Source organism: Chlorocebus sabaeus, chromosome 18, assembly GCF_047675955.1.
Source record: "Chlorocebus sabaeus isolate Y175 chromosome 18, mChlSab1.0.hap1, whole genome shotgun sequence".
In the NCBI taxonomy this organism is placed as follows: domain Eukaryota; kingdom Metazoa; phylum Chordata; class Mammalia; order Primates; family Cercopithecidae; genus Chlorocebus; species Chlorocebus sabaeus.
Genome location: NC_132921.1, coordinates 58,314,644 through 58,386,732, shown reverse-complemented (window position 1 = coordinate 58,386,732; position 72,089 = coordinate 58,314,644). Strand labels below are relative to the sequence as shown.

The window sequence follows — 72,089 nt, the reverse complement described above, 5'->3', positions numbered from 1 at the left end:
CAGCCTGGAAGGGGGAAGAAAGTGACGACACAAATAGTTCTGCGTCTCATGAATTCTTGGGAAGAGGAGAGGTGTCACAAGACAGGTATGCAGTGCTGCAGGGGTTTGGAGAGGTTGGATCAGGTTAGGGTGTGGAGGGCGGGTAGGGAAGGAGTTCAGAGAACCTTTCCTGAAGAAGGTAGCGTCGGAGCCGCCATTAAAGGTGAGCAGAAGCTGCCTAAGCTGAGAGAGGGTGGGAAACAGGGCGTTTCCAGTGGAGGGGCTTAGCGCAAGCAAAGACAACAAACCCTCAGGCCTGTAAAAGAAACAATAAATTAATTTGTCTAGAATGTGAGAGCAGTGGAATATGAGATTCAACGACTGTCCTAGCTCTTTTTGAAAATTTTGCTTTCAACATGGTTACTTAATAGCTGCAATCTAGAAACAACCCAAATATTCATTAACAGAAGGCAGAATAAACAAATTGTGGCATATCCAGATAATAGAATGCGACTGAACAATTAAAAAAATTATAGACACAACATCAACAAACCTAAAAATAAGTATGTGTCATGAATGAAACCAGAAAAAAGAAACACTTCATGATTTCATTTATAAGAAAATTCTAGATAAGGCACAAACTAAGCTACAGTTAATCAGTAGTTTCCAGGGAATTCGTTTTCAGTGGTGCAGAGAGAAGAGGATTATAAGAGACGAGGTAATGTGTTGGGTGATGGATATGTTCGTTATCACAGCTATAGAGATGGTTTGAAATATATGTACATGAAAAACATATCAAACTGTATATTTGCAACATGAGTTTTATTGCATGTCAATTATACCGCAATAAAGAGTTTATAAAAGGGTTCTGTATAAAAATACATACCCACTTCTTTTAGAAAACCGTATGTTGATTCTGCCATCTCTGGCCGGATTCCTTGGGAGGGATTAACCTTTTGCAGTGGTGGCAAAAGTCAGCAGGCAATGAAGGCTATTTCCATCTGAGTCACCAGAAAGAATGGCTAGGTCATAAGCCACATTGCTGGACTCCATCTATGGCCCTGTAATCTCCACTCTTTCACCTGTGCAGCAATGGTTTAGAGGTGAGCAGACCACAAAGACTATAGAAATCCAAAATCTTTAATGCATTTGCTCCGTCAGTGACATTTGCTATAGGAGAGAGATTTGGAAGTTGTAATTTGTATACCCTGATTCCGCACAGCCTTAGTCTCTGAAAATGTGTGAATGCATATTTGGAAGGGACACATTCCCCCAGTTTACTGCAATATCCTCACTCCCTATTAATTACACCCAGTGATTAGGCCCACAATGCGTTTTAAACTTTCCCAGCAAGCCTTGTACAACAATCCAAATCAGGCTTCTCATTGTGAATTGCTTGGTGCTGGAAGAAGCCAGAGCTGACCAGGTAGCCTTTTCCAACCTTGCTGCATGGAAATGGCATCTGTCGAGTGTGAACTCTGTGGCTCTTCAACAAGATAACCCTACCCTTGTTTTTCCAGAAAGGTCTCTCTCCACTGTGCCCCTTCTGGGGCTGATGAAGGTTTGCACTGAAATTAAAGCTTCTCCCTCACGGGCCACACATGTGCAGTTTCTGTGTAGGGTGTGTTCCACAGTGCTCAGCTGGCTGTAGCATGTCTTTTGGGACCCAGCCACCCACATCACAATGGAGGGCCTTCTGAGTGGAAGCACCGGCCTTGGGAGACCTGACTTGCTTAAAAGGTACCTCCTCATTCTCTATTCCATGCCCACACTCCTCTGCAAATGGTTTTCACTAGTCCTTGGATGTTGGTGACATTAGGTGTCTCCAGTCTCTGGGAAACCGAACTGCAACAGAGGAACTGGAGTTAGAGATGTTTCAGGTTATGTGTACCTCACGTAACACATTAAATGCAGGCCAGTGGTGAAGAGCAATGCCCAGATGGGGTCATGCCTCTACCATCAGGCACCCAGGACTCCTGGACCCGCTCCACTTGGGCAACTCCGTGGGATCTGAAAGATGCAAGTCTTGGGGGAAAGACAGTGCTGGAGAATGGCCAACGTCCACCCAGGGCAACCCTGTGAGGCCACAATGACAAAGTTTTGTGCATCACATGGCAGTACAGGAGTGTCTAAGGCTCATCAAGGAGTCTCCACTCCTCCTCCTCCTCCTTCACCCCCACAATCTGTTCTCCACTCTGAATTCTGGGAGATTCTGTTATGTTAATGAGTCAGATCACTTCCCTCATCTTTGGATTTGGGGCTTCCCAAATCCAAAGTCCCACAACTCAGAATAGAGACCCAAATGCTTGCCCTGCAGTTCTGGGCCCGAGTCCTGCCCCACTACTGGATAATTTATAAAGGAAAGTGGTTTAATTGAGTCACAGTTCAGCATGGCTGGGGAGGCCTCAGAAAACTTACAATCATGGCAGAAGGGGAAGCAAGCATGTCCTTCTTCACATGGTGGCAGCAAGGAGAAGTGCAGAGCAAAAGGGGGAAAAGCTTCTTATAAAACTGTCAGATCTCGCGAGAACGAACTCATTATAACGAGAACAGGATGGGGGAAACCACCCCCATGATGTAATTATCTCCACCTGGTCCCACTGATGACATGTGGGGATTATGGAAACTACAATTCAAGATGAGAGTTGGGTGAGGATGCAGCCAAGCCATATCACTCTCCCTTGTATAGGGGTGGGGAGATCATGTGGCTGGGGTTTTGGACGGATGTGGGTCTGGGGCACAATCCACTCACTTGTGAGTCCATCTGCAACGCCACTGGTTGGACTCTATGAAATGAGTGGGACCCAGAGGTGAAAACAGGGTGGATCCCTCGGGCTCATTCCACTCACTACTCCCACCCTTCCTGGGCAAGTGATCTCCACTGTGTATTGTTCCCTGAGCCTCTGTCGTCCCTGTGTAAAATGAGCAAAAAGATTACAGATCCTGTTTCTGGATACTGTGGAAACAGAGGATGGGTGCAGAGGCCCTGGAGGGCATGGGCCTGGCTGGGATCATGGCTCCTACTAAGGCGCAGAGGGGGTCCTGTTCGCTTCCTGATTCTACTGAGCTCATTTTATGTATTTATGCATTTATTTTTATTTTTTGAGACAGGGTCTCATCCAGGCTGGAGTGCAGTGGCATGATCATGGCTCACCGCAACCTTGACCTCCCAGACTCAAGCTACCCTCCTGCCTCAGCCTTCCAAGTAGCTGGGACAAAAGGTATGCATCACATCTGGCAAAATTTTAATTTTTTGTAGAGATGGGGGGGCAGTCTCAGTTATTCCCTTATCTCTACAAAAAATAAAAAAATTAGCAACACGTAGTCTCAGCCTGTGTTGCTCAGGCTGGTCTTGAACTCCTGAGCTCAGAGCTCAAACAATTCTCCCAACTCAGCCTCCCAAAGTGCTGGGATAACAGGCATGAGCCACCGGACCTGGCCTTGAGCTCACTTCTTTTAAGATTCCCATTTCACTGGAAAACGTTCCATCCACAAAGGGCTAACTTTCCTTATTGCCTAAAGACTCAGGTCGAACACACCCAGACTCAATCTTATATAGGAGGGTGTGAGAGGGAAAATAGTTGGTTTTGGCCATTCACTATCCATTCTGTCTTCCTAACAGTACCCCACATTTATTTGGGCAAATACCTCTTCACCAATATGAGCCTATGCAACATACCAAGGGGTTGGCTCCAGTTGTTAGCTTCTAGTCATAGTTGATTGGTTCATTAAAGGCAAGTTACCTGGTTAGGCCCCATGAGAGCAAGACCCAGGGCTTTGGAGACTGTTAAAGAAGCTGAACAATTTTCCCCAGCTGGTTATAAAGCTGAGGGAAGGTAAAGGCTAGAGCTACTGCAGCCACCTTGTGATCATGGGAAGACCCTGGCTCAGAATGAAGTCAACACATTGAGGCGGGGGTCAAAATTCAAAGTATTTAATAAGGATATACCACAGGCACTAATCAGTCAGGATGTACACAAGCTGGTATACTGTCCCGGGACTCTGTCTGTAGGAACTCGTAGCTTTTGAAAAAAAAAGTTTTATTTGTGATATATTATCTCAAATAAAAATACTATCATGTAATGATATACCTATCAGTTTTATCTTTATATAACCTTGCCATATTGCTCCTAAAATAGTTACAATAATTGCTTAATGTTATCTAAAACCAAGATTATCTCCAGTTTTCCCCATTTGTTTCAAAAAGTTTAAAAAAATTGTTTGCTTGAATCAATATTTAAACAAAGTTATGGTATTTTATTGTTAATAAAAGGACTCCTTATTCTGGAAACAACAGTTTCTAATATACGTGAAGTTATAGGTTCAAATCTTTGCTCCTCCATTAGCTGTGCTCTCAGACAATCCACTTAACCTTTTAACTTGCCTCAGTAATACTTAACAGTAATACCTGTTGGGAAGATTTTGTGAAATGGTATATGCATAGACCAAAATCATCAGCCTGTGTGAGTAAATAAGGTTACTTTGTATGATGGTTAATTTTTGTGTAAACTTGACTGGGCCATGGGATGCCTAGATATTTGGACAGACACTATTCTGGGTGTCTTTTTTTTTTTTTTTGGCAGAGTCTCACTCTGTTATTCAGGTTGGAGTGCAGTGGTGTGATCTCAGCTCACTGCAACCTCTGCCTCCCAGGTTCAAGCGATTCTCATGCCTCAGCCTCCCAAGTAGCTGGGATTACAGGTGTGCACCATCACACCCAGCTAATTTTTGTATTTTTGGTAGAGACAGGGTTTCACCATGTTGGCCAGGCTGGTCTCAAACTCCCAACCTTATGTGATCTGCCCACCTTAGCCTCCCAAAGTGCTAGGATTACAGGCATGAGCCACCACACCCAGCCCTGGTTTTTTTTTTTTTTTTGAGATGGAGTCTCACTCTGTCTCCTAGGCTGGAGTGCAGTGGTGCTATCTTGACTCACTGCAACCTCTGCCTCCCAGGTTCAAGTGATTCTCCTACCTCAGCCTCCCAAGTAGCTGGGGTTACAGTTGTGCACCACTATGCCCAGCTGATTTTTGTATTTTTAGTAGAGATTGGGTTTTACCATGTTGGCCAGGATGGTCTCAAACTCCTGACCTCAGGTGATCTACCTGCCTCAGCCTCCCAAAGTGCTGGGATTACAGGCGTGAGCCACCGCGCCTGGCCTGGGTACGTGTGTAAGGGTGTTTTGGATGAGATTGACATTTAAGTCAGTAGACTGAGTAAAGCAGTTTATCCTTCCTGATGTGGGTGGGCCTCATCCAATCAGCCAAAGGCCTGAATAGACCAAAAAAGTTGATCCTTTCCCAAGAAAGAGAGGACTCACCCCACCTGATGGCCTTTGAACTGGAAATCAGCTTTTTCCTGCCTTAAGACATGAACTGAAACACTGACTCTTCCTAGGTCTTAAGTGCACCAGCCTTTGAACTAGAACTACACCATTGGCTCTCCTGGGTCTTCAACTTCCCTACTCACCCTGATGATCATGGGACCTGCTAGCACCCACAGTTGGGTGAGTCAATTCCTTGTGATAAATCTCTTTATTGGAGATATATATATGTATGTATATTTGGTTATGTTTCTCTGGAGAACCCCTCAAACTTTGTAAGAAGCCCACATTTCTTTGGCCAGTTGTCCCCATCTGTCTAATTCTAGGACATCAGCCCTCCACCCTTTCCTTAGTCTTCCACCATTATTTCTGAGCTTCCTAAGGGAGTTATCTCACACATGTGCTTGTGATGTCTTCTCTAAGCCCTCCACTCGTTGCTGTCTGCTTTCTGGCAAATTAAGACCTGACTGCAGGTGTTCCTGCTCTATTCCTGCTACCCAGAAGTCACAAAATCCCAGTGTTCTTGAAGACTTATCTACATCTTGTATCTCACAAAGTCCCTCAAGAAAACAGTACCTTTCATTTCTGCCTACAGCGCTGGGCTTGAACCTGGTCTTACAGGCTAGGCTCAATGCTGAGCCTCTATGGCCATGTTCATTTTGCATCCTCTCCATCTCTGCTTTGCTGAAGGTTCCATTCCTCTAGACAAAAAGATCATTGGGGCTGCTTGGTGGTCTGCCAGCCCCTTAATTCCCATTTCAGCTCAATTGTGACCCTGACTCAAATCCCTTACATAGTTGGAGCTCAATGTATATATTAGTTCTCTTTTTCTTAGGTTTAGAAGTGAGGTGAATAGAAGAGGCAGTATCAAGACAAGAATATAGTCATTCTTGCTCCTCTTAGGAGTATATTCAAGAACTAGATCTGGTTACCCAGCCCAAGGAATATTTTATTTTCTGAATGTTCTGAGCATATTTTTGGATAGAATCCTCTAACTCTATGAATGTAATGTAACTGTTTTATGCCATTCTATTTTCAAAGTGAATAGTTAGTGATATTTAAAATATAAATGAAGGCTTGACCATATGAAACTGTTTTTATAGGTAAAAAGTGGTCAAATCTTGTCAATCTCATGTGGCTCAATCTAACACAGAATCATTTGTAAGTGGGCCATTTAATTCTGTCATTTCTATGAAGAAAATGAACAGGGTGGATTGAAAGCCAAATTTGTATCTAGATGTTAATTTAGGCCCTTGAGTCTTCCCTTCCCCTGCTCCATAGCTCCCCCAACTTCCCGTTTTCCTCGTGCCATAACGCTGCTTTCTGAAAACCATACACAGTCATCTAATCTAAGCTCGCTCTACCCACAGGGGTCTGAGTTCTCACAACCCACTTTACCTCTCCTTAATAGCTCAACCTTGGTCTTGGGAGGATAGCAATCTGATTGGCTCTCCTGGCTTTCTTGCACTGAGGATGTGAATGACTGATAGCTTTGTTTAATGTTTAGTGGTATTATTAGTGCTATTCACAAATAATTGGATTCTCCTCTTCTCCTGGACATATGGTTGGTCATTTCCCCATTCTTTTTTATTTTTTTGCTTTCCTTTTGAAGCTAGATGTAGTCATGTGCGTTGCTTTAGTCAATGAAATGCGAATGGAAATGATGCATGCCACTCCTGGGGGGAAGCTTTAAGTGTGTGATTTGTGGTACTTCCTTTCACCAATAGGGGTGGTTGTGAAAGTGCATGCCAAGATGATGCCTGTGTGGGCCTGGATTACTGAGTGACTAATCTGAGCAGAATCCCATGCCAACTCATCACTCCTGTCTCAGCCAGTGAGGCTCAATAGATGGGAGGGGATAGTCTAATCCATACAGGGATTCAGAAACCCAAGATCCTTCTACTGTGTGATTTCCTTAGGGCAGGGTTTGGGAAACTACAGCTCATGGGCCAAATCCAGCCTGTTTTATTGGAACACAGCCACACTCATTCATTTACATATTACCAATGGCTGCTTTCCTGCTCCAGCAGCACAGTTGAGTAGTCATGGTGGAGATGGTATAGCTCCCAAAGCCTAAAATATTTACTATCCAGCCGTTTATAGGAAATGTTTACTGGATTTTGCCCAGGACCTTGGAGTTTCCCCCTGGGTACTCTGAATCCAGTTGGCAAGTGAAGGAAGAGAGAGAGAACAAGGAGGATTGCATGAAAGGTTTTGGAGCCCAGTCCTGAAATTGGCACTTGACAAAGACACTCTCCTTTGACCCAAACTTGAGTCAGTCTCCTCTGAGTCCTCTACCCAACTAGGCCCAACCTTGGGCTTCCCTCTCTGTCCTTGTGGGATCTAGTTTAAACAATAATCCTGCCAAGTCAGCTTAACAAAATTCCCCCACCCTTGGTATCTGACCACCCTCAATATCTTATCATCCTGGCCTGCCTTCAACAAGAATTCTGTTGAGTTGCTCTAACAAGAATTTTCCTTACCTCTGATGTTATCTCTTAGTAACTTTGCACCCTACTGGCTCCTATCCTGCTCCTTCGCTGTAAATTCCCACTTGCCCATCCTGTATTCAGAGTGGAGCCCAATCTCTCTCTCCCACTGCAATGGTCCCTATACCTGTCTCGATGGTTCCTACCTTGAATAGAGTCTGCCTTGCCATCTTGAGCAAGCATCATGATTAATTTTTTTCTTTAATACGCATATCACTTTTATCCACGTTCCAGTGGCCAGAACTCAGTCACCAGTCACATGTCATCACAAGGGAGGCTGAGATATATAGTCTAGTTGTGTATCTAGGAGGAAAAGGCAGAAGGTTTGGTGAACAATCCCTGCCACATCTGCCTACATGTGTGCTTCAGCTGCAGTGTATCTTCCAGTCAGCCCTGGTTGGGGCAATAACTGTTGACAATTAGGAGCATTTCCTCTGCTGTCCCTCTAAGCCCCCTTGCTCTGATCAGCTGTGGTTCTTCAATACTCTGCTCACACAGTGATTATCCACACACATCAGTCTGCAGGGAGTAGTAGTGTTGGGTAAGGTCTAGCTGAACCATAGACTTCATTCTGTCTGGGGCATGCACCATTATTAGAGCAAGTTCTGCATCAGAGTACAAGAAATTCTGGCCTGGAACTGGCAATGTTTTGATCTCATACTCAGAATGCAGAACATAGTGGTATCAATCTCTGAAAATCAAATGAAATCTTGTGGGAGTAGGATAGGCCCAATGAATAAAATTATATAAAACAATTTCATACTTGACATTTACTGAGAGAGGCTTAACTTTTCCTACATATTTTAGTCTGTTCAGCTGGTATTATTTATTCATATCTCTTTCCCCATTTGGTTCACAATTTATCTTTTGGGAGCCCAGAATTAAACTGTAAAAATGTATATGTGCTAGACACTGTTTTATGTTCCATCAATGGAGAAGTCATCAAAATCTCTAACAGAATAAGATTCAACCTATTACAGAGGTGATTTAGCTGAAATAAAATGTAATGCTTAACTCGGAGAAGCTGGAAAAAAATGAGATTTAGGAATATGGAATTGAATAATCAGTTGGTGAAATGACAGTGGTGTCTGTCAGTCTCCCAGTTGAGAGAATATTAGGACATCAAGGTTATGAATGACCAGACCCAAATGAGGATGCACGATGGCTCAGCAGGACAAGACTGGCTTCTGATTCCAACGACAACAGATTGTTCCCTAACACTGACAGAATTAAAGAAAGAAATCCATTGTCCTGTGTCAATTCCTTTGGTTGCATGATCATATGTTATGGTGGGGAAAGAATTCATGTACACCAAATTAAAAAAACAAAAACAAACCTTAAAGAACATGGCAGTTTTCTGACAAAGACCACTGTGACTAAACATTTACTCACATATTTCATAAGATACAGGGAAGTTCATGCACAAATACATGGATGAGAATCCTATGAGAGACACTGTTTGGGGAGGGAAGTTTAAAAACGAAAGTCCATAGAGTGAATGGGAAAAGCTAAGGTGAGAGTATTAGGTTCCTAGTGCTGCTATAACAAAGTAACACAAATGGAGTGGCTTAAAACTATGGAAGTTTATTATGTTGCAGTTCCAGAGGATAGAGGCCTGAAATAATGATGTCAGCAGGGCTGTGTTCTCTCTACATGATCTAGGGGAGGAGACCGTAGGTGGTTGCTGGCAATCCTTGGCATTTTTTGCTTGCAGACACATCACTCCAATCTCTGCCTCAGTTGTCACGTGTGTGTGTGTGTGTGTGTGCACATACATCTATTCTCTTCTTAGAAGGACCGTGGTCATCTTGGATTAGGATCCACTGAAATCCAGTATGATTACATCCACAAAAACTCTATTTCCACACTGGGTCACGTTCACAGGTACTGGGGTTAGGGACTCAACATATCTTTTTGGAGGACACAGTTCAACCTGCAACAGTCAGTCTCTGAAGTCTTCTATGATGGTATCCCGAGGTTGGCAGAACAGCCCATAGGGAGAGAGGGGCTGCCCAGCACCACTATACAACATGCAAAACCAGGTCAAAGATGGATCTTCAGTAGAAATGATAATGGCAATAACAACGAGCTTATCAAATACTTAGGATGTGCCGGTTTTTCTAAGAACTTTACAAGTGTTATCTTACTTAATTCTCGGGCTGATGCTATGATGTAGGTACTTTAGCCCCATCTTACAGATAAGGAAGTTGAGGTGATGCAGGATTTTTCTCGACTCCTTCACGGGACTCACAGCAGAAGTGCCCCCTCTACTTGGCCCCGCCGCGCTCCACCCTTTGTGGGAGGGAGCATGTGAACAAGCGATGCAGGATCCAGCCAGCCACCCCAGGGGCCAACACAGGAACGAGCTCCATGCGGCCCGCAGGCAGACCAGGAATGTCGCCTGGAGGGCAATGCGGCAGCACCCAGGTGAGGGTGACTGCTACCCCAAAGCCCCACAGGGGGTGCTACAGTGCTCCTTTAGTTCCGCTGTCCATGGACAGTGGTTTGTTAGCAGCTCGGTTGGCCCCTTGCCTCGTCATGTACGGCGGCTGCCTTCCCCCCTCCCCCACTCCACCGCAAGCCCAAAGCTGTGACAGCTTTTCCGATGACCTGCACTGGGTGGGTCTTGAGCTCTTGTCCAGTGTCCATGAAGAGTGGAGTCACATGGAGGGTTGAAGGGTGGTAAAGTGGAGAATTTTATTGAGTGATGAAAATGGTTCTCAGTGGAGAGGGGAGCTGGAGAGGGAACAGAAAGGACAGGTAATTTTCCCCAAAGTCAGGTCGTCTCTCCTTTACCAACTGAGTCTGGGATCTTTATAGGTACAGGATGGGGAGTGCCTGCTGATTGGTTTCTGAGTATGCAAAAAAGGTTAAAGTGAAAACACCACTCAAAGCTGGGTACAACAGTGTAGAAAACCAATCAGGAAAGGGTAGGTATATGTAAAATAGGTGAAGGGTGGGGACCAATCAGAGGAAAGCATGCCAAACAGGAGGACAAGTTCTCAATCCAGTCTGAGAATTTAACTTGTAGCTTGGCCTTCAGGCTTTAAACTGTCTTCAGCTTGGAGGTGGGGTATCACTGGGACCCAACCCTGTCTGCCTGGGTATTTGGCTGCCTCCTGTAGCTATCAGAGGCATAGAGAGCCAAAGGTGGGATTGAGAAAAAGCTCACAAAAATAACAGGAAGGGGAGCTTAGGCATGGTGGGAGACCTCAGGTGAAGCCTGAGCAGATCCAGCTGCTCACCTAGAGCGCCTTGGGGTACTAGGAAAGCTGCCTCGATGGAAGCTTTCCTCTCTTTCGAAATCACCTACATACTTGAGACTGCCTGAAATTCACAATAGAAACGTATTCCTTGAGACAAAGACTTAGATCCAAGCCAATTTGAAAGGGATATTGGACGTTCATACATAAACTATGTGAATATATACTTGGGAGTACTTGAAGGGTTGACATATATTGAGCAGACCATAGAGAATAACAACTTATTTAGTGTTACCACCCACTGAAATTGTCTTGAATGAGGAATCTCTTGGAAAATTATAGGTAAAAATATGTTTATATATAAAGGTAAATATTGTGTGATTGTAAATCCAGAGATAGTAGAAGGTCATGATTAAGATTGTAGATCTGGGGCCAGGGTGCTCATGTTCAACTTCTAGCTCTGCCCTCAGCCTGGGACCTGGGATGGGATACTAAAACTTCTTCGTGCCTTGGTTTCCTCATCTATATAAAATAGGGGTGATAATAATAGAACCTACCTTGTAGAGTTGTTGTGAGGATAAATGTGTTAATACAGACTTTAAAACAGGGTCTGGAACATAGTAAGTGAGAATGAACACTAGGCAAGGAAGTTGAGGGGTCATTCTGTTGTCATTTTAAAAAATGTTTATTTTTTGAGGCAGAGTCTCACTCTGTCGCCCAGGCTGGAGTGCAGTGGCGCAATCTCAACTCACTGCAACCTCTGCCTCCCAGGTTCAAACGAATCTTGTGCCTCAGCCTCCAGAGTAGCTGGGATTACAGGCATGCGCCACCACGCCTAGCTAGTTTTTGTATTTTTAGTAGAGACAGGGTTTTACCATGTTGGCCAGGCTGGTCTCGAACTCCTTGCCTCAAGTGGTCTGCCTGCCTCGGCCTACCAAAGTGCTGGGATTACAGACGTGAGCCACTGTGCCTGGCCTGAGGTCACCATTTTGTATGTAGGTTCTGCCGTTAGAGATGCTTTCACTTTTTCTGAAACTTGATGTCAACATGGTGCCCAAAGGTACCTGCCAGCCCCTTAAAAGGACAAATCTGTCACTCTGATTCACTTCTCTTCATCTTTGATCAATATATTATTGAGTTAAAAATATTTTTAATTGTGGTAAAATACGCATGACATAAAATTTACCATCTTAACTGTTTTAAGTTTAGTAATGTTAAGTATATTCAGATTGCTCTGGCACCAATCTTGAGAACTTTTTTCATCTTATAAAACTGAAACTTTGTATCCACTCATCAACTTCCCATTCTCCCTTCCCCCCAAAACCCTGGCAATCTCATTTTACTTTCTGTTTCTATGAATTTGCCTAGTCTAGGTACCTCATGTAAGTGAAATCATACAACATGTCTTTTTGTTACTGGATTATTTCTCTTAGTATAATGTCCTCTAGGTTCATCTATATTGCTGCAAATGGCAGGATTTTCTTCCTTCTTTTTTTTCTTTTGGAGTTCAGTGGCGCCATCTCGGCTCACTGCAACCTCCGCCTCCCAGGTTCAAGCGATTCTCCTGCCTCAGCCTCCCGAGTAGCTGGGACTACAGGTGCCTGCCACCACGCCTGGCTAATTTTTTGAATTTTTAGTAGAGACAGGGTTTCACCCTGTTAGCCAGGATGGTCTCGATTGCCTGACCTTGTGATTCGTCCGCCTCTTCCTTCTTTTTTCAGAAGCTGAGTAATATTTCGTTGTATGTATACAACATGCTTTGTTTATCCATTCATCCTTCTATGGACACTTGTGTCTGTGTTCACCTTTTGGTGGTGTGAATAGTCCTTTCGTGACCACGAGTGTGCAAACATGTCTTTGAGATCCTGCTTTCAATTCTTCTGGAGAACGCATCGCAGAATTTTATGCTGCCTAAGAAACAGAGTTCAAAGCATTTTTCTGCTCTGTGCCACCCGGCTACCAGGCTGTCTTTAGCGTTTTCCTTCCCTGGCGTAGACGAGTAGGATATGCATGAGTGTCCCTAATGTAGGTTTCATTTCTTCTGGTTGTTTGGTTGATGTCAGGGCTTCATGAGGATGTGAACCATTGATAAAAAAGTTTTAGCTTTGTCTCTCCCAGACAAGTTAGCATTTAAAGACTGATTAGTTGTGCACGTAACAGGAATGGGGGGAAAAGCCTGATAAGTGGGTGGGAACACAGGTATCCTCCTCACTGCTTTTCCACCGTGTAGTGGAGAGCCTGCCATTGCTGCAGTGTTGAGGAGTGTCACAGTCCTGCCTGGCATTGAGTAATAAGTGGCAAGGCAAGAGCCCCAGCAGCTGAGTGAAACTGGTGCCCCTATGATGAGTTGGGATACAAGTAAAGAATGTATGGAAGGATTTCCATTGCCTTCGCACCAGAAACCAACCCTCCCCTCCCAGAAGCATCTTCGAATGAGCAAACCAATCTCATATCCTAGGTGGGTTCCAGTCACCCAGTCATTCTGGTGACAGTGTGATCTGTTCTGTTGCTGGTGGCTCCACAGTTCTGGAATGTGTGGGGATGGGCTGCTGCTCTTCCATGCTACCATTGCCACCAGGACCCAACATCTCTTCCTGAAGTCTGCGATGCAGGATTTTCACTCCACCACTTGTGAACAGCCCACACCCAGTGCCCTTCCATGCTCACCATCTTAGTTCCTCCTCCAGGGCAGTGCACTCCTGCTGCCACAGTACCTCCTGCCGGGGAGAATTACAAACTTCTCCAAGAGGCTTTTATTCTTTCTCCACCTTCTTTAAGGGAAGGGGTAAGGGGTGAGCACTCACTTTAGTGTTTAAGGCCCTAAATTATCAGTTGTTTCTCAAAATATTCCTTAATTGAGAAGAAGGAAGAGAGCCTCAAGTTGAAAGTGTATTTCCATTGGAAAGGTTTTAATTTTCATCTCTCCTGAGGTGCCTGGGAAGCAAGGAGGACCAAAGTTTTCCATGCAGAAGCCAAGGACAAGGATCTAGCTTTTTGCTTTACTGTGTGTGTGCGCGCGCGTACAGGGCTGGGAAGAGGGAGGGAACATTCAGTCAATCTCATCTGTCTTTGATGTCATATGACCCACTGGCCCCCTCCACTCCCCCTGCCCCGGTTTGTTTTTCTTTACTCTTTTAATTTTGACTTGCAGAAAAGTAGTAACAATAGTAGAAGAAATTCCTATGCACTTTTAAATGTAGATTTATCAATTATCTGCATTTTTTCCTATTTGCTTTATATCGTTCCTCTTCTCTCTTTCACTCTCCGTATGAAAATGAAATTTCTAAACTATTGAGGGTAAGTTAGAGACACCATGTCCCTTTACCCCAGAACACTTGAGATGGACATTGGCTTTCTTAGGAACAAAACAATGATCAAAGTGAGGAAATTGAACATTGATACAATGTTATTGTCTAATCCACTATTGGTATTCAAGTTTCATCTGTTGTTCCAGTCAGTAAGGTATCTCAAAATTCTAGCTATTTTTTTCTTGGTCTAAGATCTAATGCAGCATCACATGTTGCATATAATTGTTGTGTTTCTTAGGTTGCCTTTAATCAGGAAAAAGTCCCTATCCTTTCTTTGTCTTCCTTTGCCTTGATATTTTTTGAAGGTGACAGGCAAGTTAGTTTGTAGAATGTTCTTCAGTATGGTTTTGTCTGATTATATCCATGTTATGCATTTTTGGCAGAAGTACCAGATAAGTAATATGCTTTTCTACGCATCATATCAGGCTGTCTCATTTCAAATAATGAGCCCGATAATTTGGTAGATGATGTCTCATTAGTGGTGATGACTTTGATAACTTGGGTAAGGTTTTCCCACTCTAAATCTATGTTTTTTCCCCTTTATATATATTATAAATTGTTAGTTTTCTTGATAGAGTTGGGGTCTTGCTTGCTCTCTTGCCCAGGCTAGACTGTAGTGGCCTGATTATAACTCACTGCAGCCTTGAACTTCTGAACTCAAGTGATCCTCAAACCTCAGCCTTCCAAGTAGCTGGAATGACAGGTGTGAGTCACAGCACCCGACTCTTCCCTTTATAATTAATTAGACATTTGTGGTAGATATTTTGAGACCTTATAAATGTGCTATTTTTCTTTAAACTATGACCACTATTTTTTGCATCATTGATGCTTTTATAACTCCATCATTCCTTCTGTATTTATTAGTTGGCCTTCTACTATTTAAAAGAAGAGCCATTTCTCTCTCATCAGTATGACATTTTTAGAGTTTTATCTTATTTAAAGGGTTTTCATCCACTATTATCATTATTGATTTTGATGCTCAAATTGTCCCAGATTTGGCCAGGGCGAGTCCCTTCGAGTCGGTCTCTGTGTTCTTTTGACACGTCCTCATCATTGATCGCCTCCTTACTTTCTGGCACAAGAAAATATTCCAGGCACATCTTTTACTTTCTCTGCCTGAGTCCGGGTATCAGATTTTCTTCAAGGAGCCCTCGTTCCTTTTAGTGGAGAATGCTGTTCCGAATCAAGATCTGGGCTCCAATCTTGTGTTTGAGTTTAGCCATGAAATCAATCTATTTCTGGTCAACGTGAATGCTTGAATTCTTTCTCTTCTTAAAGGAGTCCAACTATGGTCCTGGCCTTTCAGGAGTTATACATAAATCTTCTGGAGGCCTGTTGGTCATGGGGTTTCTCTGACCTTCTGCTGCTCCCAATTCATTCCCTCTTCTCTAGGAAAGACAGCCATCCCGGGGCATCAGCACAAAGTCTATAAAGTCCCCAAGGCTTCCTGCTGGTGTGGGCTTCAAAGGCTGCAGGATATCCCAGTGGCAGAGTAAAGGAAGAATTAATGCAAATAAAACCTCAAGCCATATGACAGAATCTCAAACTGTTGGGCAAAAACGGACGCAGAGAAGCTGCTAGAGAAGGTGTTATTAGGATAGTTTCTCTCCCTGTTTTGAAGTCACAGTCTTGAATTGAAAAGCAAACTCTATTGTGCAAAATACCTAATATTTCTTAAGGATTGACTAGGTCCCAGACTGTGAGCTGTGCACGTGACACAAAGGATCTCATTTAATCCATGTAGTGACATTCCACGGGGGATCTCCTGTATCCCCAGGGAGGCCCAGAGAAATGAAGTCGAAAATGATGGAATTGGGCTATGTATCCCAGTAGACTGACTCCTGAAACTGTTATACTGCTGGACTCACAGTCCCACGCAGAGGGCATGATGAGGAAAAGGTGGGCACCAATCTTTCCAGCACTGAGAGGGAGATGAAATGAAATCACTTCTGGTAGGATCCTATTAGAAGACAGAAAACCATTGTGTGTGAAATGTATGATGAAGCCCTAGAAAGATGTTTCTCTGAGTCAGTCATTAGTAAATAAGGGATCCAGGGTTTGTGAGCAAGAGCATCCAGATTTTAATTGTTATTAACCATTTTTGATGCTATAGTAAAAATATATCCCCATCTTGGGAAAACTGAAAACTATGAGAAAGTACAGAAGAAAAGAGATGTTCTATAATCCCACTGCACTGAGATAATTATTAATACTTTAACTTGCTTCCTATGTGTTTTTTGCATAGTTGAGATCATAGCATATAAAATTATCTGTGTTGATTTTTTTCACTAAATTTTATCACATAACCACATCCCCAGGTTGTTGAAAGCTCTTCATAAACATCGTTTTAATAGCTGCATAATATTTCATTTCATGCATGTAATATTATTTCTTTATTCCTTTAATATTGGGTATTTATGTTGTTGCCACTTCCTCATTATTAAAACAAAAGAAAAACAACTAAAAACCATTGTGGTGAATATGTATGTACTTTCTGTATTTTGGTTTATTTTCTTAAAATGGAGTCTTAGAAACAATCTCCCTGCATTGAGGTATAGATATTCTATTTTTGTTATTTAAAAATAATTTAGTAATTTGAATAATTCTAATTACTATATTTTTATGGGAAAAGTTTTAAATGTTTAGTGAAAAAGGCTTAAAGCAATGCATTATTTACATATGGATAAGAAGACATGGCAGGATCCCCAGAGCTTTTCCTGGGGTGTTTGGGGGAGAGCTATGTAAAGATAGTCCACATAAACCCCACTAAATAAAAACTGCTCCTAAATATTTCCAAACAGGAACCCAAAATAGATGAACAGTCTCCAACTCATCTTTAGAGTAGTGGGACTGCTTCTTCAGATCAGATCAGTGACGTTCATAGACATTGCTTCTATCTGAGTGGAATAGTACTGTTCAATGTCTCTCGGGATGCGGATGTCGGTCATTCTTGACAAAGTTAATGGCCGCACCCTTCCAGCCATATCGACCTGATCTCCCAATTCTGTGCGAGTACAATTCTGTTTTTGGGCAGGTCATAGTTAATGATGAGGGACACCTGAGGGACATCTGACCTCCCGGCCCAGACATCTGTAGAAATGAGCCCTGTGCTGGCGCTGGATGGGAACTCCTTCATGACAGACTGTGGCCCTTTCTGAGGTGTGTCTCTGTGCATCGAGGACATGGTGAGAGCGACGTCTCTCATTTTCTCCACCAGTCAGTCAGTTTTCCTTTTGGTATTACAGAAGATGACCACTTGAATGATGGTTAGCATTTTGTAGAGATCACACAGGATGTTGAATTTCCACTCTTCTCTTTCCACTACCACAAAAAGCTGTTTGATGCCTTCCAGAGTCAATCCACCAAGATGTGGACTGGGTCCATCATGTACTTGCCGATCATCTCTAGGATTTCGCGAGGCAGTGTGGCACTGATGTGAACTACTTGTGTGGCTGGAGGCAAGTACCTGAACATGTCCTAAATCTGATCTTTGAAACTTAAGTTTACTTGTTTATTATAAAGGATATTGCAAAGGATACAGATGAAGAGATACGTAGGGCAAGGTAGTGGGGAAGGTGCTGGGAGCTTCCAAGCCCTCCTGACTGGGCCACTCTCCAGGAACCTCCATGTGTTAAGCTCTCAGGAAGCTCCCTAATTATTTTCAATAAGTAATACAAACATATATAAAACACAAATTCAAAAGATACCTAAGGTTATACAGTGAAACCAAGCCTTGCCACTCTACCTTCCAGCCACCAAGAGTCCAGCTTCAGTTTCTTGCTTTTCCTTTCAGAGAAATCCTTTGCATTATGAGCACACGTATCTGGCAGATCATTCTGTGTCACAACATAAAGACATGCTTTATTATTTATTATTTTTATGTCACCCAGGCTGGATGGAGTGCAGTAACTATTCAAAGGCATGATCATAGTACACTACAGCCCCCAACTCCTGGGTGCAAGTGATGCTCCTGACTCAGCCTCCTGAGTAGCTGGGACTAGCATTTTTCTTTTTAATGGCTGTGTACTCTTTGAGTGTATATCTCCTATGGATGGACACTTAGTTCTTCCTAATTTTTTCCTGCAATAAACAATGCTGTACTCAGTCATGCTATGTGAATCTTACTTCCACAGGATAAGATCTTAGGAATGGAATTGATGAGTTAAAAGATACAAACATCTAACATTTTGATATATATTACAAAATTTATAGAGATTATGTCAGTTTATTTTTCTATCAGTGATATGAGAATAGAGAGCCTGTTTTTTCATACTCCCATCTACAAAGTATATTATCAAATGTATTGAAGTTTGCCAGTTTAGAAGGCTAAAGTGTTATTTCATTATAATTTTAATTACTTTTATTTTGAGTGAAGCCGAGCATTTTTTTGGAAGTCACTTAATTATTTCCTTTCCTGAGCAGGCTGTGTTCTTTTGCGTTGTTTATTTTTTTTTTTATTAATTTGTAGGACATTCTTTACATAGTGAGGAAATTTTAGCTCTTTGGTTGTGATATCATCTGCAAGTGTGTGTTTTTGGCCTAGATTATCTTTTCAATTGTTTATGTTGTTTGTTGATTTGTGTGTTTTTGCCATTCAGAAATATTTTATATGTATGGTTCCATCTTTCACAGTTTTTATTTTCAGGGTTCTGAGTTTTGTCACATACACAGTATGTCTTTTCCCACTTGGAGGGTTTAAATATATTTTTCTACTTTCCTGTGGTATTTTTATGGGTTTATATTTTACAGTTAGATTTTTGCTCAATCTAAAATTTGTTTTTGTGTAAAGCGTGAGATAGGGATACAACTGAATATTTTTTTTCACATAGCTAACCTGTATTATTTATTGTGTAAACTACTTTTCCCCTGTTATTTTAAAATGCCAGCATTAACATATATTAAATTAGGCCTGGTGGCTCGCACCTGTAATCCCAGCACTTTGGGAGGCTGAGGCAGGCAGATCACTTGAGGTCAGGAGTTTGAGACCAGCCTGGTCAACATGGTGAAACTCAGTCTCTACTAAAAATACAAAAATTAGCCAGGTGTGGTGGCACATGTCTGTAATTGCAGTCACTTGAGAGGCTGAGGCACAAAAATTGCTTGAACCTGGGAGGCAGAGGTTACAGTGAGCTGAGACTGTGCCACTGCACCCTAGCCTAGGTGACAGAGTGAAATTCCATCTTAAAAAACAAAACAAACAAACAAAAAACCCATATATTAAATTTATATTGTGTATTTGGGTCTATTTCTCAATTTTTCTGTTTTGTTCTATTGGTATTTTTTTTATGAATGGTGGTGTACTTTAAAATTATTCTAGCTTTATAACAGATGTCAATACCCAGCATTGCTCTTTTTCATTATTACTCTTTTTTTTGCTTTTCCTTTCAGATAAATTCTTTACATTTTCCTGAACAGTCTTGACCACTTTTTTTTTTCGCCATAGGAACATTAGAATGGCTTTGCCTGTGTTTTTTTCTTAATTATATGTGATTTCACTAGAGTTTTTTTTTTTTTTTTTTTTTTTTTGAGACAGTCTCATCTGTCGCCCAGGCTGGAGTGCAGTGGTGCCATCTCGGCTCATTGCAACCTCCACCTCCCAGGTTCAAGCAATTCTCCTGCCTCAGCCTCCCAAGGAGCAGAGATTACGGGTGCCCACCACGATGCCTGGCTAATTTTTTTGGTATTTTTAGTAGAGGTGGGGTTTCACCATATTGGCCAGGCTGGTTTCGAACTCCTGACTTTAAGTGATTCGCCTGCCTCAGCCTCACAAAATGTTAGGATTACAGGTGTGAGCCACTATGCTCGGCTCACTAGAGTTGTGTTAAATTCTCTGATTAATTTGGGGAGAGATGATGTCTTTATAATTTGATTTTCCTTGTTTCAGAGAATGGTTGTCTTTCCATTTATTTACTTACTATTTGCCCCTTAGTAGCATTTAAAAATTTACTTCATGTGGATTTTTCATACTTCTGGCTAAGTTCATTCCTAGATATATTATCCCCTTCAGCTTTTTTTTTTTTTTTTTTTTTTTTTTGCTATTTCAAATCAAGTCTTTTTCTTCCATTTTACAATACAACCGGTAGTTGCCTGAACAGTAAATATGTGGTGGCTATTAATTTTATGTAACAATTTTGTTTCTGATCACACTTATGCTCGTTCTTAGTTTCAGCAATAGCTTTGCGTTATTAAAACAGTTGACTTGGATTTTCTTGAGAGAGTATTACATTATTTTAAATGATGCTAATTTTACCTCTTTTCTTTCTCTCTCTCTCTTTTTTTTTTTTTTGAGATAGGGTCTCATTGCGTCACCCAGGCTGGAGTGCAGTGGCATGATCTCTGCTCACTGCAGCCTCTGCCTCCCAGGCTCAAGTGTTCCTCCCACCTCAGCCTCTTGAGTAGCTGGAACTACAGGGGTGCACCATCTTGCCTGGCTAATTTTTTCATAGTTTTTATAGAGATGGGGTTTTGCCATATTGCCCATGGTGGTCTCCAGCTCCTGAGCTCAAGCGATCTGCCCAACTTAGCCTCCCAAAGTGCTGGGATTACACGTGTGAGCCACTGTGCCCAGCCTCTTTTCTTTTTTTTATGCCTCATTTCTTTTTCTTGTTTTGTTATATTGGCTCATATCCCCATTATAGTGTTATATAGTAGTTGATAAAGTGGGCATCTTTGTTTTGTTTCTCATCTTTTGAGAATATGTATAGTTTTTTCTCAGTAAGCATGATGGGAGATTGAGACAGATGTATTTTATTATGCTAAGGAAGTTTACCCATCTTTTCCTATTTTGTTAAGATAAAAAAATTAAAAGTAAATATTGAAATTTTCAAAAGCCTTTTTTTTTTTTTTTTTTTTTTTTGAGATGGATTCTCACTCTGTTGCCCAGGCTGCAGTATAGTGGTGTGATCTCGGCTCACTGCAACCTCTGCCTCCTGGGTTCAAGTGATTCTCCTGCCTCAACTACCTGAGTAGCTGGGATTACAGGTGCCCACCACCATGTCCAACTAATTTTTTGTATTTTTAGTAGAGATGGGGTTTCACCATGTTGGCCAGGCTTGTCTTGAACTCCTGACCTTGTGATCCTCCCACCTCAGCCTCCCAAAGTGCTGTGATTACAGGAGTAAGCAACCGCACCCAGCCTGAAATGCCTTTACAACATTTATGGAGACAATTGTATGGATTTTTGCTCTTGATCCATTAATATCAATGGGTTTCTTAGTATGTTTTGAATAATCCCAATTGTATGGATATTTCAAAGACTCTAATCCTTATTGTGACTGCCTCGTAGTATAGATTGTACGTGTTTGCTACCCCATCATAGTTGTATCAGAACACCTAGCAAATGTAGCATGGGGATGGTAATCAGTGGTCTTCTGCAGTAAAAAGTTATTATTGAAGAGATGAAGAAGATAAAAAATAAAAAAATAAAAATAAAAAAACCAGAAAGGGCTGAGAGGTGGGCAGATCTTCAATCTTAGTCCATTTCTGTGGGAAAACCATCTGCATAAAAGCACCTTGCATCTTTGCATGATTCAGTTATAGCAACAGGAAAGTACAAAACCCACCCACGTGGAATCACTGTGCCTTCTAGCTTATGAAACACTCTTTCTGGGTACCTATGGGAAGAATCAGGTATGTTATTCAGGAAGGCTGAGAAGCAAAATTCAACTAACATGGACACAAAAGGAAATGAATTGGCTCATGTAACTTGGAAATCTAAGAGGGTGGATCTGACTTTGGGTAGAGCTGCATCTATGAGTTCAAACACTATTATCAAGATTGTTCTTTGTTTTTTGGCTGTTGGTTACCTTTGTTAACTTCATGCTTAGAAAGTCATTCTTCACATCCCAACAAAATGGCCACCAGCTGTGCCAGGCTTACGCTTACCTCGTTCTTCATTCTTTTTGAACTAAGAAGAGACCTTACATCTTTTTTCTCCTACTATGAAAATAATCTTTTTTTCTTTTGAGTCAGAGTAGAGCCAGGCTGGTCTGGAACTCCTAAGCTCAAGCAATCCGCCCACCTCGGCCTCTCAAAGTTCTGGGATTATAGGCGTGAGCCACTGCACCTGGCCTAAAATAATTCTTAAAAAAAAACAAACTATGGCTCTGCTATGCCACAGGTCCACCTGCTTTTTAATTGCTTTGCTCAGGAAATGGAGACATCCTGATTTTGACTTTTCTGCCTGGGTCATGTGTTTGCCTCTGCAATGAGAAAGCAAAGTAGACAACAAGCAGTGGATGAGGTGATAGAACCAGGAAATTCAAGGAGCTTCCTGGCATTAGATCAAATCTTCACCATGGATCTTGATAGAAATAAATATTTCCTCTACAAGTTATGCAAAGAGACACCATGATACTTTTTTTTTTTTTTTTTTTGAGACAGAGTCTCACTCTGCACCCAGGCTAGAGTGCAGTGGCGAGATCTCAGCTCATTGCAACCTTCACCCCCTGGGTTCAAGCGATTCTCCTGCCTCAGCCTCCTGAGTAACTGGGATTACAGGCACGCCCCAACATGCCTGGCTAATTTTTGTATTTTTAGTAGGGACCAGGTTTGGCCATGTTGGCCAGACTGGTCTCGAATTCCTGACCTCAAGTGATCAGCCCACCTTGGCCTCCCAAAGTGTTGAAATTACAGATGTGAGCCACCGCACCCAGCCAACACTGTGATACTTTGAATTTAGCTGAACAGGCTCTAAAATTTAGATATTCTTATCATTTCTCAGCCAAATCATGGGAGGCGAGCATACTGCCTATGAACTCTATTGAATATTATTTGAAAGCCCATTAAATTAAATACACAAACCCTTGGCAACATGGGATTGCCATGAATTTGACTTTTATCTCTAATGTGTCAGGAAATAGTTGATGATGTTTCCTCAAAAATGACAAAGAAAATAAATTGAAATTAATTCTTTTTAGTTGATTAACTTCATGGCAATATGCATATACTTCAGAGGTTCAGGATTTAGGGAAAATAAGCATCCAGTGAAGAAAAATTGAATAGAAAGACTTGGAAGAGGAGAACTCACAAATACAAGTGAGAGATGTTTTGACAGTAATGGGATATCAAGAGCTGAATTGGCCCTGAAATTGTGTTCATTAAGTGTTGTGTGTTTCTTTGAGGTTTATTAAGACCCTGGAGAGGAAACGAACACATTTCAACACAGAGAAATAAAAATGCTCATTTAGGACTATAACATGTCTCCCTTGAGTTTTTTTAAATGTTATTTTTGACACACTTTTTTGGCATTTTGACACGCCGTTGTTACAGATCCAGTCACAGCACAGTACTTCCATTAGACAAAAACAACAGCATTTTTAGTTCTCTAAGAGAAAAAAAGTTTGAAGTGAGATTTGAACTGGCTTTCAAGAACTCTTCAGTGCAGTGAAAGAGTTGAGAAGATAAGACTGAGATGACATTTGTGTGAAGAGAGGCGGATAGGCCCCTAGCTCCTTCTCTAGGAACCCAGTCACTGTCAGCTGAGTTACTGTGCGGGACCAAATCCCAATAGCAGCATAGCCTTGACCTCGGTCTCAGGTGCTTTGGAAAGAAAACCTCACACAGATACTGTGCATATGTCGGGAGATGGAGGCAGTTTGGCTTTTTGCCAGGCAAGTACTCTGAGTGTAGCATCTCAAGGTTGTTGTCTGGGCAACTGTAATCCAAAGTCTCTGATAAGAGCCAGGAATAGGGGTGTGCCCCTGTAGTCCCAGCTACTCAGGAGGCTGAGGCAGGAGGATCGATTGAGCTCAGGAGGTTGAGGCTGTCGTGAACTGTGATCGTGGCCCTACACTCCAGCCTGGGTGACAGAGCAAAACCCTGCCGAAAACAAACAACCAAACCAAACAAACAAACAAACATTTCCTGATAAGACCTAGGACAGATTTTGAGGAAATTTGGAAAGCAGAGAAACCATTTCTTCAGTGTTTCAGGGATATCCAATCTCTGAAGTCAACTCTCACACTGCTCCTTAATTTCTTCTCTTCTTTTCTTTCTCCTTTCCCTTAATTTCTGCTCACCTGTAGGTGAAATAGAGTATGAGACACTGAAAGTGACTAAGAGATCCAGAATACATGTCAGTCCTGGTGAGGAATCCCTGAGGCCCTTGAGCCCACTTCTATCTCTCACAGTTATACCTGGAAAATGTCTTTGACTTTCATGAGCCTCTATTTCCCAATTTATAAAACGGGGATAAAGATATCTACCTGGTGGGGTTATTGTGAGGTTTTTTGCACCTGAAACAATGTTTAGAATGAAGTAGTTGTTCAGTTGATATTAGTTTCTCCTTTCTTTTTCCTTTATTTAGGAGACATGAGACAGAAGTATATGAAAAAGTAATTAGCCTTCATAGAATATTTGCATATACAACAATTTTTGATCTAGACCCTGTTTACCAAGGCAAACTGTGGCTTTGGAAGGTAAATGAATGATTTTCTACAGTGACACATACCCCAGTCTACTCATTAGTAGCAGAGCAAGCAATTCTTTAGAAATATATGTAAGCAGGCTGGGCATGGTGGCTCACGCCTGTTATCCCAGCGCTTTGGGAGGCTGAGGGGGCTGGATCACTTGAGGCCAGAAGTTGGAGACCAGCCTGTCAACATGGTGAAACCCTGTCTCTACTAAAAATACAAAAAAAAAAACCCAAAAAATTTAGCTAGGCATGGTGGTGGGTGCCTGTAATCCCAGCTACTTGGGAGGCTGAGCAGGAGAATCTCTTGAACCCAGGAGGAGGTGGAGGTTGCAGTGAGTCAAGATTGTGCCATTGCACTGCAGCCTGGGTGACAAGAGTGAAACTCCATCTCAAAAAAAAAAAAAAAAAAGAAAAAAAAAAGAAAAAGAAGAAATGTATGTGTGCTGGCTAAAGAAAAAAAAAATACATGTAAAAATAAATAAATGGGATTAAATAAACAAGAATGGACTAGTATAGCAGGCTCCTGCAGTCAGATGATCTGGGCTCAAATCCTGGCGTGGCTTCACACTCTTGGGTGAGCTGTTTAACCTTCTGAGCCTCATTCTTCTCATCTGTAAATGGGGATGACCATGGGGGCTGATAAGAGGAGGAATAACTGGAGCAATGACTATAAGCCAAGTAGACAGGGCCTGGCACATGGCATGGACACTTAGTGTTAGCCATTACTAACAATACAGAATGCAATTATCAGTCAAGTTGGCTGTTTCATGTTTGTAAGGGAACAAGGATAAGGCAAAAGATCCTAACACAATTCAGGGTATTTTTCCACATAAGTCCTGACTGTTCCACAAGGTGTTAGGGCATTTTGGAGGTTGCCATTCGAAAGGGATTTAACCAATGGCTGACATCCCTGCTTCCTCCCCGCACCTCACCGCCACACTGCAGATCAGTGCCAGCTCTGTGCATGAAACATTACTCATACTGTCTCTTTACACAGCAGTTAACCTTACTTGTCACTGCTTCCAGTGGGAGATCAAGAGCATTGAAATTACGGAGGTGGCACCATAAATCATGGTCACTTCTTGACATGGCCAGACAAAGAAGCTGGAAGGAGCCTTGCTGCAATGTCAGCTCAATGTTGAAATGTAAAGTTTTAACATATTAATTTTCTCTCTCTTTTTATTGTCATCCTCTTTTTTCCTTGCACCCTCATGACTCAAAGGAGAGCACGGGAGATTGAACTAGCAACTTGGTGGGTTAATCACCATGCATGGTTTTTCTTTCTTTCTTTTTTTTTCCCCCCTCCAAAGGGGAACACGGTGATTTAAGAATGAAATAATTGAGCAAATCTAACTTGATGTAGTGAAAGAGCTGTTTTCACCTGTGAAACCTCAAGTTTCAGCATCTCATATTTTAAACACAAAAGCTCTTAGAATGTAAGTTCTGTGAAGGATGTATCCAAGGTCTTGCACCCTGCCTAGGACATGCAGGCACTTATCAGATATTTGTGAAATTCATGGATGACTGCTCTGGCTTTCCGTCTCTCTCATTGCTTTAGTTTCTCCTATTCTTTTACCAAGACTTCCTCACCTGACCCCTCAAGTGCCCCCCAGGTATCAATGGTATCAATTAGGGAAACACCTCTGGGAGAGTTGTTAATATGGTTTGGCTCTGTGTCCCCACCCAAATCTCATCTTGAATCATAATATCCACGAGTCAAAGTAGGGACCTGTAATCACTACATGTCTAGGGAGGCAGGTAATTGGATCATGGCGTCGGTTTCCCCTGTGCTGTTCTCATAATAGTGAGTGAGTTCTCAAGAGATCCGATGGTTTTATAAGTGTTTGGAAGTTCATCCTTTGCACTTCTCTCTCCTACTGCCTTGTGAAGAACGTGACTGATTCCCCTTCTGCCATGATTGTTAAGTTTCCTGAGGCTTCCCCAGTCATGCAAAACTGTAAGTCAATTAAACCTCTTTCCTTCATAAGCTACCCAGTCTCAGGAAAGTTCTTTATAGCAGGGCGAAAATGGACTAATGTAGTTGACTTTCTGGATTCAGTTCTTTTCCTACCCTACTTGGCTGCCATGACCTAGGACTTTAACTATAAACTTGTTCTTTCTGAGGGCTTAGGATTCTGAACTGTCTCTATTTAGTAGCCTGTTTTCTTGTTTCCTCATGTTAGGCAATTGGATTTTATGAAAGCTATGCATCTCTTCCCAGATTAATTCACAAATGAGGCACATGTAGTTTGGTCCATGATTTTTTTGGACCTTTTGGGGACACATTCATGAATCTAAGTCAAAGACCATGCCTTTTGTCATTGCCTGTTTAATTATCCGTGGCTGCCACCAAGCTCTTCTCTCCTTGAGAGTGGGGAATAGGTTTTCCTCAACTTCTATTCATTTCTCAACCCACTACAATTAGGCTTTCATCTCAAAACTACTCTTCAGAAGTGGGTAGAAGTGCTCTCCAGGCTGCCAACTGCCCGAGCCATCCCCGATTCCTATCGTTGGTCATTATTGCTCACTCTTGTCTTCTCTCCTTTTCTTGGCTCTCACGACACCATTCTGCCCTTGTTCTGCTAGCTCTTGGATGCTTCCTTCTACCTTTCTTCCCTGGTTTCTCTTTGTCTTCTCTACGCCTGAATGCTCATCTTCCTAAGGGCTCTATTCGCACTCCCCCTTTCCTCACATTCTACATCCCCTTTCTGAGGAAGCACATCTCAGTTCTTGGTTTCCATCACTATGTGTCCACTGCCAATACCCAGGGCATGTCCCAGCCCAGACCTCACTCCTGAATACCCCCTCATCTCCCTCTACATTCACTTGTGGGATGGCTCCCCTGGCTTGTGTTTGGGACCTTATGCCCAACATGTCCATTGGGAGAGAGCACATGTTCTTCACTCCTGATGTTTTCTTCCACAGGGAGTCATGTGCATTATAAAACACTTTCATCCTCTTTGTACTCCCTCTCCACTTTGGAGAGGAGAAAACTCCCTGATTGGTGAGCTGCTCTTGGAGAACATGTGGTCTTGGTTCCTCTTGGCCTTCAAGAGGCTTAGTGGGAAAGTCCTTGCACCTACCATGGGAGGTAAAGGGCACCCAGGGTGGGGAGGACCAGCAGCAGTCTAATTCGGGATTCAGCCTGTGCGAATCCACTGGCCTGCAGGTATACACTGTGTTCTATAATATCAACCTCACTTTAAATAATGGGGATGTTTTAATTTCCTATTTGCTTTACTGTTTTATTTCTTTAGTGATTCAGAAGTCAGGGCTTAGAAAAAGCACATTACTTGGCTGGGTATGGGGTAGGAGAAGGGGTGGAGAGGACTTTCAAGTGCTCATATTACCCTAAACTAAACTAATTATGTTCTCATGCTTTTTCTCTGGAATCTGCCTCTCTTCTGGTTTCTCTTATTTTTCTCAATGCCAGACCTCTTTTTTCTTCCAGTGATATTTCTAGAACTTAGCTACCTGCCAGAAAATTTTTCTGAAAATGGCCTTAATTTGTGTTAATGGAAAAACAGGGAGATTTCACTCCCCATTCTGTCTCAGGAATACAAAGGGACACACAGGTTCTGTTTAATGCTTATGAAGGGAAGAAAAGAAAGACTTCTTGGTCATGGCTGTCACCTGGAATTAACTGAGCCAGATTTCTCTAGCTACGATGAAGCAGTCCAAAAGAGGTAGAAAATAGAGATCCTGCTCTCATGAAGTTTAGCATTTAAGGAGGAGGATTGTGTCAACAAGAGATACCTGAGATCACAAATAATGCTAAAATACTGAGATACACAGGAGAGCTATGATAACTATTTCAAATTCAATGAGAGGCCGGGCTTGCTGACTCACACCTGTAATCCCAGCACTTTGGGAGGCTGAGGCAGGCAGATCACCTGAGCTCAGAAGTTTGAGGCCATCCTGGCCAACATGATGAAACCCCATCTCTGCTAAAAATATAAAAATTAGCCCGGCATGGTGGCAGGTCCCTATAATCCTGGCTACTTGGGAGGTTGAGACAGCACTTGAACCCAGGAGACGGAGGTTGCAGTGAGCCGAGATTGCACCACTGCACTCCAGCCTGGGGGACAGAGTGAGACTCCATCTCAAAAAAAAAAAAAAAAAAAAAAAAAAAAGAATGCTGAAGTGATTGGATGGGGTTGGCTCCTAGCACGTAGAACTACTGTTATTATCATTTATGGAGAAGATGCGTGTATTGTTGGAATAGGTCAAGAGACCTGACTCACTTTTGCCTTTTACATCCAGATAAATTGTTTTGTACTCTTGAGACCTCTTAATTTAAATTCTGTCCTGCTTCTGTGCAGTTTGAGATGCCGTGGTTGGCTTATTGTATAAATATGGGCTTGGTTTCTATTCTGTTTTATTCTTTCCTAAACTTTATATACATCCTGACATAATTCTTGCAGGTGCAAATTCAGCCTGTAAGCAACAAGAAATATCACATTCTACGTTTTCTTTAAACTAATGTAAATCTGTTGCAGAGCCCCTATCCACAGGGCTGTCTAGAAATTCAGTGTTGGTCATTGCTGAGGCTCCCTGTGGAATTCTACCCCTGAATGGTGCAAAGGATTTGGGCATTAGAGGCTGAGCATCAGGGATGACCATCTGGTCATCGACCACCAGCCTGTTCCTGTGACCACAGAAATTTTTAGTATCCCCACCTTCAGATTGGGAGGCTCTGCTACTTGTGTGCCATGTCTTTGGGCCCAGGAATCCTGAAGGAGGCCGAGGCATCATTGTACTTAGGTCTGTCCTCTCTAGGTGTCTCCCAGAGCAACATCTTCAAGGTCTTATGACCTCCCTAGGCACTCCCTGAAACGGGTGTAGATATGAGCTTCCCACAGGACTTACATGCCTCTCTCTTCATTCCCAAAAATTTGTTTCTCTGTGTTATGGGCTGAACTTTGGGGTCCTCCAAATTCATACATTGAAGTGCTACAGCACCTTAGAATGTGACTGTTTTTGCAGATAGGGCCTTTAAAGAGGTAATTACGTAAACATGAGGTCATCCATGTGGGCCGTAATCCAGTAAGCTCGGTGTGTTTGTAAGAAGGGGAGATTAGAACACAGGGAGACACACCAGACAATGCAGCCCAGAGAGATGAGCATGGAACACGCAGCAAGAGTGCGGCCACCTGGCAAGCCAAGGAGACAGCCTTCAGAAGAAACGAACCCTGCCGACACCTTGACCTCAGACTTCCAGCTTCTAAAACTGTGAGAAAATAAATCCAGGTTGTTTAAGCCGCCCAGTCTGTGGCACTTAGTTATAGCAGTCTTAGAAAATTGATATATTCTGTATCTTAAAAAAAAACCCAACAACTCAGGTTTTTACAAAAAAGTAGCTTTAAGTAGCTTATATTTTCTCAAATTTCTGTGGCAAGAGCGGTAAGAACCTTGCTATGTGGAGGGGGATGGTGCAGTGGAGGAGGAGAAGACTGTTCCTTGAGAACGCAGGCAAATTGGTGTCTCAGTAAATTGTCCTTCCATAGACTGGTTTCTGTTTGTCCACTGTTCCTGCCTGGTTTTCTTCTTGTGACAGAACAGATCTCCTTGCCTTATCGACCTACCTACATACTTATCTACCTCCACCCCATCCTCTTGAAGCACCTATTTGCCTGGTGCAAAATTCCAGATATGTAACTCTCCTTTAACTGATTCATATTGGCAGGATTGGAAGATTTGAGGCCAATGACACACTAAAGCCAAAAAGGACTTCTGACCACACTTGTGTCCCAGGAGGTGAAGGGGGTTTTAAAAGACTTGTCCTGAACATGACTAGTCAAAGATTGTTTCGTAGAGACATCCTCAATATTTATTGAGGCTCTGGCCGATCTGTGAACCAAGTGAGCCAACTGATTACTGAGCCCAGTTTCCACATTCATATTAAAAGTCAATTGGAAAAGACAGGATTTCCGAGCAGTTTATAACCTGCTTTATTTCCCTTCCTTTCTACCACCCCGTGATTTTGGTAACTTTATTACTCTGATTGGAAAAAATTATTGTCTAATGATATTAAAATGTGCAGCTACTGATAAACTGTAACCAGTTCTTGGCTTTTTGCAAGAGCTGGGAATATTAGATGTCATTAAATATTTTATCTGCCTTCCTTCATGCTTTGACTTTAATGCTGTGTTCAAAGATCATTACTCAGTAATGCTGGCAAGGCTCCCCTCCTTTGAAGACATTCTTTATAAGAGCATGTAATATTCATTATTACTCTGAGTTGCCTGCTTTTTTCGTGATATGTCCCCTCCCCTCAAAAAAAGGTTTCACTGAGGGTGAATTATTCTAGGTAGGACTTAAGTACTATAGGAAGCTAAGAGCAAAACAATTTAGACTTTGCACATTGACAGGGTGTATTTTAGAGCAAAACGTGTTTTTAGAGCACTGCAGGTCCTGATTCATGTGAAGGCTTCTTCAGTCTGGGGGCTGATGCTCCAAGGTTATACACAACTTTCAAAGAATGGGTTTTTAGGGTGGCTAGACCTTTATCTATATGATGGGAGAGTTAGCAAGCATGCTACAGAAAGGGGACCAAAAAGCGTATAATAAAACCATAAGACACAAGGAGTAAGAAGGAGAAACGTTTGCAGCTCTATGAGTCACTGGATAGTGTCTCCAATTTTTCCTCCCTAGTGATTATTTTTAACAATGAAAACCATCCACGTCTTACTTGGGAGGGCTTAGGCGTTCCCTTGATAAAGTTTAGGAAGATGAACAAAATGAATTCAGATGCTGTTGAGGTCCTTCCTTAGGAGGCACCACCAGAGACATTACTCTCAGGTCTTGACATCCAACCAGGCTGCTCTTAAACAGTTTGCTTTCAGTCTCACAATGATGGTCTTTCTGTCGTCTCTTCGGCCATTAGGCAGCTTAAGGGAACACTCCAGGGTCACTTCTTGTACCTGGATGGGGCCCCATGCTATGTTTGTCTGCATTCTGATCTTACCTCTGGTTTTTACTTTCTATTCTCATTTGCCTTTGCCCTGATTCCTTCAACTACTTTATTCTTTTGTGATGTATATACTTTTGTAAGTTGCCTGAAATCCTATGTGGATTGAAGTGAGGGTAAATATAGACAAAGGAGGAAAATGAATTATGGAGTTTCCCTTGCACCTGACAGTTCTGTGTAACAGGATATTGGGAGTTTGGGTACGATGAGGGATGTCTCTTTCCAAAGTATTTTGTGTTTTGTTCTTATAGGCACTTGTAGGTATTTTTGGACCTTAAAATTGGAACACATATTCGTAGATAGGGTCGTCTACCACAATAGCAACAAGATAGAATATTTGGAACAGTTCTGCTAAATAGAGGATGAATGGCCATATTATGAATAGATTAAATAATACAAAAAGAGCAAAGGAGAATTCAGGGAAGTAAGAGAAACAATATACATATCTACAACTAAAAAGTGTTTAAATTTTATTTTACAAGCTACAGATAAAGTAATTCTAAAATTCATAACATTAAATTGCTACCCATATATTTTTTTAACCAAGGCTGAAACATGTCTTTTGGATTGGAGAAAGTTATTTATTTTAAAAAACAATCATAATTTGTCCGGGTGAGGTGGCTCATGCCTGTTATCCCAGCACTTTGGGAGGCTGAAGCAGGTGGATCACCTGAGGTCAGGAGTTCAAGACCATCCTGGTCAACATGACAAAACCCTGTCTCTACTAAGAGTACAAAAATTAGCTGGGTGTGGTGGTACGCGGCTGTAGTCCCAGCTACTTGGGAGGCTGAGGTAAGAGAATTAATTGAACCTGGGAGGCAGAGGTTGCAGTGAGCCAAGATGACACCACTGCACTCTGGTCTAGGAGACAGAGTGAGTCTCCATCTCAAAACAAACAAACAAACAAAAAAACCCAAAAAAGCCCAAAACAATAATAATTTACTATTTTTCCATGCCAATCGATAGTACATTTTGAGATGTATTATATATCTATTCCTCAAACCATCGGGTCTGAAATCTGAAATTCTTAAGATCATGCCTATTCTCTGTTCAAGAACAAATTGAGGCAGGATAAATGCAACAACCCTGGATGTGATCAGTTGGATTTAACTCATGCCAGGACAGAGAGGCTGGTTTTGGCTTGCTGTTGGTGACTGGGCATTTCAGCTCTAATTTTGATTTTCATGAAGCACAAGTTATATTTCTCTTGGTTTTTGTTTTTTGACACAGATTAGAGGCAAAGGAATGCTTTTTACCACCTTCCCATGCACACAGGAGACAGGGTAGTTCGATCTGCATTCCAGTGCACTGTCTCAGCCTTCTCCTGAGGGTTCTGGAGTTAATGAACTAAGTCAAAATCTCTGAGCAAAATGATTTCTGTCTCTGGGGATAGAGGATGCCATGTGGGATCTGCCCGGATAGCAAACAATGATCATGTGTCCCAACGGCAGAAGGGTTTGCTCAGGCTCTGAGAGAGAGCAGGTTTTGTGAAAACCTTAAGGCTGAAATGTAAAAGGCTTTGCGTGCACTCTGTAGAAATGTAGCTCTCCATCCTAAGTAACATTTTAGGCAGCATATTGGCAATACAAAACATTTGAATAAAATCACTGATGGTATTAGTCACCATCCACCCCTTTCCCTGAGTCTTTAGGGATGTGCGTGCATGAAGTGCAAGCTAAAATAACCTTAATCTAATCACCTCTGGAGATTGAGAGGCGTGTGCTCATATAAATGTCAAGTTGGGACATAATTTAGCTGATCTCTGGGGTTTATCGCTATTGCCAGACTTCCTCTTTATTTGATCTGGTGAAGCAAATTAAATGTGTCTCTTTAGTTCTAAACCAGGTAGGGAAAGGAGACTAGAATTTGTGAGTTTCTTATTTGGATACAATAATCATGCAGCCGGCCCTGATTTATGGAGGCAGCAAGGTCCACTGTGTGTGCAGGAGCAGCAGAAAGGAACCAAGGGCCAATTATCTTGGCCTACCTGTTATCTACTAGTTGGAGGTTGTCTCCTTGACAACACTAGTAGATGTACTAAAGGCTGTGGAGCAGAGGTTAATTGCAAAGCAAAAATAAAGCTGTACTTAAATATTAGAGGAGAAAATTCTCTTTGTGTACACCTGGCCCTGGTCATTATTCTCAGCCCTGTGAGAGCCAAACCTCCAGGTAGTGTATTTGAGATGCGTAGATAAGAAGAGCTCATCCAGAAACACCCTGACCTCCATTAAAGACAATAGCTCTTTGCCACAGTTGAGGAATATCGGGGCTCGATCTTGATGGAATATGTAGGGCATCGTTTTCAGCTGGGGTGATCTTGCTCCCAGAGGACATTTGGCAATGTCTGCAGATATTTTTGGTTGTCACATTGTGGGGATGGTATCTAGTGAGTAGAGACCAGGGTTGATGCTAAAAACCCTGCAACGCACAGGACAATTGCGCCACAACAAAGATTTACTTAGCCTAATAGATCAATAGTGCAAAGGCTGAGAAACTTAGGTCTGGTGGAACATTTATATATATTTAAACATATAGCATTTGCTAAATTAAATGGATAAAAAAGAGATCTGTCTCATTTTTCTAAACAAATGCAAGTCATATGATAACTGGGTTATTAACATTCTAGATGCACCACAGAGACAAATTTTCAGCTGTGCAGTCTTTTCACTAGGTCACTAAACAGCAAAGCAAAAATGTTATCTTAAAACTGCAGAACATACACATCCTTCTAATGACATGAAAGAAATAAAAAAAAGCATACAGAGGTCCTTTTCCCAATATGAAATAGACATATCCACAATTTCAATTTGCAGCACTCTTAATCCTATGCCCCCTAGACTACATTTTAGGTATAGTTACAAATATCTGTTCCAATCATGTCAATATTCATAAGAACATATTTCAACTTCCTCTATATTTAGGCCCAGAAGGGAACATTTTTAGCGTGATGCGATACTGCGTAAAGCAGTTGATGCCTTGGAGGTGGATCACTCCATAAAATAGTGCTGTAAATATTTTTATTCAGCGCACCAAGTTTCAGTAGACAAGTCCCTACACTCCTTTGCCTCTGCTGAGGCACACACATTTCTTCTCCAGCCCCTGCCGCTGTGGCAACTACTTGCTGCATAAACAATCTCTATGTAGCATGGCAAAGACTTAAAATAACCACCAACGCCTTCTAGTCATACTTATAGAGCAATGAGTCCCCTTCATATGTAACCAACTTGTATAACTGACTTCCAGAATAGAATAGCTGTTTTGTTTTTCATTTATTTTGATCCTGCATTTTGGTTTCAGGAAAAGTTGTTTCTATTTAGCAATGACTGCTCTGTGGTATAAACTAGATATGAATGTATGTGACTGTTGACTTGATTCTTCGATCAGTGTTGATACTTTTTAGCTATTTATGTTTTGATCCTAGCACTTGCCAGCTTAGTTTAGTTTTAAAGGCTAAGCTGGTGTGAAGTCAGCCTGGAAATCTCTGGGATGGCCAGTGTTGCTTGGCATCTCGGGTGGAGAGCAGCTTAACTGCATTTGCCTTTATCCTCGTGATGTGCAACAGAGCTCCCATTCCCATGAGACCTGGGGCCAACTAAGCAACTCAAACAGGGAGGCAGCACAGCATAGTGATTAGATGTACTGCTTTTAGAATTGTGACTCCAACACATGGCTAATTGTGTGGATATTGAGCAAGTTACCTAGTCTATCTGAGCCTGAGTCTCTTCATAATAGAATGAGAGATCATAATACTGCGTGGGTGGTCATGGGGATTAGTAAGGGCTCCAAAAATGGTAGCTTTGAGACAATGAGAGATGCTATGATGTCATTCATTGGGGACCTCTCTTCTCTCACCTTTCAAGAGAGCTGGGTTCCAAGTCTTTCATAGCCTGGTCATCCCTTCCCTATATCCATTGAGGAAGTGGTCAACGTAGTCTCGTTCCACTAATCTGTGTGATCTGCAAATTCTTGTGGCTGCTTTTTGCAAGAAAGCAGAAATCCCAGGCCCTTCCTGCTACCAAAGTGCTGGTGTTTCTTCATACCTCAGTGACCCCAGGACCTGAATACTCTCTTGGTGAGCTTAAATCATCACTTTCTTCTGCCAGCCTTTTGGGTTCCAAGGTTTCACCTCTGCTTACTCTGCTCACACCAGGGCCGTCCCAGGGCCTGGCCATCTTTCTCATCATGGTCACGTGATAGGCCTTGTTTCTGGCATTATCAAGAATCTAGTGACCTTGAAAGATCTGCCGGACACCAGATTCTCCCTTGCATTTCACTCTGCACTTCGAAGGCCAGTTCTCTCTCCAATCCTTCATTCTTTTGTGGGTAAATGGTGTGGGTTGGCCCATGTTTGGATGTGACTGATAATTGGAAGCAGCTTCTCTTGTTTTCCCTTCTTTTTTCTTTTTAGAGACAGGGTTTCAGTCAAGCGATCCTCCCGCCTCAGCCTCCCAAGTAGCTGGTATGTGCTGCTGTGTGTACACAGGTGTGTGTGATGCAGGTGTGTGCCACTGTGTCTGGCTAATTAAAAAAAAATTTTTATAGTGACAGGGTCTCACTATGTTGCCCAGGCTGGTCTTGAACTCCTGGGCTCAACTCCTGGGTTCTTCTGCCTTGGTCTCACAAAGCTCTGAGATTACAAGCATGAGCCATGGTGCCCAGCAAAGAAAGCTGCTTCTCTAGTAGAAAGTTTTGGCTACCGTATTACCAGTGCTGTTCTGTTAGACCTCAGGCTTTTTCTCCTTGGTGATTGGAAAGATAGTGTGTGTCCTATTTCCTTCGTAACAAGAAGACATAGCCCTGTGACATTTGACAGAAGTTTATCAGATTATGAGTTTTTTGGATAGGAACAATGTTTTCTTCCTTGTTTTATACTCACAGCCAATCACATAGAAGGTGTTAAATAGATGTTTGCTAAATGAATGATGATATCTGGGAAATGTAGGTGAATGAGTCCCTTATCTTATTTTTTACTTGTTTGGGATGCTGGGTGTTCTTTGGTGGAGGTATGGGGTAGATAGGTTGCATGAAGGAATGGCAGGAGAGAAGTATATTGTGGCCAGAGCACTATGGCCTGTGCCATATATGGCAAATAGAATCTATATGACATATAAGGCAAGTGGAATCTATGTGACAATGAGAAACCAATGCAGAGGTTTTAGCTGCAAAAAGATATCATATGTCTAATTATTCTAAAAGTTGTCTTGAAATCCTCAAAAAAAAAAACCTCAGAGAAAATTCATTTTAGTGGACTTGCATCCAAATCAGTTATATTCTGGATAGTGCATTTTATGTGTCATATAAGGAATGAAATGGAATCAAATAACAGGGTGTGGCTGGCATCTATAACTAAGCATGCAGATGGCCCCTTTCTTTTGTCTCAGATTATACATTTCTCTTTTCTCTGATACTTGGGCTTTTGGACCTTGAAAGGAATTACTTGTGAGAACCGAGGACTCACTTGGTTCAAGGATGCTGAGCTTGGGAAGTTGTGGGGATTATGTAACACATCAGAGGGCAAATGACACTTTGCTAATAGGAGAACCCATAAGGCAGGAAGATTGTATTGTACTCCTAATCAATCATTTCAGCAATTCTCAACTCTTACAAATCTTTATTCTAATCTAGACTGCAGCCCATCTGCACTGAAGATGCAGTAAAACCATTAAATAAATTCACACTCACACTCTTTCATTTATTATTGGCTGTAACATTGACATTATCATATTTCATGTAGGGAGAAAAGTATAATAATTGTACTAACTATTTATATACATGTGCTCTTTCAAGAATTAACAATTTTCTGGTAATGGCCAAGAATTATCTTCTTAATACAAATGTATTTCTGTTGTTATAAGACTTTCTGCTCTTTCATATTAATTATAGCTTTAAGAAGAAATTGACTTGGATTTCTCTGTGTTTTTGTGTAATTGGAATTCAGACATATTGCTTTTGCCAAGAATATAGTGTTTTATTGCATTTTTTGCAAGGTTATAGGACGATAAATTGGAAATGATCATTTTGTCCATTTTTTACAGGTTATGTAAAAATGTCATTTGATGTGGTTTAAAGAGTCTTTTAACCTTTTTTCCCCAAGGTGGATCTCAAGGACAGTGGTGTAAGATTATTTAGACAATACCTTTAAGTATTTTGCTTTGTTTGCTAGCACTGTATCAGTATAATCAACATATTTAGTAGCAAGATCCTGTAAACAATAAATATATATTTCTAGGTAACTGACCCCCAAAATGATATTAAAGAAAATATTTATATTGAATAATATTTTTCTTTAATGTCATTTTAGGGGTCAGTTATGAATATTCTATTTAAAATGAGATAAATGATCTAAGTTACAGCTTATGCAAAACCACCTAGGGCGTTGGGCAAAAGGCCGTTTAGATCAGCCTCTGATAATTCTGGCTGTCAAACCATGAGCTTAGGGACTGTGGCTTGTCACAAGCTCCTGTTCCATTCTCCCAGGCCACTGCTTAGTGGGTCAGCTAGAAACACCACAAACTCAGTTGGCAAATTAGGTAACTCAACATGTAGATTTTCAGTGTACAAACTACACAGAGATGGGATTTATACCAATTTAGCTCCTAACACTGCTTAACCCACACAATTACCTTGTGCTGTTCCAGCCTACTTTATTCTGAGACATTTAGATCATTCAGAGACTTTCTCCTACTTGCTGGTCTCCAGATGTGACCTCAAGATGCAACCTCCAGATCCAGACTAGGCTGGACAGATGCACCAAATCCTTAACTGGCAGATCCTTTGGGATATAATGCCTAGGAAATCCTCAATGCATTCATTCATTCATTCATTTAAAGAGTCAAAAATATCCAAGCCCTTGCTATGTGCTGACATTGTGCTAAGTGCCAGGGGAAAAAAAGCAAATAAGCCCAGGGCCTTACCCTAATACAGTTCTCTGTCTGAGCGCCTTCATCTGGGCTCGTTCTTTCAGCTTTCTGTTCTTTGTTCCTGGTTTGACTTATGGAACACCGTCTCTCTCATTTTGCTCCTGTACACATTTATGGCCATCCTCACACACTGTGCTTCCCGTGGCAACTCATTGCTGACTCCAATTTGGCAGGTAGTTTATTACCTGCTCCATTTTATAGATGAGGCAGTAGAGAGCTCTTTTTTCTACGCTTGAGCGAAGCCTGTCTGCAGACATGAATGCTACAAGCTGAAAGGCAGAGGCCAGTGTTATCTGCATTTGAAGACACAACATTTAGGCTTTTCTTGATGTTCAGAGGAGCCCAAAACTGAGTTGTTCAAAAAATAATTTTTCTGGTATAATTATTTCTAGGTTGGGGGAAAAAAAAAATCACAAACTCGTCCAGGTGTAACTTAATTGACCACTGGATGTCACCATTACTCCATATAAATACTGTGGACGGCTGCTGGGCGCTAGGATTTAGGAGCATTTGAAGGTCTGTCTCTGCATTTTTAGCACTCTTGCTTTGTCCAATTTGCATTATAGTCACCCCAGAGCTTCTGCGAAACAAGACGGGATTATAAATAAGCAACTCAACAAAGAAATCAAATTCATCTTACCAAGGAGTAACCATGGTTAATGATCTGATTTAGGTGACAAAGGGATGCTTGGGTACTTGCAAATCATCCTCAGCAAACCTGAGTGAAAGCCATCATTTTTCCCTTTGTCTGGAAGTCTAGATTGCCAAGAGTCTGTGTCGCACAAAGATTCAGCATGGTACTCATGGAACTGAAGAGTCACATTTTAGAGGTCACCTCTTCCAACATTCTGCCCAATGCAGGAAGCTCCTTAATCCCCTGTCCCCATAGGACCCAGATGAATGGTTGCCTGCTTCTAAGTATCCCTGGAGACCAAGCTCACAGATTCACCACGCAGCACGTTCTGCCTCGGGAGTGCTGGAATAGAACTGGAAGGGATATGGAGGTCTTTCTTCAACTCACACATTTGCTTTTCCTTCATGGCTGCTGTGTGATGTTATATACTCATTAGTGGAGGATGTTGTGGGAGTTCAGAGGAAGGGGCTTGGCCCAGCCCAGAGGGCGTGAGAAGGAGCAACCCTGGAAGGTTCAGTTCCTAGAGCAGCCTAAATGGGGCCTCTGGGGAGGTCCTGGGCCTTTTGACCTCCCCGAGATTATATAACGGAATGGTTGCTTACTCTGGCTGGATACAGACCCTGTCCTCTTCATGTAGATGCTCCTGGTAAGTAAGCATAGAAGGAGCTCATGGAATTCAGCAGCGGTGAAATGTGATTAATATGGTTCTCTCCCCCAGGGCTGTGGAGAAAGTGGAAATCTCATAATCGAATCTTGGTTTTGTACTGGAGTCTGGTCTGTAACTACAGGACCACTGCTACAGAAAGATGGCATTTAAAAAAAAAAATTTTTTTTTTTTTCGATGGAGTCTCCCTCTGTCATCCAGGCTGAACTGCAGTGGCGTGATCTCGGCTCACTGCAACCTTTGCCTCCTGGGTTCAAGTGATTTTTCCGCCTCAGCCTGCAGAGTATCTGGGACTACAGGCGCCTGCCACCACACCGGCTAATTTTTGTATTTTTAGTAGAGATGGGGCTTTACCGTGCTGGCCAGACTGGTCTCAAACTGCTGACCTCAGGTGATCTGTCTACCTTGGCCTCCCAAAGTGCTGGGACTACAGATGTGAGCCACGGCGCCCAGTCGAAAGATGGCATTTTAAAGCCAGAGGAAAGCATGACCTGTTCAGCTGTCACGCCCACTTCCATTCTTTTAGACTGGGGCGGGAACACGTCTCCTTCTCTGCTCATTCCCTCACTTGGAAACCCAAGCAAGAGAGCTCAGAGCCCCATCTGGAGTCAGGGAAGATGGAAGAGGTGAAGGACTCCCTGCATTTTTATAAGGCCCCAAGGCCCTTGGAGACAAGATGCTTTTTATCCATTACTAACGGGCACTTGGCTTTTTCTTTGGCTCATTTCTGGTTCAGAATTTTAGTGAAATGACGAAGATCAGATGTTAGCTCTGGAATCCAACAGATGTAGACTTTAACTCTTGGCTGGGCCTCCTTCTAGCTGTGTGACTCCAGGCAAATCACTTAGCTTCCTTAAACTTCAGTTTTTCCTTTTGCAGAATGAAGACAATGCTGATCATAATATCAACCCTGAAGGACCGTGCTGAGGATTGAATGAGAATACATTCAGGCCACGGAGCACAGTGTGTATATATTACACACGCTCCAAAAAGGCTAGCCGCTATTATGGAGTTGGATAAATTGACTCAAGAAAGGGCAGAAGGAACTTGATATTATGACTGTACATTTCAGACAGGCCCCAAAGAGCAAATAATCAGATCACAGCATTCACTCCCGGAATAAGCATATTCGAAAACCCTTTCTTTGTCAAGCACCATACGTGGAGGGAGACACGTTCTGTTTCAGAAAGCTGACAGTTAAGTGGCCGAGATACACCAATAGACAATCCTAATAGATGTGGTGGATGCAACAGCAGAAATATGGCCACAGGTGTCACATTACCAGGTAGAGCTACTCAAATTTCCACGGATGCAAATGTAGTGTAAAGACACATCTAATTAATTTTTTAAAAGCTGCTGGATTCTGTTGTTGCCAAACTGGGGAATATCAGCACCTGACCTGATATTCTACAAGTATTAGCTAAGACCCCACACTGGGAATTTCAAGATTCATTTTTGAATGAATAGAGAATTTAAAATAGAAGAAAGATCACCTTAATAGTGTTTATAATATCTAATAAGCAAGTTGTTTGTTTGTTTGTTTTGAGACACAGTCTTGCCCTGTCACCCAGGCTGGAGTGCAATGGTGTGATCTCAGCTCAGTGCAACCTCTGTCTTCCAGGGTCAAGCGATTCTCATGCCTTGGCCTCCTGAGTAGCTGGGACTACAGGCGCACACCATGTTGCCTGGCTAATTTTTATATTGTTAGGGGAGATGGGGTTTTGCCATGTTGGCCAGGCTGGTCTCAAACTCCTGACCTCAAGTGATCTGCCCGCCTGTTAAAATGAATGTCACAATAGTTATTTTTGGGCATTACAGGCATGAGGCACTACACCCAGAACCCAATAAGCAACTTGTTTAGGTTCTTCTGTTTCATATGAAAGAAGGTGCACATGATAAAAAGAGTTCTGGGAAAAAAAAAAAAAAAAAAAGCTAAAAGGTTTGAGTAATGTACTTGAAGAAGTAATATGTCTACATTTGCTTAGATTTGGATGCTTGTCCCCTCCAAACCTCTTGTTAAAATCTGATCACCAATATGGCAATATTGGGAGGTGTTTGGGTCATGAGGCAGAGCCCTTACGAGTGGATTAATGCCTTCCCTTGAGGGTTCTTGCTCTATGAGCTCTGGGAGAGCTGGTTGTTAAAAAGAGCCCAGCACCTCCACCCAGCGTTTTTCTCTCTTGCCATGTGATCTCTTGGCACATACCTGCTCCCCATCTGTTTCCCACCATGAGCTGAAGCAGCCTGAGGCCCTCACCAGATGCAGTTGCCTAATCTTGAACTTTCCAGCCTGCAGAATTGTGAGCCATATAAATCTCTTTATAAACAACCCAGTTTCAGGTATTCTGTTATAGCAACTCGAAATGGACTAAGACAACATAACTATTATTATTTTGTAAGAAGGGAAATGTTTTTTAGTTGGACTTATAACACGTAGACACATATACACTTGCACCTTGAAAGATCTGGGATGGCTACTTTTCAAAAGCACATATTCTTATTTTCCTCTCACCTGTGATGACAAATAGAAGGCAAGTGTTCTCTTCTGGAGACAGGTGGCCTGTGTAGTTCACTCCGGTGGACAGTGAGTGGTGGACCAGGGGGCCGATTCATAAGGTTATTGCCCAACGTTTTCCCTTTGAGGGTTACAACTATCTAATCAATTTGTAAAGGCCCTAAAACTTCTGAAGAAGGTGTTTTGGACTCACTTTCTTTTGGGAAAGAAGTGGCAGAGGAAAATAATGAGAGAGTTTGAGAAGTTACGCAAGGGCAGAGTAGGCGGAATTTTTGCTTAGTTTTTTCTGGTTTCTTTTTTTCTTCTTCAAAAAAATTCCTGTTAAAATGAATGTCACAATAGTTATTTTTGTATTCTGCTTAAACATTATTTTATTCTGTATTCACGTTTAATGCAGAGAAGCATTTCAGCAGATCCTGAAAATCTCTTTAAAACTTGACTTCCATTGTTTGAATAACAGCTTGAGAATGCAGACACACCAGTAATTTGGACATAATCCTGTGTATTTGTCAAAATGTTCTTTTAAAAAATTATACACATAAACAGAACGTTCTAAGTAGAACTGTCACGTTAACAGCATTTTCCATGACTCTTGTCAATTGACTATACTAAATGTTTTCTGATACATTATTTACTGTGGTAAGTTTGGATGTATGGCGTTTGTCCCTCTAGACAGAAGTACCTCCTAAAGCAGGTAGAGAACAAGTTCATGAAAGAGGAGTCATCATGGTCATTACCAAATACAATTGTTTATGCATAAGATGTAAAGCATGAGATATAAATCAGATACATATCTATTTATCAGATGTGTAAATCTTTATACTTATATATAACATGTATGATCAACTATATAAATATCACATAATATGTATAATATATACATGATTAATATGCATGAATGATAATATACAACAAATATGCATGACCAATATGCATATTATGTGTACATAAATCTGAGAACATCCAATAAGATATGTGTATGTATGCACACATGCACACACACATGGACTGACATCTCCTTTGGAAACGAATAGGGGATCCGTTATTTATCCTGTGACCTGATGTAAGGAAAATTGACCCCAAGTAAAATCCTGAGCAGTAGAGTGTGGTTCTGCCCCTCCTCCTCTCCCATTTCTGAATCCTTTGCCCCGTTTCTGTGCTCCAGATGCACCAGGTGCTCAGGTCTTCCAGGTCATTGCTATTCAGAAAAGGAAGGATCTAATGTGGGCAAATTTTAACTTCATGTACCCAAACTGCAACATACATGGAAGAGACCAGAGTGGCTTTGCATGCCACTTCTAGGCCTGGCCTTTACTCCACCTCCAGACTCCCATTCTCCTTCTGCTGGGTCACTGCCTAAGAGTGGGGTGACCTTGGCAGTGTTAAAGCTGGCAGAGTCATAGATGGGAAAGAGCCGGGGTTTCTGAATTACCACTTAGAGGAGAGCCACCAACTGAGCAGAAGCACTCATTTTGGACTTTGCATGAGTGAGAAGTGTACATTTGAGCCATCCTATTTGAGCCACTGTACAATTTGGGTGGGTTTCTCACAGCAACTGAAGTTACCCTAAGTGGTATACGGTTCATAGCTTTCCTTAGATAACCAAAAAGTTCATAACTATAGAAGGTTAGGAAACCTGGAATCATATTCTAGAAGCATAGACACCATCAAATGTTATTGCTGGAAACATTCTTGAGATTTTTTGGCTACACTTCATGGCATGCCAGTTTTGACGGGCGAGGGGATGAGGGTGCAGTAGGAAGTGGAGGAGGGACGTGTGTGGTGGGTGATATGGCAGAGTCCACTCTAGGAGATCCTTCCAGCCCGCTGTCACCTAAAGCCCTGATCCTGATGAAGGCATTTGGATCTGGCCCGAGCACCTCATATTGTATTGAAGCACAGGGTGGTGATGGGTTTTCTTCCTTGGTCTCAGGCAATTGGCATCCCTGATGCATTAATTCAAGCTGTAGTGCTAGTGACTTATATGTCATTCCTTCTGGAAGAGTTTTGTTTTAAAGGAGACCTGAAGAAAAGGAAATTTCTTAACTCAAAATTCTGTTTTAAGCAATATGTCTTTTCTGTGGTGGTGTTTCATGTGTTTTGGAACCGGGATGCAGAAAGGTTTTAAAGAGATTTCGGGAAGGCTGGGTGCAGTGACTCTCACCGGTAATTCCCAGAACTTTGGGAGGCCAAGGTGGGCAGACTGCTTCTTGAGCCCATTCAAGACCAGCCTGGGGAACATGACAAAACTGTGACTCTACAAAAAATGCCCAAACTAGCTGGGTGTGGTGGCACGTGCCTGTAGTTCCAGCTACTTGGAAGGCTGAGGTAGGAGGATCACTTGAGCCTGGAAGGTTGAGGCTGCAGTGAGCTGTAATTTTGCCACTGCACTCCAGCCTAGGTGACTGAGCAAGATTCTGTCTCAAACAACAACAAGAAAACAAAGCAAATAATAAAAAAAAAAAGAAGCAAGAAAGAGAGAGATTTCAGAGAAATTCCCTGTAATCACAATATTAGCTAGCTGCCTATTCTACCTTTGTGTAAAGCCATTCATGAAAATGAAAATTCACATAGCGGAGAAGAAGTGAATACTCCATGTATCTGTATGCAAATAGAGATGGTCTGATATATTGGGGCTATTGTATTGGAACAAAAGGGCCAAATAGCTTTGAGACTAAGATAAGAGAATTGTAAATATGCCCAGCCAGGCTTTGAGGGGCCCTCACTAGGGGATCAGATTATTTTTCACCAGCTAAGAATAAAGTGATCTTGGCTATAGTATTTTTAGGCCAAAATGTTAATTAGCCATACAATTAGTTCACATTTTCTTTGGAGGATTTAATAACCAGTTGTACAACTGAATCTCCAGAAAATTGCATTAGCAGAATGTTTTCATATTCTGCTATAAATTAAACAGTACAGAGGGGCACCTTTGTTTTCTTTCATTTCCTTCTTAAACACAGACATTGGTAGACATTAGGATTTATGTGACTTATTACCTCATTTCCTGCCTAGTCCTTTCCTGCCAGTTTCCTCGTTCAGTTTTCATAACCTTTTTTTGATGCCTGGGAGCCACTGGATATGTTCAGGCTGCTTTTACCTCCAGATTTGAGACGGTACCTAGAGTACAATTGTTTCAGGTGTTGCTCTGATTAACACCTTCCTCGCAGGGCATTTAATCCTGAAAAAGCTGTGGCAATTTGGAAGATCAGGGTCTTGATGTTAACTAGCTGTAGGAGAGACAGAAACGCTGTTCCCAGGCAGCATTATCTCTAGAAGGTACCAAAGCCGCAAGAAATAAACATGTAAATTCAGTCATAGAGGTTCAATGAGTTAATGAAGGGTTAAATGGGCAAAGATTTAAACAGAGGGTGTTGTCTCAGAAAGGAGCAGCACCATTTTTCAGGTTGGTAATTGAGGAGTTAAGCTTTTAGGAGCTCAAAGAACAACAGTTAAAAACACTGAGAGCCCCACCGGCAGTTCCGACCTTTATCTCCAGGGTCCAACTCCAGACAAGGGTCTTAATTAGCTGCAGAAAAATCTAGAGCTTTGGCAACAAACCAGCAGACATTAAAAAAACAAAACAATCAGTAAATAAAAGATCCATTTTTTTTTTTGGTCATGAAACTTAAATAGGAGCAACATTTATGTAACCTTTTGGTGTTCCTGTTTCCCAGTTTCTCAGCTGTTTTTCTTTTCACATTTCCATTTCACCTAATTTCTTTGCTTACATTTTCCCTCAAACTGAGTTTTTTTGATCTCCCTATACCATGTTACATCTCAATTTTTTTCCCCATGACCTTCATCTTACTCTCTTTTGTTTTACTTATGTATTTACATCCCTCAGATCCTTTAGATGCATTTTGGGGCATTTTCTATATATTATTTATAAAATGAATGCAGGCCTATTCTATAAACAATTTCAAACAATGCAAAATGCATAATGCTATAAGGGGCCTCTCCTGCATCTAGATTTTGTCTATGCATTTTACATACATCTATGTGTTTGTGAATCTAATAATATATATACACACTTAAAATTTTTTATACAAAGTCTTTTAACCTCTCTTTCATATTTTCCTTCTTGTTGACTCTGTCTGCTGCATTCTTGATAATGTATTCATCTTGCTTTTCAAATTTCCGTATTTTCTCTTCAGCCGTTTTTAAGCTGCACTTTTACCTATCTATTGATTTTTTTTTTTCAATTCCAATTCTACCTTTTGGAAACTCTACCTAGATCTTATAGAAATCTTTTGGTAATCTTTGATAATATCTTAATCATCATAATTTTGAAAACATTAACAATGTTCTTTAAACACATACAACACCTTTAATTTCTAGTCACCGTCTTACTATTCCAATATCTGCAGGTTTGTGGGCCTGATTCTATGGCTGCTATTTCTGCTATCTCTCACTGGTGGTAGCTTGTTTTCTTGTGTGTCTAGTGATTATGAACTCATGTTCCTTGCAATTTTATTTGTTCTTTGAGGTCTAAACTGTGTTTTTCCAGAGTCGATTTGTGAGTTCACCAACCAAGATTCTTCGAAGTACATTTGTAGCTGGATTTTTTTGGGTCCCAGCAGTAATGAATTGCAGCTCCAAATATGCATGAAAATGAGCTTATGGTTAGAAATTATTGGGGTGAGAATTTTCTTTTACATGCTCTAACCAGACACAAGGCTGAGATATGGAAGTGTTCCCACCAGCCCCCTCTCAGAAACCCTTTTAAAAAATACACCCATTGTGACCAATATGGTGAAACCCCGTCCCTACTAAAAATACAAAAACTAGCCAGGTGTGGTGGTGGGCGCCTGTAATCCCAGCTACTCAGGAGGCTGAGGCAGGAGAATTGCTTGAACCTGGGAGGTGAAGGTTGCAGTGAGCTGAGATTGTGCCATTGCACTCCAGCCTGGGCAACAAGAGTGAAACTCATTCTCAAAAAATCCCCCCCAAACCCCCCAAAAAGCAAACAAACAAAAAAACCCCCAAAACACACCCATCAAGGGTACTACTTTTTCAGTCTTGACTTTATGATATGACCTCTGTCTTGTCGGACCCCAGGTATTATTTCCTTTCTCACCACCTGTGAGTGGATAACCTCCCCAAGATTTAAATATCTGGGAACTGACATGTACCCACGAGGCAAACAGTGGTCTCAAGTTTGGTTATCTCTTTGGATTTGGGATTTCCCATCATATATGGCTTTAAGAATTTCCCCTTCTTTCTCACCAGCTTAGCCATGCATTCAAAAGATGCTTTTTTACATTTTTACAGCAAAATGGAAAATGTTGTGCACCAAATGACACTAGCAGCAGAATGAAAGACGATTCTTGGAATGGGAGAAAATATATAAATCATATATCTGAAAAGTGATTAATATTCAGAATATATAAAGAATTCCTAGAATTCAAGAACAACAAAACCCCAATATCACCCCAAAATGGACAAAGGACTTGAATATTTTTCCAAAGAAGATATGTAAATGGCCAATAAGCATGTGAAAAGATACCCAACATCAATAATCATTAGGAAATGCAAATCAAAACCATTGTGAGATACCACTTCATACCCATTAGGATGGCTAATAAAAAACCCCAATAAATCACAAGTGTTGGTGAGGGTATGGAGAAATCAGAAACCATTGTTGGCTAGAATGTAAAATGATGCAGCTGCTATGAGAAATCTAATGGTGGTTCCTCAAAAAACAAAAAATTATCATATGATCCAGCAATTCTACTTCAGGTTATATAACCAAAATAATTGAAAGCAAGGTCTCCAGCAGCTCTCGGTACACCCATGTTCATAGCAGCATTGTTCACAACAGCCAAAAGGTGAAAGTAGCCCAGGTGTTCATCAACAGGCGAATGGATAAATCAAATGAGGTCTACATTTACACAGTGAAATATTATTCGGCTTTGAGAAAGCAGAAAATTCTGTTGTATGCTACAACATGGATGAACCTTGAAAACACTATGCTAAGTGACATAAACCAGTCACAAAAGGACGAATATGATTAGATTCCACATATGTGAGGTACCTAGAGTAATCAAATTCACAGAGATGGAAAGTAAAGTGGTGGCTGCCAGGGAAAGAGAAGGCAGGATATTGGGAGTTATCGTTTAACACACACACAGTTTCAATCTTGGATGATGAAAAAGGTTCTGGAGATAGATGGTGGCGATGGTTGCACAACAAGGTAAATGTACTTAATGTCACTGAACAGTACATGAAAAAATAGTTAAAACGGTGAATTTTATTTTACTTGTATAAAAGAAAATCAGTGTTTGTTTGTTTGTTTGTTTGTTTTTGAGACAGTGTCTTGCTCTGTCACCCAGGCTGGAGAGCAGTGGTACAATCTTGGCTCACTACACTCTCTGCCTCCCGGGTTCAAGCAACTCTCATCCCTCAGCCTCCTGAGTAGCTGAGACTACAGGTGTAATACCACCATGCCCGACTAACTTTTGTATTTTTTGGTGGAGATGGGGTTTCACTGTGTTGGTCAGGCTGGTCTCAAACTCCTTGCCTCAAGTGATCCACCTGCCTTGGCCTGTCAAAGTGCTGGGATTACAGGGATGAGCCATCATGCCCGGCCTCACTTTTCAGTGTTCTGTTCTGAGACATTTAGGAGTCCACAATGCTGGGATTAGAAATCCTCCTGGGACTTATTTTTCATTCACATCATGATGTCTACTGGGCAGTGAACGTTACCTACGTATGAATACCCAGCCAGATTCCAAGATTGTGGAAACCAAGATGACAGCCTAGGAATTCAATGTCCTGCATCACTGAGCAGCCCGCGTTGTTCCTTTTCTTCAGTGACTATCCTAAATTAGTTATTTATTTTACGTCGCGTTATTTAAAGGTGTGTGTATGGGGGTGTGTGGGTGTGTGTGTTAGTGGTGTGGGTGTGTATGGGGGTGTGTGGGTGTGGGGGTGTGTGTGTGTATGTGTATGTGTGTGGGTGTGTGTATGTGTGTGTGTATATATGTGTGTGGGTGTGTGGGTGTGTGTGTCTCTATGTGTGTGTATGTTGGGGCGTGTGTGTGTATGGGTACATGCTTTATTCGTTCATTCAGTCATTGGTTTGTTCCACAAATATTTACTGTTATGTATTACACACTGTCTAGACATTGGGGACACAGAGGTGAATAAGACAAATTTTCTGCCCAAATTCTAATGGGGGAAGAGACGGGTACCTACATCAGCAAATAAATAAACAAGGTAGTATCAGGTAATAAGTCTGCAAAGAATACCAAACAGGATAATGAGACAGAGTGTGACGTGAGGAGGGGCTGTGTTGGCTAGGAGGTGCTCGGGAAAGGAGTCCCTGGGGATGATATTGAAACAGGAGCGTTCCCTGCCCCTCGCAGGACATAGGACAGTGGTGTGGCTCGCCTATTTGACTGCTGCTGCTCAAAACCCCATAGAGGAGCGTGCAGACGGACAGGTGAAGGAGCTCAAGTGGGCGTGTGTTACAGTGTGACCTTTTAGCTTTGCTGTCCGCGGATGTCTTGAGGGTTAACCAGCTTAATGGACCCTGTGCCTTTCTGCAAGGGTAGAGGGCCAGTGTGACAGCTTCCTGTATCCCGAGCTCTTGTCCAGCATCCTGGAAAAATCGGGTCACACACGAACTTGAAGGATGAATGCAGGAGTTTTATTGAGTGGTGTGGGTGGTTCTCATCAGGATGGCTAGGGACCAGAAGTTGGAAATGGAGTGGGAAGATAATATTCCCCTGTTGCCTGGCCATCCGGCTGCCAAAATCCTCTCCAACTGCCCCCAGCAGAATTCCTCTGGGTGTTCAGACGTTCCTCCTCCTCTCTCTTTCTCTGCCACGTCGCTCTGCCGTCCGTCTGCTTGTCTCCTCATCTCCTTGCCTGCTGGTCTGCTTTGGAGCCTGGGGTTCAGGGTTTATATGGGCATAGAATAGGGGGCATGGAGGGCCAAAAGGCAACTTTTTGGGAGAGAACACCTGTTCTCATTTAGGGCAGTGGGTATCCAGGCCGTGGGTGCGGCCTTTGCCTGGGAACGACCCTCTTCTACCCAGTATTTCCCTGTCTCCTGGCTGTATCAATATTTAGGTTGAGAGCTGACATTGATGACAAGGAAACTGAAAATATCTGGGGAAAGAGCTTTTCACAAAGGGGGAATATCAAGGGCCCTGAATCTACCTGAGTTAGAATGAATTATCTAAATCCTATCAGAGATAACAAAAATCCAAGCAGGTAGGGACTAGATTGGTGAATATTACCCTTACTGTATGTGACTTCTTAAAAAATGTATTTCTGAAACGAAAATAGCCATACATTCATTTAAATCAGTAACAACTACCTTTCAACACTGAAACTAGGCAGCGTCTCTGCCCCTCCCACCCCCGACCACTTCAGCAATGGGAGAATATTGTTTTCACTACCTGCTCTACTGTGCATATATTTAATAGGTAAACTATGAGGGTGATAACAGTTTTGCTTAGGACTTCCTAGTAACGACTAAGAAAAACAACAGCATAGCTTTGTGTATGGATGATACAGCATTATAGCCTCTTTGCATAATTCAGGCTTTTTGAATTGTTGATAGGCTTGAACGTCCCAGTTTGGGTATAGCAATCAAATTTTCCATTTAATTGCAAAGTGTCACCTCTTTGTATGCTTTATAGACAAAAGTCACAGGTATAATGGTACAGATAGCATGTAGAAGTGTCAATCAACTTGCCAGTTCAGCTTTTCTTTCACTGGGGAACAATAGTAAACCTCGAATATGCTTGCAGTTTGGATTTCTGATTTATACACCACCCGATAGTACCCCATTTAATCTGTTCACCTGTGGTTGCTTTGTTCTGAATTTCATGGCTCTGTTGTTTTACACCCTCTCTTGCATACATTTTCAGAGAGAGGCTGAGGATTGCAAACTGTTGGTTTTGGGGAAGTTGGAATGCTGCCACTGTCTGAATTGCCTGAATAAAGAAAAGTAGGTCCTGTAATTATTTTATTTTCTCCCCAGCATGTGATTTGTGATTGATGACACATGCATAGGGGGCTTTTGCCATTAGGCTGGCTGATCCCTCTACTATGACATTAATGTCACTGTCACTGTGCTCGAAGCTATAGTTTGTTAGGGCAACTCTGGCATGGGGAAAGGAGCATGGACTTTTTAATGTGTTTGAAATAGCTACATGCTGATAGATGTCCCCACGTGCTTGCTGATGTCATGACTGGGGCTCCTAGAAAGCCCGAGAAATGAAAAGAAAGAAGAAAATGTTAGTTGAGGCTCCAGAAGGAGAAATGATAGAGGCATACAATAGAACATTTTGCAAAAAAGAAAATCCACGAATCTCTACAAATTTCCTTCAGGTCTAACTCCTGCCCCTCCCACCCTGCCCACCCCATACAGAAGCATTCAAGACACGAACTATTTAAATCTGAAGAAATTCAGTATTAAGAGAGCTATCCTTCCATGGTGCTCATTTGAAAAGCACAACAAACATACATACAGAAAACCCAAAGTAAATTAAGGTGGTCTTTTCCTTTCTTTTCATTAAAAAATGCATATTGCAGTGTTTACTTGGTAGACCAATTATTTTAAAAACTGGGTTTCAAGGAAAAAGTCACTTTCTGGCAGAGGCCATACATGACAAGTTCCGTTCCACAGTGGATTAAAATGGTTGCGAGGAGATGCTAACATAACTTCAACTACGGCAGTGTGAACACACCACTGTAATAATTCATTTAGAATGATGACACCTGAGACCTAATTTAAAAGTCCTAGATGAATACCAGTCTCACATTCAACCCTGAGGGCTGCTGCAAACATACGTAAGAAAGTCTAAGAACCATAGTGAGTCTAATTGAATTGGACTTAAACGGACCATTGAGATGGCCTCACTGAGCTCAGGGGAATTCACATTGTCTATACTGTATCAGAATCACAGCTTGAACTGAATAACTGGTTACATTCAATCATGTTACTGTAACTCATGCTTGAGGTAAAGGGGAAACCTTTTGCTATCAGCCAGGCTGGATGGAAAACAATTTCAAATCACTTTAAACCCAGTTGGCAACTACTTTGCCAATTATGGAATCCAGTGGGAAAGGTGTGTTCGAGGGCTCAGGACTAAATGATTTATGTCAGGCATCTGGGCCTCCCGAGGAATGCGGGAGAGTGTGCGGAGGAGGGGTGTGTGGCTAATTATTTCTCCTAAGAATACTTTAGTGAGGTAATTTGTGCCCGCAGATGAGCCACACTGCAGGCTGGATAAAAGGCAAGGTAAGCACAGACATTCCTAAGATCCCATTTAGAGATGGATAAAGAGGGAGCCTAAAGATTCAAATACACTTTCTCATCTCTTCGCTCTGAAACATTTGGAGATAAAAAATAGAAAGAGCAAACTTAGTTCTCGGCTCCAACAGGCAAGTTGTGATCAAAGTCTGTAATTTGTACTGCAGGTATTGCATTGGCTGCTTTCAAACACAGACTTACTGGCACAGGTGACATGCTATAATGCATCAGATGGATGAGCATGAATCTGGGGTCCTTTATAATGACCCTGAGAAACGCCTTTTTTTGCTCCTAATTTATTTTAGATGACTGTGGCTGCAGAGATAAGAATTTCTATCCTACTCAATGCCTTCTAAAGAAGGATGTCACCATTCTCTGGGATTCATGTATGAAGGTCTCCAGCTGAGAGATGATCCTGAAAGTTATCCCAAGAGTAATGAGTTCTCCTATCCCAACTCAAACAAATAAAAAGGATCATAGAATTCCACTATAGAAACTTACAGTAGAGGCGGATAGGTTTCTTGAGTAGTCTTTTCAGATCCTTTCATCATTGAACACATTTTAAAGGTATTTTGAGTAATCTGGAGGAGATTATGAGTGCTGTCATGATATTAAATCCAGCACTGGGGGGTCTATTTGAAACCTCACGCGAGTGTGTCTGTACAAGGCTGGCACTCCTGCTTTCTCGTCTTTCCTCTCTTCCAGCAGCTGCCTGCCATCATTACAGCTAATAGAGTGGGTTAAACTTTTGGGCTAGCTAGCGGCTCTGAGTATCTCTCTAATGGTTTCCATTGTGTGCATCCCTGGAAAACACTTCTGACCAATGAACCCCTAACTGCAAATGACACAGGCAAGCTTCATTGAAAATGACACCACTGGAGGGAACCTTGCACTCATTTGGGATGTTTCCTCACTGGGGAAAGAAGGCCATTTCAGCAGTCACACCAAAGGGATGTTGTCATGTGGCATTTACTTTTCTAAGGCACAGAACAAAGCAGTGGGGGTAGTTTGTGCTCCTACATGCTAACTATATGTTTAGCTGTGTGATGCCAAAATGAAAAGCCCTGCATGTCCAGAGGGGAGAGCGAAATTGCAGTCTTCCCAGTTCATCCTCACAGGGTGGGGAATGTGGACATCAGACAGTCTAAACTAAATCAGGATCCGTGTCTGGAATCAGTCTTGTTTAAAGGCACAGCTTGTGACAAATGGGAGTTAAGTACCACCAGAAAGGGAGTGTGGCGTGGGAGGGTCTAAGATTGGTCATTGAGAGTGCTGCATTCGAATTCTTGGTTGCAACCAAATATGTTGCTTTGGATGAGTTTCTTCACTTTCTGAGTTTCTTTCAGTTTCCTCTGTAACATGAGGCAGGTAGAGCATGTTAATCCAATCCAACAATTGTTCATTGAGTGGTCGATTTGTGTCAAGATTTGCGCTAGGCAATGGGGAGAGACTATGGGAATGAAATATGTGCCGCCGGCATCCTTTTGGATTTTAAAGTTTAACAAGTAAGACTAATATTAAAAGATGATTTTAAGATGACGCATTTTAGCAAGTGGGAAGCCTACAGTGCTATGGAAGGAAGTGAGAAAGTCTGAGCAGTCAGAGACGGCTTCTTGAGGAAAGTTGTTCAGGTGGAGCCTGAAGGATAAGGAGGTTTGGGTTGAGCATGAAGGCTGAGGAGGAGCCAGCCAGAAAAAGATGGGAGTGTGATGAGGTAGAGGCGCATTTCTGATGAACTAAGCGTTTGTGAAGACTTGGCACAAGAAAAAGGTTGGGGCTGGATTTCAGAACATAAAAGAAAGAGTGAAAACGTGGGTCAGGATGAGGGTTGCACACAATGTAGTAAGCATGCGTTTTGTCCTTGCACTGAGGGCAGTGGAAACCACTGAAACAAATTCCACGGCACAGTGGGGGTGAGGAGGCAGATATCTGAAGTTCCCTCCAGACCCAGTATTCTGGGGCTTTCCACATGGTTGTTTTGACCTCTCTAGGACCCACTAGAGGGATTTAATACTCAAGTACAGTCCAGAGAAGAGGACACAAGGCAGTGACCTCAGAAACTCACCTCCAGTCTACAGCTGGTTGAAGCCTGGCGTATAAAGGTGGATTTGCCCATGCGGGTTGGATCTGGTGCCTTTGATCTCAGCCTCAAGAGATGAAGTCAGTCTTGCCCAGACTCTGGGTCATGCTCTTTAGTTCTCTGTTAGACTCACCAGGGGCTTGTCAAAGAAATGAGAGGCTATGTTACATTCCCAGGTCTCCTTGCCAAGGGAGAAAATGGGAAATGGAGCTCCTCAGAACTTTGGCCTCTTCTTGATCACCTCTCTTACGGCAAGACTTTCTTTCATTCTTTTTTTTGTTTGTTTTCTTCTTTTTGAGACGGAGTCTCTCTCTGTCACCCAGGCTGGAGTGCAGTGGCATGATCTCAGCTCAATGCAACCTCCGCCTCCCGGGTTCAAGCAATTCTCCTGCCTCAACCTCCCAAGTAGCTGGGATTACAGGTGCCCACCACCATGCCCAGCTAATGTTTTTGTATTTTTAGTAGACATGGGGTTTCACCATGTTGGCCAGGCTGGTTTCAAACTCCTGACCTCAAGTGATCCGCCCACCTCTGCCTCCCAAAGTGCTGGGATTACAGGCATGAGCCACTGCGCCTCTGCCAAGACTTTCTTTTTTTAAGTTATATTTTTATTTCAATAGTTTTTGGGGCCTAAGTGTTTTTTGGCTACATGGATGAATTGTAGAGTGGTGAAATCTGAGATTTTAGTGTACCCATCACCTGAGTAGTGTGCATTGTACCCAATGTGTAGTTTTTTAAATCCCTCACCCTAACCCCACCGTCCCCCTTCTGAGTCTCCATAGTCCATTATACCAGTCTATATGCCTTTGTGTACCCATAGCTTAGCTCCCACTTATAAGTTAGAACCCGTGGTATGTGGGTTTTCATTCCTGAGTTACTTCACTTAGAATAATGACCTCTAGTTCTATGCAAGTTGCTGCAAAAGACATTATTTCATTCTTTTTTTTTTATGGCTGAGTAGCATTCCATGGTGTATGTGTACCACATTTTCTTTATCCACTCATTGGTTCATGGGTGCTTAGGTTGGTCCCTTATCTTTGCAATTGTGAATTGTAGGGCAAGACTTTCTGAGACTTCCCTTTGCTGTTATTCTATCTGTCCCTGGGGGTGCAAAGGTATTTGGCAGCGACTAGAACTCATTCACAGGGAGTCCTCATAGCACCTAACATTAGGTGACACTTAATAGTGATGATAATCACTTACAGAGTCCACTAAGTAAAGACGTTTTGAATCCCTTCTCCCATTCAAAAATCTTGACAACCCTGTGAGGCAGATATGCTCACCTTACTGATGAGGACGAGGGCTTGGCAAAGTAGGTATGCTGTTCTTATCACATGGCTAGTAAGTGGAAGAGTCAATATCGTACACTCCTGGATTCAGAACTTTAAATAACCCCATGGTACCTTCTAGGGAAGCTTCTGCTGTGTGTTTGGGGGCTTTGGTGAGAGAAAGGTGAATTTTAATCTCCCGACATGCTCACTCCTTCTTCCGGCTTTGTGGGGGATGTAAGTGAATAACCCCGGTGCTGTGGTGCACTCGTTAATCTTGTAGCGAGACAGGTGGAATGTGGGTCTGCAGGTGGCCTTAGTATGGCGGGGATAACTATGTGCATTCACCGGTCCCTACACAGGTCATACCTACCAGCTTGCGTTTGCTTCTGACATGTCTGGGCCGTGTGAATCGTCCTCTACCCCTCTGGAGAGATGGGCCCTGTCGCTGCTTTGGGAATCGTCCTTGCTTTTGGGAAGAACCTCAGTTGTGTGTTCACTTAGATACGGCACTCCTTGTATTTGGAATCTATGCATTTTTTGTTCCCTGGTCTCCAAAGTTAGTAGCAGAGGTGGTGATAACAAAACCCAAACTGTTTTGACAAAACAAAACTGTTTTAACAAAAACCCTACTGTGTAGGAAGGAAGGTCATAGGGAAGAATAGCTTCAGCAAGAGTCAGACAAAGGTTCCGTTTTCCAGTTTTTGTGTGTATTCTCCTTTGGAAGGTACAGGCCCTGCTGAAGGGTTCTAGAAATAAAACAAAAATGGGGGGAAAACTTCTCAATATTCCCTGTTTCACAAAGAATTGTTGTTGCCATTTTCCTTTCAAGCAAATATACAAAAGTGAGTTGAAGGGAATATCATCCAGAGTGTTAAAACTTCTTTCAAGTTTTCAGTTCTTTGTGGGTTTTGTGCTAATGTTTTTCTGATAGAACAGAGCTCAAGAATGAAATATAGAAGAGGAGTTGTCCATTCAGACACGAAGTGATCGATTCTTGTGACATAGTAAGAGATTTAGATTTTTAAAAATCTGTCCAACAGGCTGGATGTGGTGGCTCCTGCTTGTAATCCCAGCACTTTGGAAGGTTGAGGTGGTGGATCACCTGAGGTCAGGAGTTCAAGACCAGCCTGGCCAACATGGTGAAACCCTGTTTCTACTCAAAATACAAAAATTAGCTGAGTCTGGTGGCATGTGTCTGTAGTCCCAGCTACTCGGGAGGTTGAGGGAGGAGAATTGCTTGAACCCGGGAGGTGGAGGTTGCAGTAGCCGTGATTGTGCCATTGCATTCTAGTCTGGACAACAAGAGCAAAACTCTCTCTCAAAAAAAAAAAAAATCTGTCTAACTAAGATGAAATGTTTAATATTTTGGTGGAATTAGTAGGATAGCCATTTTTAGTGATAAATTATTTTAAAACTAGAAAAATTAATTTAGAAAAAAAAAGATATCCAGAGAATAATCAAGAGTTCAAGCAGCAATTTTGTGATAGGCCAATGTTGGATCAACAGTCAAATCTGATAGTGCGTTCCCCCGAATGTTTTAACCAGAATGACATTACTTGGAGGAATTACTGTTTTGAGTTATGTAAAAGAAAGTCCTACCTATTTTGAGCTATGATAAGAGGCTCAGTTCTGTAAAACCGGAGAAGTATGGGACATGTTTCTGCTTTGGATTGTACATGTAATTATTTTCTTTGGATTAATGAATGGGACTGCCTCTATTCGTAGTGAGAAAATGCCAATTTCAGAGATATTCAAAGTCTGCCAGTTTCTCTCACAGAATTTTGCCACAGGGATTATTTTGTTTAGGAATATATATATATATATATTCCTTTCTGAGATGTCCATTTGCTTTTACTAACAAAGATTAAATGTTTAATCTTTAATGTTTAATATATATATGGACTTTTGTTTAGGTATATATGGCATATATATATTTCTGTTTAAAGTTTGCTGAGAGATTAATTTGCCATTCTAATTCACTATTCCTTAGTAAAAATTGATTAGTCAGATAATTTGAATGGCACATTATAAAGCAGAGAGACGGGACTCGAGGGAGTGGGGCAGTGAGTTTGGGTGGGGGAAGATGGAAGGGAAGATGCCTGGGACAGAGCTTCCTTCCTTCCCTCCGTCCCTCCTCCTCACTCCTTTCTTCCTCTCTGTCTCCTTCCTCTCCATACATTCTCCATCCTCCGCATTCATCCGGTATTTATGAAATAAGTACCAGATACGATATTGGGCACTGAGAATACAAGGATAACTAAATGAAAGTCTGGGCCCTCCATGCAGCTGCAGCCAGCCACTGTAGACGAGGAGAGAGAAAGACCATGTCACCAGCTGAGTGCTATGGCGGCCAGCAGAATCGGCCACCTCACCTGGACTTCCTGGGAGAGCGCTGCCTGTTCACATCATGAAGGTCAAATGCAAAGAGCCTGGCGTGCTTGGGCCGTCTCCTGGGAATGGCAGCCCAATAAGTGGGGTGAGTAGTGGAAGGAACTCCAAGATTACGTGTGCCCCCACTCAAAAATGCCTATTGGCCTGGAAACAGGCCACCCTACAAGTGTCGGGCGTGATTCTGCCTCTCCCCAGCCATGTGGCCTCAACCACATCTCATTACCTCTCGGGCCTCATTGCGCCCATCTGTGCCTTGCAGGCCTTGGGTCAGATGCCCTGTCCTGGCATTTTCCATTTCTGCCTCAACACTTTAGAGTGGACGCAGTGGAGTGAGTGCATCTCCACACTCACACTGCCTCAGAATCCAGTGTTACGATAACGTTTCCGGGAGGAGTTTGAAAATCTTGCTTGTTGAAACCCAGTTTCATAATTTCCTTGCTTCACTTTGCAAAGAGCCAGGGCATTTTATTTGCTACCCACTGCTTAATCGTGATAACTCACAGCACAGTTAAGGTCTTATTGAGGAAGAAAAGGCTTTGATCACCTTTAACAACTCTTGGAAATCCCTCTAAGTGCCTCTGCTAATTTTTACCTCTTTTAATAGTGTTGATATGTTTAGTCACCCCTGTCCCACCCACTTACACACCCTGCCTAGGGTTCCCCAGGCACAGATGTTCACTGACGTAATTGTCTTAGAAACTTTGTTAAAATAATGTCTGTGATATCGATAGTGGTGGGTGTCCGAGTGCAGCTCATAGGGAAGGAACAGTGCTGGGAGCCCATGACTCAGGCCCTCATTCCAGGCCTGGAGCTTCCTTCCCCACCCTCTGCAGTGGAACAGTAGAGTGAGAAGCCAGGCCTGTTTCTTGGCCTAAGGGTATCAGTGAGATGACCCGGCTGGGGGCTGGGATGGGGAAGAAGAGTCATGCCTCACGTACTCTTGTGCTTCTTTCAGGAGTACAAGGGAGACTTTCCCTCTTGATCTCAAGCCAGAGGAGATCCTTGTTAGGCCACAGCATGGCCTCTGTTCTTGTGTACAGCCTCACTCTGGATCTGCTTTACACAGTGTCCTTTTTGTGTCTCTCAAGGAGTGAGATTCTGCCAGACTGAGGCGTTTTAAAATAGAGTGCCTTAGGCCATGCATGGTGGCTCATGCCTGCAAACCTAGCAGTTTTGGAGGCCACGTCGGGAGGATCATATGAAGCCAGGGGTTCAAGACCAGTCTGGACAATATAATGGGACCCCATTTCTTTGGTTTTTTTTTTTTTTTTTTTTTTTTGGAGACGGAGTCTCGATCTGTCCCCCAGGCTGGTGTGCAGTGGCTGGATCTCAGCTCACTGCAAGCTCCGCCTCCCGGGTTTACGCCATTCTCCTGCCTCAGCCTCCCGAGTAGCTGGGACTACAGGCGCCCACCACCTCGCCCGGCTAGTTTTTTGTATTTTTTAGTAGAGACAGGGTTTCACCGTGTTAGCCAGGATGGTCTTGATCTCCTAACCTCGTGATCCGCCCATCTCGACCTCCCAAAGTGCTGGGATTACAGGCTTGAGCCACCGCGCCCGGCCATGGGACCCCATTTCTATTAAAAAAAAAAACAATTAGCCAGGTGTGGTGGTGTGTGCCTGTAGTCCCAGGTACGTGGGAAGTTGAGTGAGGAGCATTGCTTGGGCCTGGGAGTTTGAGGTTACAGTGAGCCATGATCACGCCGCCACACTCCAGCCTGGGTGACAGAGCAAGATCCTATGTCTAAATATATACATATTTACTCCCAGTTCCTAAGAAGAGGGAGCACGCCATGCTGGTGGGAAGTGGGGTCAGAGCGGGGCACATGGGGAAGGACCGGGGGGTCTGGAGGCAGATGGAGAGGGAGGAGCTGTTCACAGAGCCCTTACTGTGATTTCTGTGGAAGGAATGGGCCAGAGAGGATAAGCAGGTTTTGGATAACTGTAGGCTAGCTTGAAGAATTTCAGTGGGCTCGGGGACATAGGGGCTATCCGTAGTCCCCTAGCTGTCTGGTACCTGGCTGTGGGGGGATTAAGGCAGGGGGTAGTGGCACAGAGTGTGAGAGCGGGTAGAGGAGGTGATGGGGCTTTAGCTCCGGGTTGGTTGGTTTACATTTGAAAAGCTGCTCTCGGAAGGTTGTTTACTCTCTCTAGGAACTGGCTAATCCTGGGAGGGGCAGTTTCTCCAAAGTCAGCAGACCCCAGATGTGAAAGCATCGGACTACAGAAAATATGTGGTTGATACATGGGGACATTATCACCTAAGACCAGGCCAGCGTCCTCGAGGCCACCTATCTTCCCTTTCTTTCTTTTTTTTTTTTGAGACAGAGTCTCTCTCTGTCGCCCAGACTGGAGTGCAATGGCATGATCTCGGCTCACTGCAACCTCTGCCTCCAGGTTTCAAGCGATTCTCCTGCCTCAGCTTCCCAAGTAGCTAGGATTACAGGCATGCACCACCGTGCTTGGCTAATTTTGTATTTTTGGTAGAGAGGGGGTTTCGACATGTTGGCCAGGCTGGTCTCAAACTCCTGACCTCAGATGATCCACCTGCCTTGGCCTCCCAAAGTGCTGGGATTACAGGCATGAGTCACCGCACCCGGCAGTATCTTCCCTTTCCTTCCTCCTCCATGCACAATCCGTCATCAGAGAGCATTGACCCTACTTCAAATACACATACTAAATCTGTCCCCTTCCCTCCAGTTCTGCTGCTCCCACCTGGTCCAAGTCACTAGCGTCTCTCATCTGGGTTACAGCAATACCTCCCAGCTCATCTCTCTACTGCTACTCTCAGCCTTTCTTGTCAACCTTTACTCAGCAGCCTGAGGGATTTGATAAATCAGATCTTACCACTCTGTACACCACCTTGCTTAAAAGCATCCAGTGACTTACCACTGCATTTAGAATGGATGAACAGGCTCAGCTTGCTTTGCCCCCTGCCTCCTGCCTCTTCTGACCCCCCTGTGCTCCATAGCCTGCAGCACATCAGACACCCCCACCTTCTCTTCTTGCCCCCATGGCTGGATCCTCATGCGTCAGGTCTCAGCCTAAATGGCCATCCTCATATAGACCAATCACTTCATCTAAATGATATCGAAACACCCCTTCCAACATTTTTCAGTCCCCTGTTCATCACTAATTGTTATAATTAATTGACTGGTTTTGTCCCTGTTTACTGTCTGCATAGTTTAAGTGACCAGTATAGGGGTTAAAAGCATAGTTCCAGGGTCAGACTGTCATGACTGAAGTCTGACTGTATTACTTATTAATTCTGTGACTTTGGGTAGCTACGTATCCTCCTTGAATCTCAGTGTTTCCATCAGTAAAATGGGCTCAATAAGAGTACCCCCGCCACAGGACTGCTGTGAGAATAACATGAGATAATCCATGTAAGGTGCATAACACATGTTGTGTTACAAAGATGAGCTGTTATCATCATTGAGACACAACCTCCATGAAGAAAGAGAATGTTTTGTCTTCTTCACTGTTGCCTCCCCAACCCTTCACACTGCCTGGCACATGGAGGTACCCAATAAATACCTGTTGAATGAAAGAGTGGCCCTCGGCTGGGTGTGGTGGCTCACGCCTGTAATCCCAGCACTTTGAGAGGCCGAGGCGGGTGGATCACGAGATCAGGAGATCAAGACCACCCTGGCTAACATGTTGAAACCGTATCTCTACAAAAAATACAAAACTTAGCTGGGCGTGGTAGTGGATGCCTGTAGTCCCAGCTGCTCGGGAGGCTGAGGCAGGAGAATGGTGTGAACCTGGGAGGCGGTGCTTGCAGTAAGGCAAGACCGTGCCACTGCACTCCAGCCTGGGCGACAGAGCGAGACTCTGTCTCAAAAACAAAAACAAAAAAAACTAAAAAAACCAAAAAAAAATAAAAAAAAAAAAGCAACAAAAAAGAAAGAGTGGCCCTCTTTGGCAGTGTCTGCCTCAAGTACAATACTGCTGCATTATCCCAGTGGGAAAAACTTTCCCTCGGCGTGAGAGAGCCCAGAAAGGGCCGTATCATCAGCAGGCATGTAGAGGTTGCATTTCCTGTCCTGGACAAGCCCCCATTCCAGCACGTGGGAGGCTTGACCTCCAGTTTTTGATCTGCCTCTGTGCATCTGTGTTCCCGTAGAAGGTCACCTGACACCCTTTCTGGGTGGCAGCTTTCAGAGGAGCAAAGGAGGAACTGGAGCAGTTAACCTCTAAGAAACCTTCCAGCATGACATATCTTTTTCCCTTTTTTTGGGAAAAGAGTTTTATTGAGATACAGTTCACATACTATAACATTCACCCATTTAAAGTGTACAGTTCACTGTTTTTACCGTATTCACAGTGTGTGTAACTAGCAGCATAATGTTAGAATATTTTCAACACCCCAAAAAGAAATCTCATACCCGTTAGCAGTGACACCCCATTCCCTCCCCACAATATCCTTTCTCCAGCCCCAGGCAACCATGAATCTACCTCTTGTCTCTATTGATCTGCCTATGTGAGATATTTTATAGAAATGGGGTCATACTATATGTGGACTTTTGTGACTGGCTTCTTTTACTTAGCGTAATGTGTTCAGGATTCAACCATGTTGTAGCATGTATCAGTAATTTATTCCTTTTCATATATCAGTAATTCATTCATTTTTATTGTGGAGTGATACTCTATTGTATTGTACAATAATTTATCCACCCATCTACCAGTTGATGAGTATTTGGGTTGTTTTCTCATATAGGTCATTATCAATAATGTTGCTGGGAACATAATTCATGGGTAAGTTTTTGTGTGGATGTGTATTTCCATTTCTCTTGGAGATGAACCTAAGGATGGAATTGTTGCATCCTATTGTAACTCTAAGCTTAACATTCTGAGAAACTGCCAAGCTGTTTTCGACGTGGCAGCACTGTTTTACATTCTCACCAGCAATTTATGAGGGTCTCAATTTCTCTACATCCTCACTGTTATGGTTTGAATATTTGTGTTTCCTCCAAAATTCATGTCGAAACTTAATTCCCAACGCAACAATATTAGAAGGTGGGGACCTCTGGAGGTGATGAGGTCATGGGGGCTCCACCCTCATAAATTGGATTAGTGCCTTATAAAAAAGGCGTTCACCCCTTTTGCCCTTCTGCTTTTGGCCATGCTGTGAGGAGAAGATGCATTGATGGCTCTCACTGGGCACCGAATCTAGTGGTGTCTTGATCTTGGACTCCAGAACTGTGAGAAATAAATTTCTATTCTTTGCATATTATACCTAGTCTTGGGTATTTTATTATAGCGGCATAAATGGAATAAGACACTCACCAACATTTCTTACTGTCTTTTTAATCATAGCGAGTGAGTGTGAAGTTGTGCCTTGCATTGTGGTTTTGATTTGCCTTTCTCTGATGGCTAATGATGTTGAGAATCTTTCTGTATGCTTATTGGTCAGTTGTTTAACTTCTTTGGAGAAATGTCTATTTAAAATTTTTGCCCATCATTTTAATTGGGTTATTTATCTTATTGGGTTGTAAGAATTCTTTGTATATTCTGGATGTAAGTCCCTTGTCAGATATATATTATAATCTGCAAAATTTTTCTCCCATTCTCTGGGTTGCCTTTTTACTTTTGATGGTATTATTTGAAACACACATATTTTAATTTTGATAAAGTCCGACTTACCTGTTTTTTCTTTTATTGCTTTTGCTATAAAAATGTTTTCAAAGATCTCAGCATTTTAGTTTGTGTTAGAAAAAAATGAATATGTGTGCAAAATAAAAGAAATAACAAATAATAGAACGGGAAGAAAATAGCCTCCTTCGGCTGGGCACAGTGGTTCATACCTGTAATCCCAGCATTTTGGGAGGCCAAGGCAGGCAGATCACTTGAGGTCAGGAGTTTGAGACCAGCTTGGTGAACATGGTGGAACCTCATCTCTACCAAAAATACAAAAATTAGCCAGCGTGGTGGCAGGCGCCTGTAATCTTAGCTACTTGGGAGGCTGAGGGAGGAGAATTGCTTGAACCCAGGAGGGGCACGTTGCAGTGAACTGAGATGGTGCTACTGCACTCCAGCCTGGGCCACAGAACAAGACTCCTTCTCAAAAAATAATAATAATAAAAAAAGGGGCCTCTTTCCAACCCCTGACCTCTAGTCCCTCAGTCTTCTCCCAACACACATTCGTATCTAATTCTTAAACACACACATGCACACACACAGATAGAAGCATCATATGTATATGGTTGAAACTGTTCTTTCTCTTGTTTTTTATTGACATAACAATGTATCTTTGAGGTATTTAGCTCTAATTCATACATTAACACTTACCGTTCTAGAAAATGGTGGTATTGTGTTCAGTTGGATGTGGGTACCAACGTTGATTTAACCACTCCATTATGATGGACATTTTGGTTGTTTTATCTGGCTACTGATAATAATGCTGTGCTGAATAGACTTTTAGATTAGTTTTCACACTAATGTACCAAGAGTATCTCAGGGTGAATTTCTATAGCTGAATTTGTGGCGTCAAGGAGAGAGAGTACCCATTTAGACTCTACATGCGTCAATAGTTTATTATTGAATTTTTGATCTTTGCTAGGATGAAAGGTTAAAAACATGTATTTTATTATAGTTTTATTTATTTACTTTATTATGAGTTCAGTATCTTTCCATATTTCTTCTGTGAATGTTCTTTGCATGTTCTTCCCCCTTTCTCTTTTTCTATAGAATTTTTGCTTTTCTTATTAATTTGTTCATTATATATGAAGATTATATATTAAAGACATTAGAGATTAGTCCATCTTGCAACTATTTTTTCATTTTCTTTTTAATAACCATGTTAATTATACATGTGCACAGGATTTTTTTTTTCTCTGCGAAATTTTGTTTTTTATGTAATCAAATTTTCATTTTTTTCTTTAATGAGCCTAGACTTCGCATCTTACTTAGAAAAGCCTACCTACTCTAAGTTGCTACAAAAGTCCACATGATTTTCTAGTATTCTTTATTATAATTTAATTTTAGATATCAACACTTCTCACATCTCTGGGATATGCTTTACACATATACTGAGGCACTCCATTCCACAATCCACTCCATACCAAATAGTTATTGCAATGAGATGTTCCATATTATTTAAAGAAATACTCTTATTATACCTTATATTTTCTTATCCATGTTGGTCCTTTTCTGAATACTCTCTTTTGTTACATTGCCCTTTCTGTCACTCCTTAGAGAAAGCAGCAAGCTATCTTAATCATTATAGCTTTATAATAGATTTTAATCTCTGACACAGCCAGTTTCCTTAATTATTCTTCTTTTTTAGAATTGTCATGATCATTCTTACAGGTTTATTTATCTACCTAAGAGCAAAGTTTGTATATGTTGCAAATTTTAAATTACCTTTATGTGTATATATATTTTGTTCCAATTAGAAATAGATTTTTTCTCATATTTTATTTGTTGACTGAAGCTAATGATTTATGTATATTAATTTTGTTATGTGAATTTACTTTTAAAATGATTTCTAATCTAATCTTTTTAAATTTCTTCTTTGGATAATCTAGTCAGTCATATAATCTACCAGTAATGGTTACTTGCTTCTTCTTTATCAACTGTTTATGTATGTAAGTTCTTACCCCTATCTGATTGTTTTGGCTAATGTCCAGAGCAATGTTAATTAATAGTAGTTATAGGCCAGGTGCAGTGGCTCACATCTGTAATCCCAGGACTTTGGGAGACTGAGCTGGGAGAGCTTTAGGTCAGGAGATCCAGACCAGCCTGGGCAATATGGTGACACTGTCTCTACAAAAAAAAAAAAGAAAATTAGCTGGGCATGGTGGCACCTGCCTGTGGTCTCAGCTACTTGGGAGGCTGAGGCAGGAGGATCACTGGAGCCCAGAAGTTCAAGGTTTCAGTGAGCCACTGCAATCTGGCCTGGTCAACAGAGTGAGATACTCTCTCTAAAAAAATAGTAGTGATAATTTTCATTTGCTTCTCCTTTACAAGGATTGTCTTTTGTTTTTCCCTACTATGTGTGATATTGCTTTCTGGCTCAAGATAAGACTATTATCTGTTATACTAGACTACATTATGCTATACTGGGCTGTCCCTGACATTTATGGGAGCTGGGGCAGGAGTCCAAATGGAGGCCAGCAAAAGAAATTTGTAAATATTTTAAAGTTGTTAAGCAAGCTAAAACTGTTAAGTGACAGCTGTTTATCATGAAAAATATTCTTCATCAAGCTCTGAAGCCCAGATTCAAGTGTAGATGTCAGCACTTTTTAGGTCCTGTGCTGGAATGTAGCAGTGTGAAGAATTCAGGGCATTTTAGCCTGCTTTCTTTCTCATATCATGCCTAGCTCTGACGCAAATTCAGGGGCCTAATGCTCAGCTCGTGTGCTAGGATTGCACAGCCAAACTTCTAAGCTGTATTTTCACCCACTTGTAAACAGTCGCTCTTTGGTCATTGCCAGAACCTGGGGTGTGCACATTTTGGGAGTGTATTGTCTTCTCACTGGAATATGAACCCAGGGAAGAGAATGTGCTGCCCTAGAATTTGGCTTTAGAGACACTTGTTCAGGGAATTCTGTCATCCTGGGTAACCTGAGGATGGTCCAGCAGTGGAGGTAGGCTCTAAAGCATGGGGCTCAGAGCCCAGGATATGAACACACAGCTGATATTAATCACTTTAAGGAAGTGATCTAACCATCCTATTCTTATTAGGAGATTTCACCAGTAATGGTTGCTGAATGTTTTCAAATGGGTCCTCAAATTGATATGATTATATACTTTTTTCTTTTGTTCCATTAAAATGATTTATTATATTAATAGATTTCCTAACATTGAACCATCCTTGCATTACTGGCATAAATCTCATTTGGCTATTTAGACTTTGTAAAGCCATGTTTCAAAGGAATTTAATTGAAATATAACAAAGCTACCTCAAAATATAAAACAACAAAGGTGTAACATACTTGAGAAGGTTATTTCAGTCAATTAAGAAGAAATATGCCATGGAGAATCTTGTTATATTTGCAATGAGAAAGGCAGCAAACATTAGGAGATGAAGCCATTACAGGTTTTCATCTCTTGCTTACAAGGGCTCTGGGAACAAGCACCTCCTCCTTGTAAAAAGCCTCTTGTAAAAATTAAGTAATTACTTTTAGATGAAGGGGATATATATTACTTGCTAATGAAAAATCTACTTGGTCGTAGTTATGTTTTGAACAAGAAAACAAACTGGCTCTAATCTTACCCTATATTATATTCTCAGTTTAACTAGGAACCCACAAAAATGCTAAAAGTCAATTCTGGCCTATTAACTTGTGACTTGCCATAGAGTCTTGGTAGCTCCATTTATTGTACAAGAAAAGTATAATCAGCCTTAAATCAGTGTAAAAGTTTAATCACCACTTCATTTAACCTTTTCATTTACAAGGTTGTTGCTGTTCTTGTCTTCAGTGATGCTCCAAACCATTAGTTTATTCAACATCTTCTTATCTGTGTTTCCCCTATTGTTTTGGGAAGAATTAGGTTTCTGAGGATGATGAGAAATTAGGATGAAGCTGTTTGCTGATTTGCCTGGGAACACACTGTGTGGCATTTAGCTGATACCTAATAAATACTCATTGAAGAGAAACATTTAAAAAATATTTTTTCCCATAAATATTTATTACATTTTTCCTACTTTAAACACAATGCCCCATAGCAAATGAAAATGCTGTAAACTTTATCTTTCCCAAGATAATTAAAGAAGGGATTGCCTCTCCCCTGGAGTGAGGAGAGGGTGTAAGCATGATTTTCTGGTGCCTGGTTCAGAATTACCTGGGTAACTTTAAACACTTGGATTCCTAAGCCACACCCTAAGTGTACGACTGCATAAGATCTCTAGGGGTGGGACAGGGGACAACTGTATTTTACAGAGTTTCCTCAAGTAAGTCTTTCTGTACATCCAAGTTTTTGGCTGGGGCAGGGGGGGTCCCAGATTTAACCTTCAGGCTTAGGGGTACATACTAGTTACAAACTGGCTGTGGCAGCTCCATGGCTCTAGAAGAAAACACCAACCTAGCTTTCCAGCACTTCTTTTGTCTGTTTTCTTTAAGCAGTGAGACACTGGTGAAGGAAACACAAAATCTTATATAGATAGTAATGAACTTCCTTCTCTTCTATAATGAATAATCATGACATAGTAGACAGATAAATTGTTTACAATCAGTAGTTGTGTCATAGTGTCTACCTGAGTATAGGTTCTGCAGGTGATAGCTGAACAGGATCTGGCTCTTTGCCTAAATTCATCCTCACTCCTATGTTAACATAGTAAACATACAGGGAAGGTCAGGTTTACACCAGGAAGATCTCAATATAATTTGATCACCTTGAGCCAATGCTGGCCCCAAACCTAATCAGTACTATTACCAAATAACCTCAACTAAATCATTTACCCAAACAAAAGTATAGGCGATAGAAATTTTACCCTGGCGCCATAAACACAGTACCATAAGGGAAAGATGAAAAAAGGCCAACCAAGCACAAAACAGCAAGGACACACCCCTATACCTTCTGCATAATGAATTAACTAGAGACAACTTCACAAAGAGAACTGGAGCCACATTCCCCGAAACCAGATGAGCTACCCAAAAACAGCTAAAGGAGCACACCCATCTATGTAGCAAAATAGTGGGAAGATTTATGTGTAGAGGTGACAAGCCTACCGAGTCTGGTGATAGCTGGTTATCCAAGATAGAATCTTAGTTCAACCTTAAGTTTACCTACAGAATCACCTAATCCCGTTGTAAACTTAATTGTTAGTCTAAAGAGGGACAGCTCTTTAGACACTAGGAAAAAACCTTGTGTAGAGAGTAAAATATCCAATCTCCATAGTTGGCCCAAAAGCAGCCATCGATTAAGAAAGCGTTCAAGCTCAACATCAAACACCTAAAAAATCCCAAACATTCTACTGAACTCCTCATATCACATTGGATTAATCTATTATTTTATAGAAGCAATAATGCTAGTATAAGTAATATGAACAGCTTTCTCCACTGCATTAGCCTACATCAGACTGAAAAACTTCACCGATATATAACAGTCTAATATTAACAAACACAAACAAAACCAGTGTTACCCATACTGTTAACCCAACACAGGCATACTTCTAAGGAAAGGTTAAAAAAAGTAAAAGGAACTCAACAAACTTAACCCCGCCTGTTTACCAAAAACATCACCACTAGCATTACCAGTATTAGAGGCACCGCCTGCCCATTGACACATGTTTAACGACCATGGTACCCTGACTGTGCAAAGGTAGCCTAATCACTTGTTCCTTAAATAGGGACTTGCATGAATGGCATCATGAGGGTTCAACTGTCTCTTACTTTTAACCAGTGAAATTGACCTGCCCGTGAAGAGGCGGACATAAAATAATAAGACGAGAAGACCCTATGGAGCTTTAATTTACTAATGCAATCAAAACCATACAAATCTGCGGATTTTAAATTACTGCACCTGCATTAGAAATTTTGGTTGTGGTGACCTCAGAGCATAACTCAACCTCCGAACAACCTATGCTAAGGCTGCACCAGCCAAAGTGAATCAGTATGCACAATTGACCCAATAACTTGACCAACAGAACAAGTTATCCTAGGGATAACAGCGCAATCCTATTCTAGCATCCATATAGACAACAGGGTTTACGACCTCGATGTTGGATCAGGACATCCTAATGGTGTAGCAGCTATCAAGGGTTCGTTTGTTCAACGATTAAAGTCCTACGTGATCTGAGTTCAGACCGGAGCAATCCAGGTTGGTTTCTATCTATTCTATATTTCTCCCTGTACAAAAGGATAAGAGAAATAAGGCCCACTTCATAAAGTGCCCTCTTTCCATAGATGATCTAATCTCAATCTAATAGAATATTACACACCCCACCCAAGAGCAGGGTTTGTTAAGATGGCAGAGCCCAGTAATTGCATAAAACTTAAAACTTTACAATCAGAGGTTCAACTCCTCTTCTTAACACCATGTCTGTAACAAACCTTCTATTCCTTATTACACCTGTACTAGCCGCCATAGAATTCCTCACACTTATTGAATGAAAAATGCTAGGCTACATACAACTATGTAGAGGACCTAACATTGTAGGTCCCTATGGATTACTGCAACCCTTCGCTGATGCAATAAAACTCTTCACTAAAGAACCCTTAAAACCCTCAACATCTACTATTATTCTCCACATCACTGCCCCAACCTTAGCCTTTTCCATTACCCTTCTCCTATGAACCTCCTTTCCTCTACCTAATCCCCTAACCAACTTCAACCTGGGGCTTTTATTCATTCTAGCTACATCTAGCTTAGCTGTCTACTCCATTCTATGATCAGGATGAGCATCAAACTCAAACTACGCACTAATTGGCACACTACGAGCCATCACCCAAACAATCTCATATGAAGTTACCCTTGCTATTATTCTACTATCAGTCCTACTAATAAGCGACTCATTTAATCTACACATACTTACCACAACACAAGAACACCTCTGACTTCTCCTACCTTCATGGCCCTTAGCCATAATATGATTTATCTCCACATTAGCAGAAACTAACCGAGACCCCTTTGATCTAACAGAGGGTGCCAGGGAAGGTCAGGTACTGTTTGTTCCCTGGCAGCAACATTCTACTGACATCCTACTTTTCATGCTTGGAGGTGAGTTTATATATATCGAGGTTGTTGGATTTCTAGGAAAGAATGAATCTGAAGCCACGTGTAATTTATAAATACTAGAATATTAAAAGATCATTCTAATATGGTAAAAGGTTTAAATACTGTAACATGTAGACATAATTGAGCAATGAAAATTTTCAAAGTACTTGCTTCATTCCACATGCAGAACCATCATTTCATCCTAGAATGAGAGAAATACTGCATTTGTAGTTCTCAGTTGTAACAGCTGAGCTGTTGCTTATGTTTATTTTCTATTGGGATGATGTTTAAAAGGCAGAGGAGCTTGCTTTAATTGTTACAGTAAATTTATCTTTACTATCAATTGGAAAAATAATTTACTCTAAATGATATGATTTCTTAACATTTGTTATTGGAAGGAAGAAATAAACAGGAAGTAAATGAAATTAGGCTGTGGAGACAAGTAGGTTTCTGTACAGAGATGATGCTATTTTTGTAAATAACTTTTCTTTTTTTCAAGAAATTAATACATATTACTGAAGAATTTTTGGAAAATATAGAAAAATATAGAAACATACAAAGCACAAAATGAAAATTGTTCTATTTCAGTTGTGTAACATACTAACTTGTTTTCAAGGGAAAGAAGAAAGTGGGAAAAAGATAATTTGCATTTTTAGGGTAACTGCTGGGCATTTTGTTATTCAGATTTATATATGTCATCTCATTTAATTCGCCCAACAACCTTATGTGATGGGAATTATCATCTCCATTTTCTAGACTATGAAATTTGAAGCTCTGAGACATGAATTAACTTGCTTGGGTTGATCCAGCTACTCACTGCAGAGCTGGTTTGTCTATCTTTAATGTCTGTGTTATTTTTGCTAATCAGAGTGATTTGTTTTCAAGTCTATTCTGCTTAGCTTTGGCACTAAAATAGATTTTCTTTTTCATATACATGAAAGTAGTTACTCAAAAATTGCACTTTGGTGTGTTACCTCTGATGGGTGAGTATGG

At 41.8% G+C, this 72,089-nt stretch overlaps 1 pseudogene; it reads right to left on the bottom strand.

Annotated features, from left to right (window-relative positions):
* Positions 1 to 17,160: 17,160 nt before the first annotated feature.
* On the bottom strand, positions 17,161 to 54,808 carry LOC119618606 (eukaryotic initiation factor 4A-III-like; annotated as a pseudogene).
* Positions 54,809 to 72,089: the final 17,281 nt, after the last annotated feature.